Here is a 72,089-nt window from a genome sequence, read left to right on the forward strand (position 1 = left end):
ATAATGGCATTATGCTTATGCCTAAAAGGAAGAGAAAGTCCTTATTGGTTAAGAGATACATACAAGTCAAATGATAAGATGTCTGGGTCTTACTTAAAAGTACTCCGGGAATAAATAAGAGGGGGGAAGTGCTAAATAAGACTGGCAAAATATCGATCTTTGTTGAAGCTGGGTGGAGGATATGCTGGAGTTCACTACTCTATTCTATTTTGTGTCTATTTGAAATTTTATGTAATAAAATTTTTAAAAATGTGTACTAGCATTCCTCTTGAAACAAGAAGTTATCTAATTCCTTCTGTTAGCGAAGCAGGTTTGTTTTTGCCCGGCCCCCAGAAAGCCAAACACCGAGACGTCGAGATTGCATCAGAGAGAGAGTTTACTCACAAGGCAGCCATGCAAGGAAGCGAGAGCATGAGTCTCAAATTCAATTCCCTGAAAATAGGGACTCAGGGATATTTATGGGATAGGGGGCAAGGTGGTCTGAAATGTGGAGGTAGGTGATTGGAGATGAGGAGAGGTGAGATAATTGATGATCTGTGCAAGCGTGGTCAGACTCCATGCCCGTGTTCGCAAAATGGTGGTGTTAGCATGATCTGAGGGTGGAGTTTTTAGTCTCTTGACATCAAAAGATCGCCTATCGGACATCTGCACAGCCCCAGTTGATGAGTTGGTGGTCTCAACCGACCTGAAGGGGACAAGGAGTTCTAATTCCTGAAAAACAGCTCACCCACCCATTACCATGGTGACCCAGGCTCCAGGAAGATGTTATCTATAGGAGGTAGTGGGAGTCGGACAGCATATTGCCTAAACAGCACAGTTGACAATGGGTGGGTTAAATAGCTATAAGCTAGAATCAGTAATTGCGAAAAGGAAAAAAACCTTTAGTTCCTAGCTGCTTAATCATTAATGGCTAACTCTCTGCTAGTTTTACTTCCAGCCTCATGTTCAAGTAATCCTTTGATCACTGCCCAAACGAACAATTTTCACCTCCACTGTCATCTCCGTGATGCCCAGTGATTCCTTTTCCTGGGACCCAACTTCCTACTAGTGTTGCCACAGTACTTCTGAAACTAAAGTAAATCTCAGCTTTCCCAGAACACCCCTTTTACAACTTCATGCTCTCCCACATTTCAGTCTCCTCCTGATCTCTCATACTTACTTGACTTTTGCATCTAGCTTATAGCCTCCTGCTCTATTTCATGTCTCATTTCATTCTGAGTGACATCAGTGTGCCTGATAGAGTGAAAGCTCTGTAAATATTTTTTGAGTCAATCACTGTTTATGTTGATAAATCATCCAACAAACATTCGGCCTTTTATCTGGAACCCTGGGGTCTTGGCAGGCAGGGATCCCCACGCCTGTGGGTAATGTAGCATCTGCTTCCTGTGCTTTTTCTCTCCCACCAGTGAATCTAATCTCTGTTTTTAATTCTTGTTCCAAAAGTTCTCCTCCTCCTCTGCCTTTAAAAGGTGCCTGCCATCTGCTCCCCACCCACAGCCTTCTGTCCTTCACACTTTGCACACCCACCACTTAGCTCCTATCCATCCCAAATAGACCGTTTCTTTCTGCCTCTGTCACTTGACTCTCACGCTTTTGAATTTTCAGCCTCTCCTTTTCTTGTAACTCATTTCATTATCACTTTAAACAAGTCTGGTAGGTCTCTCCTGTTTTAAAACATCTTCATTCAACCCACATGCTGCTTTAGCCACTAAGCTAATTTTCTGCTAATATGGCTAGATTTCCCTTTGGACTACTACCTATTTCTTCATTCTCCACCTTAAGTTTGACCTATACCCTTGAAATTCAACTATATGTGCACATAAAGAAAAGAAAATTAAAACTACACTGAAATATCATTTTCACCAGATTGGCAAAAATTCCCAGATTGACCCACAAAAGGTCAGGGTCAAAAATTACACATCTCCAAAATTACATGTTAGAGATCGTGTTCATTGCCCCCTCATTTGGTGACAAACTGAATATCACTAATTTGCGTCTACTTCATCACATTCATCATGTAGGTCCTGGGCAGAGGCAGGAGGTCGTTGGAGAATCAGCCTGGTCTAAGGCAGGATTTCTTGACTTGGCTGCAAGTTCCTCCTCTCTTCTGTGAGCTGGCAGCCTGGACTTGTGCCACTCTTGGTGCTTATTTGCCCTCTGTCTTACAGGGCACCATGCCCATGTTTATCTTTTCCAGATTGTGCTGTAAGCATCTCATTGGCTGAGATCACATCAATCAGCAGATCTCTGGTACTTGGCACACTCAACCTGAGGGTTTAATCAATGTTTGTGAAGTAAATGAGTGAATGATTCCTGACGATAGATTGCCTCAGTGACACTCCCACTAAGTGCTTCATTTGCTCACATGCCCAGCTGCAGCTATGCACTGGTTCTCCTCTGTTTGCCCCTCCAAGTGCATTCCTTACTTAACTCATTTGAGCCCCAGCAAGAGGCTGATCTCGTTGGACTGCACAGGGTGGAAGAAGAGAGAGGTCAGAATATTATTCCTCCACTGGGTCTGGTTACAGACAGAATTCTTCCTTGTGGTAAGCTGAGTAATGGCCTCCTCAAAAATAACCAGGTCCCAATCCCTGGAACCTATGAATGTTATCATATATGCAAAACAGGACTTTGCAGACATGATTAAATTAAGGATCTTGAGATAAGGAGATTATCCTGATTATCAGAGTGTACCTTAAATGCAATCACATGTATCTTTATAAGAGGAAAGCAGAGGGAGATTTGATGACAGACACAGAAGAGGAGGAGGCAATGGAGGCAGATATTGGAGTGACGTAGCCACAAGCCAAAGTATGTCGGCAGCCACCACAAGCTAGAAGAGGCAAGGAATTGTTTCTCTCTTAGAGATTCCAAAAGGCGTGTGGCCCTACGAACATCTTGATTTTGGCCCAGTGAAACTGATTTCAGACTTCTGGACTCCAGAACTGTGAAAATAAATCTGTTGTTTTAAACCACCAAATTCATGTTAGTTTGTTACAGCAGCCATAGGAAATGAATACACTCTTCTTTTGTCCTTGCTCTTTCAGACTCAGTGGTGGTAATGTTTTTTCTGCAATTGCTAGATGCTGCTGTTCCACTGTAATTTGTTGATTCCCTCTCTTGGTTAACTTTTCTTCAATTAAACTGCTTGAGTGTGCCATCAGTTTCTTTCTGGGACTCTTCCTAGAGGTGGAGTGAAGAAAATAAGGGAGAAAGCAAGAAGAGGCCCCTAAAAATACCTTCCTTCTCCAATACTCCCACTCTTCGTTTCCTGTTCTTCTTGGGCAGTGCTGGGGCCATCAGCTCCTCAGAATCGTGGTTCCAGATTTCTCTTGGCCCTGTAGTATTCCGCTCAGAACTTCATTTCTCAGAGGCCTCAGTAATGGTATATTACTTGATGCTTTCTTGCTGGTCCAAGATCGAGATGAATCCCCCTACCCCTCAGGGTGGGTTCATCCATGGTCTAGGCACCTGGAAGCCCATCTGAGATAGAGGATGTGTCCAAGACAGGGTCTAGAATACAGATCCCATGCCATTGTGAGGTCTTCATATTGGCCCCCCTTTCCCTCCCTCTCCACACCATCTTCACAGGGACAAATCTAGAGAAAGGTATACTTCTCTGACTTTCTCTTGTTGTATCAAACTTTTTCCTGGGAACCTATCTCTACCATTAGCTGGACAGAGATATGCCACCACTAAATTTAATAATTGCAGTTTACAGAGGAAAAAGTTAATGGATTGTTTTTTTTCTCAACATTAACTTGTTCTGCCATATTTCTTAAATGCTTAGCAACTTGCCAACACTCTCCAGCACTGATAGACCACAAAATGAAAGAACAGGGAGCAAAGTAATTATGTGGGGTTTAACAGTATGTCTTGTTCCAATCCAGCAAGCAGGCGTAATTTTAATTTTACAGTGTGTTTTTGTAGTAGAGCTAGAATTTTTGCAGGGAAACAATTTGATTCCTAACAACTATGCATGAAGATCGCCAGTGGAAACCTGAGCTGTGTTCATGCAAGGACTCAGACTGGGGTGGTCATATGGTCACCCCACTGAGGCAGGATGGATCTCCTCCATCCAAATTTGGTTCAGATGTCAAGATTGATGACTCTACATATGCACCAAAAGGGTATAAAAAGGTTTATTATCCATATAATGAGACTTTCTGGAGAGAGCACAGCAGGCTCCCTAAATGGTCTGAAAATAGCTTGAGAGAAAACAGGGAGGGGTTCTTAGCTTGGGGTTTTATGGTGGATAGGGAGTGGGACTGGGATGAGGGTTCCCGCATGTGAGCCAGGGATTGTGTGGTTTGCACACCCTCCACACAGGGCACCAAAGCAGAGAACACTGGGACTTGCTTATTAGCTTGCCCAGGTATCAGGCAGAAGGAGAAGAAAGGTATCTTGAAAGCTGTCAGCAGTCAGTCATCAAAAATAGAAACTGACTCTTAGTTAAGGGTGATTTCTTCATGAAGGGTCAAGAACCTTATGGGAAAGAACTCTTCCTAAGGGAAGTGAAGGTGGATATGTATCAGAAGTCAAGGACCAAGGGCTGTAGCTGAGTAAAGGATGATTTTGACTACCAGATGCTTTCTGATGTTTATACAATCCTCTTTCTCAACTACTTGAAGTGTAAGAGAAAGAGCAATAATAAGGTTAATAATCCTCTGTAAAGATCAAGTAAATTTTTTAAAGAGCTCTTTCTCCAAAAATCTCTATTAGTCCTGGAAGGTAAAGGGTGTGTTCTTGTTTTGTAGCACATGTAACAAAGGATCAATAACGGGGATGACAGGAAGTTTCTGGCATGGAAGGAGAGGCTAGAGGGAGAAGGGTCTTCTTTGTGGCTTCTGCTTGGAAAGCTCTTTCTCTCAGATCTTTCTGTGGTTACCTCTTCTGATCCTTCAGGATTGTGGGAGATTCTATTTTCTAAAAATGGCCACAGCAATATTTTCAGACCCAAACATTCTTCCAGAACCTTGCCACTCTCCATCAAGAGGCAGAGCCTATTCTCCCACCCAACCTCCCAACCTGGGTGAGACTGTCACTGCCTTCATGAACAGTATTGGGCAGAAGTGCCAATGGGTGACTTTCAGGGCTGGGTCATAAAAGGTGAGATACCATTTGATACTCAGCTCTCTCTCAGGATGCTTACCTTTGGAACCCAGCCACGATACTGTGAGAAAGCCCAGGCTACCTGGAGAGGCATCCTATGGACGTTTTATTCTATAGCAATACTGAAGTCTCTGCAGACAGCCAGCATCAACTGCCAGATACGTAAGCAAGTGAACCTACAGATGATTTCAACCTCAGCCTTCAAGTCTTCCACTGAGCCCCGGACAGACATCATGGAATGGAGACAAGCTATCCCTTTATGCCCTCTCCAAATTCCTGACCCACAAATCCACAAGCATAATACATCCTTGTTATAAGCCACTGAGTTTAGGATAATTTGTTATACAGCCATAGTAACTGGAAATCAGTTCAGATATCACCTTAGAGAGGCCTTTCCTGACCTCCTCACCAAAATCACACACTCCAAGTCATTCTCCATCATATTACCCTATTTTATTTTTTTTATAATTTTTTCATTGTGTTAACGTTTACATAACATAAAATTTCCTGTTTTAGCCATTTTCAAGTGTATAATTCCGTGGCATTAAGTACATTTTCAATGTTTACAATAATCACCACTGTTCATTTCCAGAACTTTTTCATCATCCCAAATAGAAACTCTATACCCATTAAACAGGAACAACCCATTCCTTGCTCCTCCCAGCCACTGGTAACCTCTAATCTACTTTCTATCTCTATAAATTTGCCTATTCTATGTACCTCATGTAAGTGGAATCATACAATATTTCTCCTTTTGTGTCAGGCTTATTTCACTTAGCATAATGTTTTCAAGGTTCATTCATGTTGTAGGATGTGTAAGAATTCCTTGCTTTTTAAGGCTGAATAATATCCCATTGTATGTATATACTACATTTTGTTTATCCATTCATCTGTTGATGGACATTTGAGTTGCTTCCATCTTTTGGCTATTGTGAATAATGCTGCTATGAATATTGGTATACAAATTTCTGTCTGAGTAACTCATTTCAGTTTTTTTAGGTATACGCCCAGAAGTAGAATTGTTGGATAACATGGTAATTCTATGTTTAACTTTCTGAGGAACTGTCAAACTGTTTTCTACATTGGCTGTACCATTTTACGTTCCCACCAGCAATACGTGAAGATTCTGATGTCTCTAAATCCTAACCAATACTTATTATTTTCCTGGTTTTTTGATGGTATTCATCCTAATGGGTATGAAGTTGTATCTCGTTGTTTTAATTTGCATTTCCCTAATGACAAGTGATGCTGAGCATCCTGTCATATGCTAATTGGCCATTTGTATACCCTGTTTGGAGAAATGCCTATTCAAGTCATTTGCCCATTTTCAAACATGGTTGTTTTTTGTTGTCGAGCTACAGGTGTTCTTTATATATTCTGGATATAAATTTCTTACCGGACATATGATTTGCAAATGTTTTCTCCCATTCTGCAGGTTGTCTTTTCACTCTCGAAATAGTGTTCTTTGATGCACAAAAATTTTTAATTTTGGTGAGGTCAAAATTATCCATTTTTTGTTTTCAGTGCTTTTGGTGTCATCCCCAAATCCAATGTCATAGAGATTTTCCCCTGGAGTTTCTTCTTAGAATTTTATAGTTTTAGCTCTCACCTTTAGGTTGTTGATTCATTTTGCGTTAATTTTTGTATATGATGTAAGGTAAAGGTCCAACTTCATTGTTTTGCATGTGGATCTCCAGTTCTCCCACAATCTTTGTTGAAAAGATTGTCCTTTACTCATTTAATGTCTTGGCACCCTTGTGAAATAGCAATTGACCATATATATGAGGGTTTGTTTCTGTGTTCTTTATTCTATTCCACTGGTCTATATGTCTATCTTTATGCCAGTATCATACTCTGTTGATTATTGTAGCTTTGTAGTAAGTTTTGAAATCAGGAAGTCTTCCAAATTCATTTTCTTTTTAAAGATTGTTTTGGTTTTTCACAGTCCCTTGAGATACCACAATGAATTTAGGATGGATTTTTCCTATTTCTGAAGAGAAATGCCATTGGCATTTTGATAGGGATTGCACTGAATCTGTAGATCACTTTGGGTAGAATTGTCCTTTTAATAATATTAAGTCTTCTAATCCATGGACATGAGATGACTTTCCATTTATTTATGTCTTAATTCTTTCAGAAATATTTTGTAGTTTTCAGTGTACAAGTCTTTCATCTCCTTGAAATTTAACCTCCTTGGTTAAATTTATTCCTGTTTAATCATTTTTGATGTTATTGTCAATGGAATTATTTTCTTAATTTCCTTTTTAGGTTGTTCATTATTAGTGTATAGCAATGCAACTGATTTTTGTGTGTTGATTTTGTATTCTGCAACTTTACTCAATTCATTTATTAGCTCTAACAGGTTTTTTTGTGGAGTCCTTAGACTTTTCTACATGTAAAACCATGTCATCTGTGAACAGAGATAATTTTACTTCTCATTCCAATTTGGATGCCTTTTGTTTCTTCTTCTTGACTAACTGCACTGGTTAGAACTTTCAGTACTATGTTGAATAGATAGTAGGTGAAAGCAGGCATCCTTGTCTTGTTCCTAATCTTAGGGGAAAAGCTTTTAGTCTTTCACCATTGAGTATGAGGATATCTGTGGATTTTTCATATATGACCTTTATCATGTCAAGGAAGTTTCCTTCTATTCCTAGTTCATTGAGTGTTTTCCTTTGTAAATCATGAAAGCATATTGAATTCTGTCAAATGCTTTTCCTGAATCAACCAAGATGACCATGTAGTTTTTTTCCTTCATTCTATTAAAGCAGTGTATTTCACTGATTGACTTTCATTGAACCATTGTGTACTGTTGAACCATTGTGCACTCTGGGAATAAATCCCACTTGGTCATGGTACATGATCCTTTTATATATTGCTGCATTCAATTTGCTAGTATTTTGTTGATCTTCATAATTTTTATTGGTATGTGTAATTGTCTTATTTATATGTTTTTCTCACACAAGGATGTACGCTCCATGGATGGCAGGAATTCTGTTTTCTTTGCTACACTTAAGATGCTACCCAGCTCAATACATTTTTGTTGACTAATTTATGGCAATTTAACAATGAAATAAGAATAGGAGAACAGGAAAAAGGCATTTGAGGAACTGAGAGGCTGCGTTAGGAAGCACAAATAAAACTCTCCCTATGGAATCTCAGAGTTAGGAGGAATTTGAGAAGGTCAGTTGCCACAAAGTAGGTAGAAACAGGACTACATAAATATTCTGTCTGGGATCCTGTTTAATCTCCATGTTGTTGTTGCCTGGTGAAATATAATATACGTCAATAATCATAGTGAACCATTGTGGTAGGAAGAATTCTAAGATGAGTCCAGTGATCCTTTGGCTCCTGGTATTACTACTGTGATTATGTTAGGTTACAGGATAAAAGAAATTTTGCAGATGTAATTAAAGCTACTAATCACTTGACTTGAAAATAGGGAGATTATCCTGGTGAGCCTAACTTGATCACAGGAGCCTTTTAAAAGTGGGGGGTTTTCTCCAGCTGGTAGCATGAGAAAGATTTTACTGCAATTCAAAGTTTTGAAGATGAAGGGGTCTATGTGGAAAAGACCTGAAAAGGGCCTCTAGGAACTGAGAGCAATCTCTAGCTAACAGCCAGCAAGAAAGTGGGGACTTCATTCTGTCAACCACTAGGAAACAGATTTGGCCAACGAGCTCAATGAGCTTGGAAGCAGAGTCTTCTACAGATCCTCCAGATGAGAATGCAGCTTGACCACCACCTTGATTTCAGCCTTGCAAGACCCTAAGGAGAGAACCCAGCTGAGCCTACCCAGACTTCTGACCTACAGAACTGTGAGATAATGAATGCATGTTGTTTTAAACCCCTAAGTTTGTAGCAATTTGTTATGCAGCAGTAGAAAACTAATACAGCTGTCATCTTGAATTACATTATTTCTGGCTTTGGTGTCTTTCCAACTAAATCAGTTTCTTTAATCTGCTGAAAAATATGAAGGAATCTTCAAGACAAAGAGAAACCAGAGGCTGTGTCCTGCAATGGCTTTAGGCTTCCACTTATCCTGGACATTTTGAACAAGGAGATCAAGAAGGTTATTTTTATTCTCTATAGTAAATAATTATCTGCTGGTATCCATGTTCGTTTCATTTCCAGTTAGTTTATGTCTAATATACCTATGCCTATCATCTTCTACCTATCATCTCCTACTACTCTTTGCCATGTACCCCACCCAACAGCAATTGTTGCAAGACTATGTGCTGTTTGGGAATTCTCTGTAAGCCTTCAAAACTTTTTATCATGCTGCTCTATCTCTATTTCCGGAATGTCCTTTCCTCCTTCCTTTTTTGCTTGGACAATTCCTGTAGTTTTGTCAAGGCCCAGAAGAAAATGTCACCTTAACTGGGAACCTTACCTTTGAGTAAAATGCCTTGCTGTTTCTTGGTTGAGTACAGTGCTTTGTTTACATCGTTAGTACAGGTAACACCTCACTATATAATTCTAATTGCTCTATCTATGTAAATAGATTGAATAGATGGTGAGCTCTTGAGACTGAATTTTATCATCTTTCCATGCTTAATCTCTAAGAAATATGGGTGCTCAATAAACGGTTATTAAATAAAGAAAGAAACTCATAGGCAAAGGAGATATTGGATTTGTTCTGAGGAGAAGATAAATTCAGCTTCAGGTATTTAATTTGACATACCAGTAGGAGATCTGAGTAGAAATGTCCAGTAGGCAGCCAGAAGTGCAAGATGGCAGCTCACAGACAAGGTTGTATAGATTGTATTGTTCTTCAAAGTAATCTCTTCCAGGCATCATGGTTTCTTTTATATTGCCTTCAATGATTTTATCCTTCCATGTCAGATCTTTCTGCAAACTATTAATAACCCAAAGTACCCCAATTTTAGCAAATTGAAAACAAAGATTGTAGCATTTCAGAGTTAAGATTGTTTGGGCCATTTCTGTATTCTTTTAGATGCTTTTGAATACTTCCTTTTAAAAATTATTTTATTGAGGTCATAATAGTTTATAACATTGTGAAATTTCAATTGTACATTATTATCTGTCAGTTACCATATATCCATGCCCCTTTACCCCTTATGCCTACCCCCAACTCTCTTCCCCTCTGGTGACCACTAATCTGTTCTCTTTGTCCATGTGTTTGTTTATCTTCCATGAATGAGTGAAATCATACAGTGTTTGTCTTTCTCTGTCTGGCTTATTTCACTTAATACCGTCAAGGTCCATCCACTTTGTTGCAAATGTGACGATTTTGTCTTTTTTTATGGCTGAGTAGTGGTCTATTGTATATATATACACACACACACCACATCTTCCCTATCCATTCATTAGTTGATGGGCACTTGGGTTGTTCCCATATCTTGGCTATTGTGAATAATGCTTCAATGAACATAGGGGTGCATAGGTCTCTTTGAATTGTTGATTTCAAGTTCTTTGGATAAATACAGTAGTGGGATAGCTGGGTCATATGGTATTTCTATTTTTAATTTTTTGAGAAATCTCCATACTATTTTCCATAGTGGTTGCACCAGTTTGCATTCTCACCAGCAGTATATGAGGGTTCCCTGTTCTCCACATCCTCTCCAACACTTGTTGTTTTATGTCTTGGTAATTATAGTCATTCTAACAAGTATAAGATGCTATCTCATTGTAGTTTTGATTTGCATTTTCCTAATGATTAGTGATATTGAACATCTTTTCATGTATCTGTTGCCCATCTGTATATGTTCCTTGGAAAAAATGTCTTCCATATCCTCTGCCCATTTTTTGATTGGATTGTTTGATTTTTTTGTTGAGTTGTGTGAGTTCTTTACATATTTTGGAGATTAACCCCTTGTCGGATATATGATTTGAAAATGTTTTCTCCCAGTTGGTGAGTTGTCTTTTCGTTTTGTTCCTGATTTCCTTTGCTTTGCAGAAGCTCTTTAGTTGATGAAGTCCCATTTGTTTAATTTTTCTTTTGTTTCTCTTGTCCAAGTAGACATGGTATTAAAAAGTATCCTTCTAAGACTGTTGTCAAAGAGTGTACTGCCTATATTTTCTTCCAGGAGTTTTATGGTTTCACCTCTTACTTTCAAGCATTTAATCTATTTTGAGTTAATTTTTGTGTATGGCAAAAGATAATGGTCTACTTTCATTCTTTTGCACGTGGCTGTCCAGTTTTCCCAACACCATTTATTGAAGAGACTTTCCTTTCTCCGTTGTATGTTCTTAGCTCCTCTGTCGAAGATTAGGTGTCTGTAGTTGTGTGTTTTATTTCTAGGCTTTCAATTCTGTTCCATTCATCTGTGTGTCTGTTTTTGTACCAGTACCATGCTGTTTTGATTACTATAGCTTTGCAATATATTTTTAAGTTAGGGATTGTGATGCCTCCAGCTTTGTTCTTTTTTCTGAGGATGGCTTTAGCTATTCAGGGTCTTTTGTTGCCCCATATGAATTTTAGTATTCTTTGTTCTATTTCTGTGAAGAATGTCATTGGGATTCTGATTGGGATTGCATTGAATCTGTAGATTGCTTTATGTCATACAGACATTTTAACTATGTTTATTCTTCCAATCCATGAACAGGAAATATCTTTCCATTTCTTTATGTCTTTATCGATTTCTTTCAAAGATGTCTTATAGTTTGCATTGTATAGGTCTCTTGGCTCCTTGGTTAAATTTATTTCTAGATATTTTGTTCTTTTTATTGAGATTGTAAATGCAATTGTATTCTTGAGTTCTCTTTCTGTAAGTTTGTTATTAGAGTATGTAAATGCAACTGACATTTGTAAGTTGATTTTGTACACTGCAACTTTGCTGTAGTTGTTGATTATTTCTAATAGTTTTCTGATGGATTCTTTAGGGTTTTCTATATATAAAATCATGTCATCTGCAAAGAGCCAGAGTTTCACTTCTTCCTTTCCAGTTTGGATACCTTTTATTTCTTTTTCTTGACTAATTGCTCTGGCCAAAACCTCCAGTACTATGTTGAATAAGAGTGGTAAGAGCGGGCACCCTTGGCCTGTTCCTGTTCTCAGAAGGATGGCTTTCAGTTTTTCACTGTTGAGTACGATGTTGTCTATGGGCTTGTCATATATGGCCTTTATTATGTTGAGGTCCTTTCCTTCTATACCCATTTTGGTGAGAGTTTTTATCATAAACTGGTGTTGGATCTTGTCAAATGCTTTCTCTGCGTTTACTGAGATGATCATGTGGTTTTTATTCCTCATTTTGTTAATGTGGTGTATCACATTGATTGATTTGCAGATGTTAAACCATCCCTGCATCTCTGGTATAAATCCCACTTGATCATGGTGTCTGAAGCTTTTAATATATTGCTGTATTAGGTTTGCCAATATTTTGTTGAGGATTTTTGCATCTATGTTCATCAGCAAAATTGGCCTGTAATTTTCCTTGTTTGTGTTGTCCTTGTCTGGCTTTGGGATAAGGGTGATGTTGGCCTTGTGGAATGTGTTAGGAAGGGTTGTGTCTTCTTCAATTTTTTGGAATAATTTGAGAACGTTTGCTATTAAATCTTCTTTGAATGTTTGGTAGAATTCTCTAGGGAAGCCATCTGGTCCTGGACTTTTATTTTTTGGGAGGTTTTTGATTACTGTTTCAAATCTCTTTACTTGTGATTGGTCTATTCAGATTCTCTGTTTCTTCCTGATTCAGTTTTGGGAGGTTTTATGAGTCTAAGAATTTATCCATTTCTTCTAGATTGTCCAATTTGTTGGCATGTAGTTTTTCATAGTATTCTCTTATAATCTTTTGTATTCCTGTGGTATCTGTTGTAATTTCTCCTTTTTCGTTTCTAATTTTATTTATTTGAGACTTCTTTTTCTCTTAGTAAGTCTGAGTGAGGGTTTGTCAATTTTATCTTCTCAAAGAAGCAGCTCTTAGTTTCGTTGATCCTTCCTCCTGTTTTTTTCATTTTAATTTCACTTATTTCTGCTCTAATTTTTATTATTTCCCTCCTTCTTCTGACTTTGGGCTTTGTTTGTTCTTCTTTTTCTAGTTCTGCTAGGTGTAGTTTAAGATTGCTTATTTGAGATTTTTCTTGTTTGTTAAGGTGGGCCTGTATTGTTATGAGTTTCTTACTTAGGACTGCTTTTGCTGCATCCCATTTGAGTTGGTATGGTGTATTTTCATTTTCATTTGTCTTGAAATATTTTTTTATTTCTCCTTTAATTTCTTCAGTGATCCATTGGCCATTCAGTAGCATGTTGTTTAGCCTCCACATATTTGTCACTCTCCCAGCTTTTTTCTTATAGTTGATTTCTAGTTTCATAGCATTATAGTCAGAAAAGATGCTTGATATGATTTCAATCTTCCTAAATGTATTGAGGCCTGCGTTGTTTCCCAACATATGGTCTATCTTTGAGAATGTTCCATATGCACTTGAGAAGAATGTGTATTCGATTGTTGGGTGGAGAATTCTCTCTCTATATCTCTCTATTAAGTCTATCTGGTCTAGTTTTCTGTTTAATTCCACTATTTCCTTGTCGATTTTCTGTCTGGATGTTCTATCTATTGATGTAAGTCGGGTGTTAAGGTCCCCTACTATTGTTGTGTTGCTGTTAATATCTCCTTTTAGGTCTGTTAATAGTTACTTTATGTACTTTGGTGCTCCTGTGTTAGGTGCATATATATTTGTAAGCATTATGTCCCCTTGGTGGAGTGTCCCTTTTATCATTCGTCCCTCTTTATCTCTCATTGCCTTTTTTATCTTGAAGTCTACTTTATCTGATATAAGTAAGGCAACACCTGCTTTCTTTTGTTTGCCATTAGCATGGAATATTGTCTTCCATCCCTTCACTCTGAGCCTGTGTTTCTCTTTAGAGCTGAGATGTGTTTCCTAGAAGCAGAATATTGTTGGGTCTTGTTTTTTAATCCACTCAGCCACTCTGTCTTTTGATTGGAGAATTCAATCCATTTACATTTAAAATAATTATTTATATATGAGGGCTTAATACTGACGTTTTATCACTTGTTTTCCAGTTGTTCTGTATTTCTCTTATTTCTTGTCCTGTGTATTTTGGATTGCCAGTTCAGCCTTGTGTTTCTTTATGATGGTTTTCTCAGTTTTCTCTTTATATATCATTTGTGTCTCTGTTCTGATTTTTTCTTTAGTGGTTACCATGAGGTCTGTATAAAAAATCTCGTAGATGAGACAGTCCATCTTCTGATAGCCTGTTATCTCTTTACCCTAAGGAGGTTCCATCCCTTTCCTCTTCCCCGTCCAAGTTATTGTTGTCACAACTTATTCCATTTTGTGTTGTAGGTCTGTGATTAAAATGAAATGTTTATAGTTATTTTGGTGCTTTCCTTCCTTTTATCTTTAATGTTATAATTAAGTATTAGCTAACCTTTTCTGATAGCTGCAGTTTTCTGATTTTGTCTGCCTATTTATCTCCTTGCTCAAGGCTTTGTAAACTCTTTTTTTTTCTTTGAGGAAGATTAGCCCTGAGCTAACTACTGCCAATCCCCGTCTTTTTTCTGAGGAAGACTGGCCCTGAGCTAACATCCATGCCCATCTTCTACTTTATACATGAGATGCCTACCACAGCATGGCTTTTGCCAAGTGGTGCCATGTCCGCACCCGGGATCCAAACCGGTGAACCCCGAGCCGCCAAAGCGGAATGTGCGAACCTAACCACTGTGCCAAGGGTCTGGCCCCTGTAAACTCTTTTTTTTCAGGTATGAGGGCCTTCTTGATCATTTCTTGTAGGAGCAGTCTTGTGCCAATGAATTCCCTCAGCTTTTATTTATCTGGGAAAGTTTTTATTTCTCCATCATAACTGAAGGATATTTTCGCTGGATAGAGTATTCTTGGCTGAAAGTTTTGTCTTTCAGAATTTTGAATATATCATTCCACTCCTAGCTTGTAAAATTTCTGCTAAGAAAACTGCTAAAAGCATGATAGGGGTTCCTTTGTAGGCCATTTCCTTCTGTCTTGCTGCCCTTAATATTTTTCCTTTGTCATTGATTTTTGCCAGTTTTACCAATATATGCCTTGGAGAAGATCTTTTCATATTGCTGTAATTAGGAGTTCTGTTAGTTTCTGTTACTTTTAATTCCAGCTCCTTCCCCAGGTTTGGGAAATTCTCTGCTATTATTTCTTTGAACAAGCTCTCTGCTCCTTTCTCCCTCACTTCTCCTTCTTGAATACCCATAATCCTTATGTTCCATTTTGTAATTGAGTCAGATATTTCTTGGAGAATTTCTTCATTTCTTTTTAGTCTTAGTTCTCTCCCCTCTATCTGAAGCATTTCTATATTTCTGTTCTCTAAATTGCTGATTCTTTCCTCCATAATATCAACTCTGTTATTTAAGGACTCCAGATTTTTCTTTATCTCATTCAATGTGTTTTTCATCTCCAACATTTCTGATTTTTTGTTTGTTTCAATTTCTTTTGTGAAGAATTCCCTCTGTTCACTAATTTTATTCATGATTTCATTGAACTGTCTTTCTGAGTTTTCTTATAACTCATTGAGTTTTTTAATGATACCTATTTTGAATTCTCTGCCATTTAGATTGTAAATTTCTGTACCTTCAGGATTGATTTCTGGGTGCTTGTCATTTTTCTTTTGGTCTGGAATGTTACTATACCTCTTCATATTATTTGATGGGGTGGATTTGTTCCTTTCATAGTGGTAGTGTCTGTTCACAGATTCCACCTGCCACCACTGGGGGTGGGCAGAAGCTATGTATTCTGGGCCTGCCATGGTCCCTGGCAGCTGTGTCTGTCCTTTGGAAGCTATACTGACAGGGCCTGTCTGCATCTGCATGCTCATTGCTGTTGCTTTACAAACGTATGCACTGGTGCTTTGGTTGGGGGTGGGGGGCAGGTCCCTTGCGCTGGCTGACTGACCAAGTTGGTGTGCCAGGTGAGAGGAGGAGTGCTGTGTTTTGTGTGCATGATCCCAGGGGTGCTCCCATTCTGCACTTGCTCTCTGCCCTCCTGGGGTGCTTGGCTTGGTGAAGATGCCCCCACAATTGCTTAGCCTCCTTGGTGTGGAGCTTTCCCATGGGCTGGGAAAGGTGTTCGCATTCCTGCAGAAGGCAGCTCCCTCCCCAGTCTCCTTTCAGAGCCACGTGTGATCCTGTGCCCTAGGTTGCTGCTGTTGGTGGATGGAGAGGAGATCCCCTTACTTCCTTCCACTGCCTCCCAGGGGGTCCAGCACCTCCACCTTCAGATGTATGGCTGCATGGATCTCACAGATGTCTATTGTATTGTGTGAATGTCTTCTATTGGTTTCTGAGTGTCCTTTTCATTTGTATCTTATGGGGGAGAGTCTAAGGGAAGAGCTCACTCCACCATGATGCTGATGTCACTCCTCAGCTCAGTTTTTTAAAAATGTTTTTTCATCAAATTGGAATCCAAACAAGGATCACATATTGCATTGCTGCATTATGTCTCTTTAAAAACCAGAGATTCCCTGTCCCTGTTATTCTCACAGTAGCCAAGCTAATCCCCACTGGCAATTCCCAGTAATTCTATCTAGGGGATACCACAAAGAAACTCCAGTCTCAGAGACTGAGTTGCTTGCACATGGTAGGGGTGGAAGCAAGTGCGTTTCCTCCCAGCCAGACCTTCCTCCAGTGGTCGAGGCCTCATGGTCAGAATATGGGGGCTGGGCCTGCTGCCACCTACCAAGGTCACCCAAGGAGTGACAGCTCTTGGCTCATGGTCCGCTTTCCCAGTGCTGGGCACCCCAGCAGACTCACAGTGAGGTTGCCACCCAGGTATCTGCTGCCTGGCCCCAGGTGACTGGCAAGGGAGGGGCAGAGGGCACATGCACTCTCAGAAGAAGGGGGAATACCACCTTTTTAAAAACTTGTTACTTTTAGTATTCTTTCAATTACTCAAATTTTGTATTCCTCAAATTTTGCAACTAAATTGATAAATTTTAACATTCTATGTGTATGAAATTTCTTTGGCCACTTTTGAGTTCTTTTATATTTTTTAACATTATTTTTCATTTTGCCAGTCTCTAGAAATGTTTCCCATTGTTTCCTCATTGTCTTAAATGGCACATTAGCTTTAATTTCATGTTTCTAGGAATTCATAGCCAAAACTTTGTTATTTCACGTTGAAGAAGTCAGTCTAGTGACTAGTTTTTAAGAGTGTAGTACGTAGATCAGCAGTATCATCTATGAACTTGTTAGAAATGTTGAATATTAGACCTCTTCACAGTCCTCCTGAATCAGTAACGAGATCCCCAATGATTCATAAGCACTTCAAAGTTTGAGAAGCACCACTCTAGACTCTTCTTCAGCAAATTTATGATCCATTTATATCAGATTTGGAGTATTAATATCATATTGAAGTTTTTGGTTACTGAGTATCTTTTTTTTGCATAATAGATTAGAAGATGGAATTGACCTATGATCCTTAACTTTCCCAAAATTGAGTATTTATTTAGTAAAACAATGAAAATTGCCTAGCTGAAATTTTACAGAAATCTTCAAAAATGTTAGAACTCATATATCCAATATTTTCACTCTTCTCATTGCCTATTTCCTTTCCTACTCTACCCATCTGTAACTTTATAGTTAAATAAACACTTTTTTTTGTAAAACAGATGAATGATTTTTCAACAAATTGGTCTTTCATTGATTTTTGTGTAGTTGATTTATGACAAATTGATTTTTCAACAAAAGGAAAGCTCTGTTGAAAGATGGTGAGAAATGGCTCAAGCACCCAAAAGAATCGGTTTTAAGGAGCACAGCAATGTCCATTTTATAATTCTGTAGCTCTCTGATGTATAGAGAGGTTCCATCGATAAGAAATAGTGCTGAGATTTTATCTTGGATCTAAATGGTAATGCTACTCTCCGTCCATTACTCCATAATCAATACAGTATAGACATTCATTACATCAGCACTGATCATTTGCTTTTTAAAAAATTAATTGAGGGTACACCAGCAGTCCTCTGGTACACTGATGCAGTGAAGAAGTTTGCCTTGATGATGATGATGATAATGTGATTTAGATTTTCAAAAGCCTCTGACAAGGAGCTTCATTAAAAGTTACTTTTTTTCTTAAAGACTCATTTTATGTTTGGGGAAACTTTTTGACAAGGGAAGTGTCATAGAGATGGAATGCTGAGTATATAAAAGGGAAGTTCCAAACTATGATGGAGGTTGAAAGAGGTGCATAGCTGTGTATTCATCACTAGAAGAAATCCAGTTGGCTGACCACTCAGAGGGTAGCATTACTTTTGTGATAAGGTGGAAAAATATGGACTTTGAAGCAAGCCATAACAGAATTTGAATGCTGACTTGACTGCTTTCTATATGATTGACAGTAAAGTTAGTTTACCATTTAAATTTCAATTTTATCACCTGTAAAAATAGGTATAACAACACAAACCTCCTAGGGTTGTTATTTTAAAAAAGGGGATAACGCACGTTAAGTGGCCTGGAATGTTGCTTTTTAATAAATGTAATTATTATTGCTGTTATCATCATCCAGGACCTGGTCCCAAGTTTTTTAAACTAAATGTGGCCAGAAAATAGTTGATAGGGGGAGTGATTCACATTGACTGATACAAATCTAATCAGTCATTTGAGACTGATGTATAAAACAGAATGCTAATTTATTAATTAACAATGAGAAGTGCAACTGTCATGAAGACTGGAATACTTAATGAGTACAAGCATTGCATTCTTTCCCAGTACTCAGCTCTCTAGGGGAAACTAACTTATCAAAAAATAAAGGTATGGGGGGCTGGCCCCGTGGCCGAGTGGTTAAGTTCGCGCGCTCCGCTGCAGGCGGCCCAGTGTTTCTTTCGTTGGTTCGAATCCTGGGCGCGGACATGGCACTGCTCATCAGACCACGCTGAGGCAGCGTCCCACATGCCACAACTGGAAGGATCCACAACGAAGAATATACAACTATGTACCGGGGGCTTTGGGGAGAAAAAGGAAAAAAAAAAATAAAATCTTTAAAAAAAAAAAAAAAAAAAAAAAAAAAAAAAATAAAGGTATGGAAGAAAAAAAAGCCTAGAAAATGTGAAATATGTGCAAGGGGAATTAGTCGTGTGGTTGAAACTATTTTGGATCCTAGTAAAATAGCCTGATGCAGATCACATCAACACTGTCATATTCTTCATGGGCCGCGTGCCCCTCTATTTATTCAGCCTCTTCCTAGTTTCATTTTCTGTTCCCTCCAGTCTGGATGCTATAATTTACCTAGGGACTTGGACCATGATTACTTTCCCCCCAAAGAATAGGATCATTATAATGAATATTGACTCCTCTTCTCCCTTATAATGTACTGGCCCTACTTAACATTCAGTTGACTACTTAATTATAAATACTAATTGAGTGCTCACCATAAGGCAGAGTGCCCAGGGGCTTATGTCCTCTTCTGCTACCTTTTCTTCTTCCTCTTTACTGTAAGATTAGAGTCCAGGCTCTGTGATCACTATTTATTCTTGAAAATATTCCTAAATTACCAAATCCACTTTCTTATTTGCATTTGTCGCAATGACAGAATTCACAATAAAATGCATCATAGACTCTAAAAACAATTCTCAAATAATTCTGGCACCTATTTTGGAATATTTCCTTCAGCTTCTTCCTCTTCTTCCCTTCCATCTCTCTTACGTACGCAGACTTAACTGGGCCTGAAGGAAAGGCAGGTGTCCTTACTCCTCATTGCCACTTACAGGCTGTTGTTTCTGCCTCCTCCCTAGAATTCTCCAACTCCACTGAGACATCTGCCATGAAACTAGACCATCCACTACCCATTCTTATTGAAGTCATCTACTGATCCCAAGTCACTCCCTCATTCACTGGAGATTATAGCATCTGCCTCACTCTTCCCGTGACTTCTCAGACCATTATACCTGATGATTTTAATATGTATGTAGTCAGTCCATCCAACACCCCAGGCTCTGAGGTCTTTGGCTTCTTCTCCTCCAGTGAACTGTTCTCTCTTCCTCCTCAGACATCCACACCTATAGTCCCACCATAGACCTTGTGGCATTACCAATAAGAACAGCCCTCAAAACTTCAATTTCAAGCATCCTACTTCCTGACTACCATGTCTTATCTTTTCGACTTCCTCCCTCTAGTAATGCAATTTTAATTTTTTTCAACCCCAACACCACCTAAAATTGTAAGACCTGTGTGGATTTATTTCTGCTTCCCTCACTCCCGTCCCATCTTCTCCACCCTTACTTTACCCTTACTTTCATTTCCTCTCAGCTTAAATTCCACAGGATATTATTACAATCCCTCTCTCTTGGGTTACACTCTCCTAGAAAAATCCTGGTTAAATCCAATTTTCAGTTTATTCCATCTATGACCCCATGCACTGAACATAGCTAAAGAAAACTCAAAAATGATTGGTCTCATTTAAAACTCATGGCCAAATACCTCAAAGGAACTGTCAGTGCTGCCTTCTAATCCCACATTTCCTTAGCCAATTCGCTTTCTGACACCATAAGAGGTAACTATTCTATGCCTTACCTCCTCTCATTAAACCTCTAACTGCTCTTCACTCACTTCTCATTCTTAGCTGATGACCTAATTTCTACAAAAAAACAGAAGCAATCAGAAGATAACTTCCACATCCTTCTTCCACCAACCTACCTGCAACCATAGCCAAATACTCTATGTTCCCTCCTGTTTTAACAGCTCTTATTTTAAGGGCAGCTCTTCCCACTTGTGCACTGAAGCTTATTGCATGTTGCTTCCTAAAGGACTTCACTCTATTTATCCTTTCCCCTCTCTGGATCACCAATTTTTCTCTCTCTACTGGCTCAGTCTCAATAGCATTTGAACATACTGTAATAGCTCTTCTATAAAAAAATCTTCAACTCCACATCCCCTTCCAGCAATTACCCCAATTTTCTTTTCTCATTATAGTGAAATTCTTCAAGTGCTCAAATTTGCCTTCTCTAATTGCTTACTTCCTATTCTCATGTTAACCCCCTTCACTCAGATTTTAGTTGCATCAATCTACCAAAACTAGTCTTAAGATTGCCACTGACTTCTTCACTCCCAAATCCAAAGGTTAAGTCTCAGTCTTCATCTTTCTAAACCTCTCAGGAGACATAGTTGATCATTTCTCATTCTGAAACACTTTTTGTTTCCAGTATACTACACTCTGTTGATTATCTTCCTATCTCACATGCTGCCTACCTCACATATGGATCCTCATCTTTCTGATTTCTGAAAGTTGGAATTTCTAAGGGCTCAGTCCTTGAAACTTATTTTTATCCTATACTCTCCTCGTAGGCCATAGCATCCATTCCATGATTTTAAATATACACTATAGACTCCCAAAAGTGTATCTCTACAGTAGACCTCTCCCTCATAATCCAGACTTGCATATCCAACAGCCTACTTGATATCTCCACTTGGATGTCTAAGGCATCAAGAACAACACTTTACCCAGATAGCTAAAATTAAAGACACAGTGAAAATGTTGGCAAAGATGTAGAGCAATGGAAACTCTCAAATATGGGTGACAGTAGTGTAAATTGTTACAATTCTTTGGCAAACCATTAAGCAATGTGTACTCAAGTTGCATATATGTATCCCCTATGACACAACAGTTTCACTCCTAGGTATACACCCAATAGAAGTGGGTGCGCATGTGCACCAAAAGACATGTACAAGAATGTTCTCAGTGGCACTATTCATAATTGCCTTAAACTGGAAACAATCCAAATGATCTACCTGCGGCAGAATTGACAAATAGTGCTACATTCACAGCTACTTCAAGAACATGGATGACCCTCACAATCTGAGTAAAAAACAGGCTAGACACAAAAGCACATTTTATGATTAAAGATCAAAAACAGGCAAAACTAATCCATGGCTTTAGAACTTGGGATAGTGGTTACCTTTGGGGAAGAACGAGGTTGTGACTGGAAGGGGGAATTAGAGGGGTTACTGGGAGCCTGATAATGCTCCATTTCTTGACCTTGGTGATAGTTATACAGATGTATTCACTTTGTACACTTATATTTTGTGTTCTTTCCTGTGTTCAATAAGTTCCAAAACTGAATTCTGATTCCTCCTCCCTTCTGTGAACCTGCTCCTTCCTTGGTATTCTCCATCTCAGTACATGGCAGCTCCTTTCAAGTTGCTCAGGCCAAAGCTCTTAGAGCCATTCTGGTTTCTCCTTCTCTCACACTTTCATGTCTAAACTATCAGCAAACCGTGTCTGCTATGTTTTCAAAATATAGCCTCAATCCAACTACTTCCTACCTCTTATCACTAAGACCTTTGTCTAAATCACTATTAGCTCCTACCTGGACTATTGGAGTAGCATTCCAACTAGACTCCTGCTTGCACTCTTGACGCCCTACAATCTCTTCCCTACACTGCAGCTAGTGACTCTTTTAAAACATAATTATAATCATGTCACTCCCATGCTCAACACCCTCCAATGACTATCTCATTCAGAATAAAATGCGAAATCCTTAACATTTCCAGTTGTCTCTCTGCTATCATCTCCTACCACTCACTCACTGCACTCCAGCCAGTGTTCCTAAAACTGCCAAAGACACTCCTATCTCAGGAACTCTGTGGCCACTAGTCCCTCTGCCTAGAACGTTCTTCTCCCAGACATATACCTAGTTCATTCCTTCACGTCCTCCAGTCTGTGCCCCAACGATACAGTAGAAAGGCATATCTACAACAGTACCACATCCCCTGGTGGGGATTTCTCACAGGCCCTTCATGCTGCTTTATTGTTATGTATAACACTTATCACCACTTGGCATTTTACACATATATTTATAATAGGATGTGAGGTCAGTGAAAGCAGAGATTTGGTTTTGTTGACTTCTGAACCCCAACCACTACAAGGTCAGGCACCTCATAAATACTGGCTGTGGTTGATTTTGTGTGTGTGTGTGAGAGGAAGATTGACCTTGGGCTAACATTTGTGTCAATTTCCTTTTTTTTTTTCGTATGTGGGATGTTGCCAAAGCATGGCTTGATGAACTGTGTGTACGTCCATGTTCTGGATCTGAACCTGTGAACCCCAGGCCGCCAAAGCAGAGTGTGCAAAACTTAACCACTACACCACTGGACTGGCCCCTGAATGATTTATAATGAAGACCCAAATGTTTAAAAGAACGAATGACTAAGTTACATGATATTTTCTCCCTCCTATTCTTCCCTCACCCAGTTATTTGACAAAAACCTAGTTAGTGGTCCTATATCTACAATCTGGTGGCAGATGGGAAAATTCCCAATCTAGGACCTAGAGGAAAATGTTTGGTCTCTATATGCTCAATCTTGGATACTGAAACACCTAAAAAAAACCCTACAAATGAAAGTATTAGAATGTTTTGTAAATAGTAAACAATTCCTTGCCTCATAAAGAACTGTCTGGCTTCACTGGTTATTTCTGAGATGTTTATTTCTGGGTACTCTGTCAATGGATATTAGACCTATAATATAATCTGAATCCCTCTGCTATTTTTCTGGACCAATTATAACTTCAAGGAAAAGGTTAAAACTTCTAACTTCCAATTTTCCCTTTTAGATTTTAATTTTACTCTACTCTCAGTATGATAAATATTAAGGAATTAAGTGTTATACTAGGTGTTTATGGCATAGAAATGACAAAATTAAGAAAAAAAGAGACTAAGAAACCACTTAAAATAACTTCCTCTCTCTGCTCTTAAAATAATGGTAAGAAGGGAAAAAATGTAAGTACACGCTAAGGGACATCTCAGATGACAAAGGACAAAACCTCAGTTTACCACAGTGTATAATTAGAATGACAGGTCTAAGCAGGAACAGCAATTACAAATCCACCCACTCTGGGAAATAGGAACGTGTTCTGGATAGCTAGCAGAGATGTGTTTTAGGTACTCATAAATAATGTACAGAAACCAAGATCATGTTAACTCCTAGAGCCTTACTGCCTATCCCTTCTCTGGGCCTGTATTGTCTGGGAGTGGTTAGCATACTCCCAAAGTCTTAGAAGATGGAGGACAAGCAAGCGGAGGGAAGGCATGAAAGATCAGATCACTATTATATTATTATCCTTAAAAGAGGAATTAAGTGAGGCAGTGATCACATATTCTTGGTGCTCTGGGTTTGATCTAACAGTATCCATGAAGAGACTGAATGAATGGGACAAAGTGGGATCTTTCAGAGTTAATGCCAAATTTTCAAATAAATTCTATTCCTTCAAATAGGAATCAGAGTGGCACAAGGACAGGAGTCTTCCCATTCCAGACTGTTTTCCATCTTGGGATCTCCTTTGAAATGGGAGGACCTTCACCTGGATAGAGAAACTTCATTTCCTTATACTGTGGGAGTGGCTAGATTCCAACCAAAACTTCCCTATAACCTGAGAGCCATTCCTCTCTGCCAGTTTCCACCTCTCTACAATGGGAAAACTGTAATTCCTAAATAATGGAAGCCTTGTAAAATTAAGAAATACCAAATGACATTCCTTTATAGATGTTTCAAATTACAACAGGAAAAGGTCCTGAGATTTAAGTGACTACATTATTTCCTGAATTTTATCTGTTCTTCACCGTATGGCATCTTCAGTTAAGGAGGTGACAAAATTCTGATGCAGGTCGCTGGCATTTATGTAAGCAAAAAAGACTGCCTTGATGTTTTTCACTGTAAAAATCTGCAGCAACCACTACCCCCAACCTTTCCTTTTATTTAAATAATGATCAATTTCTGTGCTACCCTCTGTTCTCAGTGCTCTCCATTGTCAAGGCCAGGCTGGGAAATTGTCAGCTGCTCCTAAAAGAGCTAACCTGATAACTGTATCTGAAGACAATATAAGGGGCTCATCTCTTTATAGCTAGACCCATATTTATTTCTGGCTCAAATATTAAATGGCCACACAGGCTGGGCTACACATCTTCAGAGATGTCATTCACACTGTTATCTGCTTCTGATATCAGGGGACCAAGAAAAGCAAGTGAAATGACCACTATTTTACACAGCAGTTTAATTTTTGCACTTTAGTGAGGAAACAAATTGACCTTACCTCCCAGAGCTTGTGAGAACCCAATCTACACAACAATATGACAGTCAAAATTACATCATGTGTACTGAGCACAGCTAATCTGTGAGGCTTCTAGGAGGAGCCACAAGAAGAAGCTACTAGCCAAAGGAGTGGGTACTGAAATCTAACCCAATTGTCCTTCCAGAATACACATTAGGAATAAAAAAAAAAAAAAAAAAAAAACTGAACCCTGGGTCCCACTGCTTAGGCCAATTAAATTATAGTCTCTGGGGGTGGAACCTTGGCAATAGAATTTTATAAAGTTCCTAAAGTGATCCTACTACACAACTAGGGTTAAATAACACTGGTTTAAGCTGTAGAAGAGGATCTCTGTACTTGCACTAAACTCCTAGAATGTTAAAACACACTGGAAGAGAAAGCAATAGGAAGGTTTAATACTTGTACTGAGTTAAGCCATTATATGCTACTGAATTATTAATTTGAGGGCATTTACAATTCTTTTTATTAGGAACCAGTTACTTAAACAACTTAAATGTGTTAGAATAGGAGCATAATAAATCCCCCAGTCTAGTTACTGAAGCACAAACGCTTTCTATAGGGAAAACATGCATAAATATACACACTCTAGATGCAACACAGCAAAATGCTGATGTATAATAATCCTATTCAAGAATATATTGTGAATATACAAAACTGAATATAAAACTCCAAATGACCTCTGAAATCATCTACTCCAAATCTCTCATTTCACAGAGGAAACTGAAACTTAAAACAGTTAAATTTTTCAGTATCACAAAGTTGGTTAACAATGTAATTGGTTACTTCAGCCCAATGTACTTTTCTATTCCATAGTGTAACAGTGAAAACTTAAAATATTTTGAGGAGTTTGTCAATCTATTCTGATTCTTCAGTACTTAACAAAAGGACAAACTAAAGTAAATGCATCCCCTATGTTTATGCTGCTTCTATAATAGTCATATACCAGGGTGTAGTCTCTGATGCTTGTTGAGAGCAGAACGATATCTGAAGGCTTTTCCACAATCATTACATCCAAAAGGTTTCTCTCCTGAATGAATTCTCTGATGCTGAGTAAGGTAAGTGCTCTGGCTGAAAGTCTTCCTGCATTCATTACAGTTATAAGGTTTCTCTCCAGAATGAGTATTCTGATGTTCAGTCAGATGAGTGCTCCGGCTAAAGGCTTTGTCACAATCATTGCACTTATAGGGCTTCTCTCCAGTGTGAATACGCTGATGCTGAGTCAGATGGGAGCTCTGGCTGAAAGCCTTTTCACATTTATTACACTGGTAGGGTTTTTCTTCTGTGTGAGTTTTTTGATGTTGAGCAAGAGATGAACAATGTCGAAAGGCTTTGCCACACTCAGCACACTCATAAGGCTTTGCTCCTGTGTGAATTCTCTTGTGTTGTGTAAGGTGTATGTTCTGGTTGAAGGCTCTCCCACATTCATTACACTTGTAAGGTCTTTCTCCAGTATGTATTTTCCTATGCTGAATAAGAGAAGAGCCATAACTAAAGGTTTTTCCACATTCATGACACTGATAGGGTTTCTCGCCAGTATGAATTCTTTCATGTTTAGCAAGAGATGAACTCCTAATAAAGGCTTTCCCACATTCTTTACACTCATAGGCTTTCTCTTGGGTATGAGTCTTCTGATGTTGATTAAGGTTTGAGAGATAACTGAAAGCCTTTCCACATTCATTGCATTCAAATGGCTTTTCTCTGGTGTGAATTCTCCGATGTTGAGTAAGGGATGAGCAGTAACTAAAGGCTTTTCCACATTCATTGCATTTGTAAGGTTTTTCTCCAGTATGAATTTTCAGATGTTGAGCAAGGGATGACCAGTAACTAAAGGATTTTCCACATTCGGCACAATCATAAGGTTTCTCCCCAGTATGTGTCTTCTGATGTTGAGTGAGGTTTGAGTGCTGACTGAAGGCTTTCCCACATTCATTGCATTCATATGGTTTTTCACCAGTATGAATCATATGATGACGGATAAATGTTGAGGGCCCATTGAAGGCCTTCCCACATTCATTACATTTATAAGTTTTCTCTCCAGTATGAATTTTTTGATGTTGAGTAAGATGTGTGCTCCTGGTAAAGGTTTTATCACATTCATCACATTTAAAAGGTTTTTCTCCTGTATGAATTTTCTGATGTTCCATAAAGTGGCCTCTCTGGCTAAAGGCTTTTCCACACTCGTTACAAGTATATGGTTTCTCACCAGTATGAATTCTCTGATGCTGAACAAGATGGGTCCTCTGACTAAAGGCTTTCCCACATTCATCACATTTATAGGGTTTTTCTCCAGTATGAATTCTTTGATGTTGAGTAAGAGATGGACCCTCAATGAAGCCTTTTCCACATTGATCACATTTATATGGTTTATCTCCAGTATGAATTCTTTGATGGTTTATAAGGTTTTCACTCCGGCTGAAGGCTTTTTCACATTCATTGCATTTGTAGGGTTTTTCTCCAGTATGTGTTCTCTGATGGCGAATAAGAGCTGAACAATAACTAAAAGCTTTCCCACATTCATTACACTTACAAGATTTCTCTTTTTTAACTGGATTTAAATTCTGTTTGACACTTGTTTTAGTAGACGTCTCTTTTGGAGATATTTCTTGTTGTGTTACAAGGTTTAAAGTCACATTGACGCTTTTTTCAAAGTCATTATTTACAGGGCCTCTCTCCCAAGTGGGTATTGTCTTTTCAGTTATTTTTATTTCTCTTGGCAGTGGCTGTTGGTTTGCCTGCTGCCTCTCTAGACTGCTTTCAGATTCCCAACTTTCTAAGAAGTTGGAACTGCAAGGATCATCCTTTTTCTGTTGTTCCACTACTACCACCCGAGATGGCTGTTCTTCAGAAATGTCCAGCTCTGGGACTGATATGCTATTTTCTGGTCTTGTCTCCCAGTCTGAAAGAAAAATAAAATGCCTGTATTCTCTGAATAGAAGGGGGGGGGGGGAACCTGTTGCTGTGAGAATGAACTAAAGAAATTAAAAATAAAGCCCTCAGAAATTCTGAGGGTTTTCAAATATAGCCCTATTATTTAGAAAGAAAGTTGGAAGGAGCTAACAATAACAATAAATAAAATACGAAAGTGGCAAGAGAATGTCTAATTCAATTTCATAATCTCTAAAAACCAGTAAGAGAACTCCATTTAAGGTGAGAGTAAATTAAAAAGTAACCACAGAGATGGCTAAGAGGAGACACAGATGGAGTGAATCTAAAGGAGGCAGTCTGAACTGGGACTCCTTGCCAATGAACAACAAAACAAAAATCTAAGAGCCAAGATTTCAAGACATGACAAACAGGAAAGACGTGTCTAAGATGCCATGGTTTTTAGCCTGGAACACTGCAGGAATAGTCATATCACTGCTGGAAACAGGAAAGTTGAAAATAGTAAATAACTTAAGGGGAGGAAGATATCAAGTTCAACTCTAGGTATTTTTGAGAATTAGGAAGAGAAATGGAGGACTAGACTATGGGTGTTTGTGGGGGGGTAGAAGATGCCAAAAGGAGTAGAATAACTAAGATGTTCAAATATAGGATAGGAAGTATCAGCTCAAAAGAGCAAGGAAAAGGATAGCTGAAGCCACAGGAACATATGTGAGAAAAGAGCAGAGGTCTTTTCTCTGACCTGAGGGTCTTTAGGGTAATGGGATGAATAAAATATACTAATGAAAGAAAGCAGTTTATCAGCAAACAACAGAAGAAACAAAAGACAGGAAAGAACATAATCAGGAAGTAGAGCATTGCCCAAGACAAGAAAGACGACAACTAAGAGAAGCAGGCTAATCAATGCTGGCAGATTCAGTAAAGAAAATAGCATTTCTTTGCTTCCACTAGTAACAGGGAGGTACAGCAGATCCCAGAGAACCCTGAATCTCCTGTGCTGCCAGCCCAGTCACTATCACCATCATCATCACTGCAAGCATAAGCAGCGAGGCAGAAACCCAGAGCTGCCTACCATCCCCTCCGTAACTGGTACCATGGGTAATGGTGCAGCATATACATGTGCAGGCAGCCTCCTAACAGCAGTACTTCTCCAGCAGGGACAAGAAGATCAATAACACAGGTTCTGGGGAACAACCAATTGTTCAATATAAGAAATGGATATGTTTTCATTAACAGGAATGACACCAAGAAAGATACATTTGACAGCAGATGACCATAAGGAATACTTCCTGCTGGCACTTCACAATGAAGGAAATGGAGACCACGGAGTCTGATGCTGTTAAAAGAGAAGAGGGTGGAAGTGGCTGATCTCCAGCCCTGGTTGCAGTCCCAGTTGAAGGCAATAAACATCCAACAGACCATGACCAATGTTGTCCATGTTGTCATGTCTTCCACGCAATAACCAACAGAGTTACCAGAATACCAGGGGTGGGGAAAACAATGAAATGCTGGACAAAGTTCCAGAAGGCAAGACTGAACAGAGCCATCTCTACTGCAGAAAGGACTTCCCACTTTACTACAAGCAAAGTCTACAGGTCTTGACCACAGTATTCCAACACTCTTGTGTATGGAGAAATAATACAGGGTGCTAACAAAACAGGCTGCAAAAGAACAAGATAGACAAGTGAGACAGAATACACAACAGGGTAATTGATCATGATTCTGCAAGGGCCAGGTCACCAAGAAAACCCAGAGAAGATGGCAATAAAGAGGATAAGGAAAATGATACAGACAAGGCCCAGGCCCAGTGGCCACCTCAATGTAGGTACCATCGCAACTTCTATTACCTGTACAGATGCCTATAAAACTGTAGATCATTTTCACAGAGATGAAAGCAGCCAAGTCGCCAGCTAAGAATAAGTCTGCTCCAAATTCTGAAGAGGGCAGGACCAAGGGCTAGCTTACCAAGACTAGCATCACTGGGTCACATTCCAGTGTGAAAGTAAACAAAAGAATGGAGCTAAATACTTCAAGGGATTATCTTCTGCCTACTGACTGGATCACAGGAACTATCTACATTACCTCTGCAACACAGGTTTCTCATTATTATTTTTACCTAAATAAATCTCTTTTTGGTAATGACTAAAGCATTTTTGGAAAAGCCTAGGATTTTTTAATACACATTTAAATATTTAAAAATTTTTTTCTACCTGCTTAAGTTGGGATTTTTTTAAAACTTCCTTTTTCATTTGTAATAAAACTTGTTTTTTCCGAAAGTTAACAAACCGTAAGCACAAGTTAATAAAGATCTTTAAAAAAAAAAAAGTTTTCTAAATTGTGCTCCATGAAACCATCTTCTAAGAGAAATATTTTAAAGGTGTAGTATGAAAAAAAGAATTCATGGTTGTTTGGGGTGGGAGGAGAAGAAATGTCATATTCTATGCAACCCTGTTGGAAATTCCTAATGCCCAACTACATATTAAAAAAACCTCTGAGTATTCTTCCAGTAAAAGATCTGCTAAAATTTTAGCTAATCCAGTACTTCCCAAATTTGAACATGGCTTTTTTTTCTACCCATAAAAGAGGACCCCCACTCCTATCCCATTAACTCTGGAGACATCCCCTTACCTGGAGTGACCAAGTTTGTACATTTTTCCAGGCTGAGATCTTTGAAGAGCTCTCTCTGCAGTTTTGGAATTGATCGTTTACAAGAAAATCATTCATAATTTCAAGGATAGTCTGTTAAAGTGATAGGATCAGAAGCTACACCCTGAGATTAAGAAAGTAATAGGAGATGAAAAAGTGAAGGAATGGAATTCACTTTTGCCGAGTTTGGTTGGGAAAGCAAGGAGGCAGACTGGATTGTGGTCAAAAAGATAAAAAGTGTTGAGTAACAGTATTTGAAAATTAGGGTTACCTATTTCTGTTTAAAGGTACTAGCAATGGAGCCTGGAGACCCAAAAAGAAAACTTAAGGGCTGAAAAATAAGGTGATAATTATGTGATTAGGGTCCCAAAGGAGGTACGAAAGACGGAATCCAGAGTCCAGGTCAAGAGGTTGCCTTTAGAAAAAAGCAAGAAGGATACCACCTCTGAAAGGAGTATAAAAACAGAACATATGTTGAAACAGTTAGTGTTTTGACAAAGCAAAAGAGAGTCCAGTTAGCTTCCCAATTCTCCACAGGAGACACTTTAAAGAGAAGCAAGAATCTGCATTACAGACATAAAAAGCTCTTATCAGGCTGGTGGTTAGAGTTAATGACACTCATATGGCACATATCCATTACGTACCTACTGAAATGCTGGGCTCCATGATCCATGGCTCTGTCCCTTGCTCTAACTGGGAAATCACATCAGGTTTGGAAACTTGGAGTCCTGCTCATGGGGAAGAAAAAAAAAGGTGCTTATCATGTAGTAAGGGAAAAGTGCCATAGCAGAATTCAGTCTCAGCACTTTGTTTTTAGGAAAGGATATGTAGGACATCTGATGGGAGTGTATAGCGTATAAAGCTTCAGTGTTACAAATCACCAGACATGGGTTCAGAAAAATTATTAGTTTGTCCTTCTACTTGCTAGGAGAGTAGAAACCTTTCAAAATTTAGGAATCTTTGGTTCCTTAACTTAAAGGCAAAACTCACCTAAGCACGAGAGAACCCCCATCCTCTACACCCCCAGATATTAAATCAGAGAAGTCAGCCTTACCTATAGAGACCAGGTGTGTATAATTTTCCAATGTCACATCCCGGAACAAATCTCTCTGCACAGGATCTAGCTGTTTCCATTCTTCCTGGGTAAAGTCCACTATCACATCCTTGAAGGTCACTGATTCCTGAAATACATATTTCTGCTTAGCCATAAAGTATTTACATAAGAAGGGGGCGAAGTTAGCAATACTGACAGAAATAAGGCAAGCAAAAGGCTATCTGAAGAAAGATTTTGATATGTGCTCCTTTGTGAAACGAATATAAAAACAGTACCCCGTTCACAGGGTTATTGCAAGAATTAAATAAAAAATGTTCCATATGAAATGCTTAATTTAGGGTCTGGGATCTAACAAGTGCTCAGTCAATGTTAGCCATCGTTTTTGTTCATCATCATCATTATCTCTGTGTTCCAAGATATATCAAGTATTAATAGTATACCTAATAACATCAATAATACGTTTTATTACCTACAATGTGCAAGAATTGCCAAAAACGTTTTTGAAAAAATTTGGCAAGGAGACTTGCCCTACCACATTTCAAAATATACCAAGAGAAATACGAAAATATACCAAAAAATAAAGATAAATTAAAAGAGAGTGGCCTTGTATGGAATAAAACTCAATGAAAAAAAGATAAAGTCTAAAAATAGACCGATGTTTATAAGAATTGAATAGGATTAAACAACTTTCAAGTTAGTTAAAATAAGCTGGATTAGTCACTAAATGGTGTTATAACAAATGACTGTCTATTCGAGGAAAAAAATAAGGTGGGTTCTTTACTTCATGGCATACACAAAATTTCGGCTGCACTGGAGATTAAATTCTAAAGAAAAAGCAAAATAAAACAGTAGAATAAAAGACACGAAAAGTTTTATAAGCTTGAATGTGAAAGGCAAAAACTGTAAGACAAACAGAAAGACTGATAGATATAACCACATAAAGATGTAAACTTTCTATAATAAACCATAGACAAAAGGCGATATTCTGAGTTCCTACAAATAATTAGGAAAAGAGATGGACGACCCACAAGAAAAACAACAAAAAAAGGCCAAGAACCCAAACAGGCAATTCACCTAAGATATTGTTAATAAACCATGAAAGAATGCTCATTCCACTAAAAATAAGTAAAATAATGAGATACCAGATTGGCTAGCACTGCTGAAAGTGCACATGTGCACTTCTGGTGGGAATCTATCTGGGGGCTATCGGACAGGATTTATCAAAACTTGAAATGCATATATCACTCAATAAAGTTTTATTGCTTGTAGGAATTTATTCTTCAGAAATACCTCAGGGTGTGAACATATGTACAAGCATCCTTGCAACACTGTTTGTGTGAAGGGAAAAAAATGCAAATTTAATGTTCATTAATAGGATAGTGGTTAAAGAATTTACGGTATATCCTTACTAAAGTACTTTATGTAGACGTTTTTAAAATGAGGTATCTCTACATGTACTGATTAGGAAATATGCATATATATTACGTATACATGTATACAGTATACATGGTATGATCCCACTTTTATTTTTATGAATAGGAAAGTTTATATGTAAATGCACAGAAAATAATTTGAAAGAAATATACTACTAAATATTATCAGTGGGACTTGAAGGCAATGCAGGGGAACTTCCTACTTTTTATTTACTATGTATTTGAAATTAGATGAGTTAATTTTATTTTAAAATAGGTAAATTATTGGGACTTCTGCTTCTAATCACAACAGAGCAACTGGACTGGCTCTCCCAGTGTAAAGAAAAATAAAACTGAACAATATATCTGAAACAAGTGTTTGAAAAGCAGGCAGGACAGATCTGTGATCCTGAGAGAAGGGAGACCATTACATGAGCCTGACAATCCCCTCAGCTTCCTACCACAAAGCTGGCATCCTCCAGACTGCAGCGCAGGGAGGTAGAACCCTTGCAAAGCATGGTGGTTTTACTGAGCTGAGAAGACAAAGGTGGCAGCTCACAACTACTGAGACAGGGGATTTGCAGGATGTATACCAGAGAGGAGGGAGCTACATAGAGGAGGAGCTCCAAAAATGTGGTGTAAATACAATCTCCATGGGCAACATCGTTAGCAATATGACATCAATGAACCCAGAGTTAAGAAAAGACATGCACAATCAGGTCCCACAACAGCTCCAGCACACTTTAGGAACAGGGCAAGTTTAGCAACAAGTTAAAGCAACAAGTATGGTTTGCTCACTCCTTGCTAATCCCCAGGGACACGTGGATACATGTTTCTGAACCTTGAACAAGCTCTGAAAACTAATGTTTACAAAGTCACCAACTGATGATGCTACTGTGTGCCTGGAGCAGTGGGGCAGGATGCAGACTGTCAGCACTGTTTAACATACAGGTGAAGACTTATGATGAACACACGGTGCCGAGTTTGGGCTCTGCACCACAGCTGGTCTATAGCAGGTGTATGCTGAAGTGATTAGCTCCTTTTAAGAATTCTGGACTCCAGAATTCAAGCAGGCTGCCCTGGGTAGAGACATTTCTCATGTCTCTGGGGATCACAGCTAGAGAGAAAGTACATCTATCCGTGTGACCATCACAGAGGGAGGACTTGGAAGCCTGCATCTGATTTTCCCAGATTTTGCTTATGAATATCTTTTTCCTTCCGATCCTGTTTTGTATTCTTTATTGTAATAATCTCCAGCCCTGAGTTATGCTACCAAGTAGGGTGAGTCATTCTAGAAAATCACTGAGCTAAAGAGTGATCATGGGCCCCCTCCAAACAGTCCTAGAGTAAGATGATGATAGATCAGTCCTAACAAAGCTTATCATTCAAAAACAAACCTTGAAAGGATCAAGTTGTGGCCAAAGTGGGATTAACAAGGATTGGATTTACCCTTCTGCATGAAATAAAAAATTCCAGACAAAATATATGAAACAACAGTTTCCAAGACAGTGAATCTCAGACAACAAAGAACAGTGATCCCTGAGAATGAGGAAACAAATGAAGCGAGTCACACAATTGCTCCAGCTTACTGCCTTGAGAGTTTCCACACAGTGGTGCAGGGAGGTGTAACCCAGGAGCTGCCCAGCCAACTCCCTGAACTGAAGAGATAATGCTGAGAGTTTGGGGAAATCAAGGTGACTAGAGTTCACAGGACAGAATACTGTAGAGGAGAGAGCTACATCAGGAAATAAGCAAGGAGAACTGCAGAGGTTCCACCTGCATATTCAGCAAAGTATGAATGAGCACAAGGGTGTGATGAAACTATCGGAGACAGGGAGAGAATCATCCAAAAGGATTCAAGGGAACAGTACCAGCACTCAAAAGGGCTGGAAATAGAACCTGTTCCCATCAGTCAAACTGGAAAACTGCATAATTCATTAGGCATTGGGTAGAATACTCAGCAGTGGCAAATAAATGGCCTTAGACTAAATGCTGCTCTGGATTCACCTAACAAATCCTAAAAGCAAGACCTGAAAGGAACACATTATTTCAAGAAACTTAACCGCATCCCAGAAAAAGGCTCAAGAATATTTGACAGGAATACAAAAGTATGCAGAACCCAGTAAGGTAAAATTTAGTGCTGACACTCAATCAAAGATTATCCGGCATGCAAAAAAGCAGGAAAATACAACCTATAATGAGGGGGAAAAATCAATCAGTTGAAATCAACCCAGAACTAACAAAGATGCTAGAATTAGCAGACAAGAACACTAAAAGTTATTATGAATATATTCCATATGTTCAAAAAGTTAAGTAGAGACATGAAGACATTAAAAGAAAAAAAGAGCCAAATGGAACTTCTAGAGCTGAAAATGAGAATGTTCTGAGATGAAAAATACACTACAAAGTATTAACAGCAGATGAGGCACTGACAAAGATTGACAAATTCAAAGACAGAAATAGACACTATCAAAAATGAAACAGATAGGAAAAAAGAATTTCAAAAAAGAAATAGCTTCAGGGAGCTATGGGACAACTTCAAGTGGCCCAACGTATGTGCAATTGGAGTCCCTGGGGGAAAAAAAGAAGGGAGAGGAACAGAAAAAATATCTGAAGAAATAATAGCTCACTATTTTCCAAACTTGATGAAAATTATAAAACCCACAGATTCAACAAAATCAATAAAATGCAAACACAAGAAACACAAAGAAAACTACACCAAGGCACATCTTAATCAAATAGGTCAAACCTAGTGATAGAGAAAAATCTTATAAGCATCTAGAGAAAAAAAAAGACAAATAAATATAAAGGAACAAAGATAAAAATGACAGTAGCTTTTTGTTGGAAACAATGCAAGCAAGAAGACAATGGAGCAACATCATTAAATACTAGAAAGAAGAAAAACCGTCAAAATAGAATTGAGATTCAAAGGTAAAATAAAGACTTCTCAGACATAAAAACATGAAAGAATTCATCACCAGCACACTGCCCTATAAGAAATCTTAAGGAAGTCCTTCATGCACAACAAAAATGATAACAATGAAAATACGGATCTATATGAAGGTTTCTCAACCTTGGCACTATTGATATTTTGGAACGGATAACTCTTTTAAATAATTGTGGGGGGCTATCCTGTGTATTGCAAACAGCATCACTGGCATTAACCTACTGGACACCTGTAGCACTCCCCACCAAGTTATGACAATCCAAAATGTCTCCTAAGATTTCCAGTTGTTCCCTAGGGGGCAAAATCACACTAATTGTGAATCACTGATCTACATAAAGGATGAAGACCACCAGAAATAGTAAACTACATGGGTAAATATATACAATATTTTTCTTACTATTTAAATCTCTTTAAAAGATAACTGACTGCTTAAACAAAAATAATAACAAGTATTATGGGGTTTATAAGTAAAATATATGGCAACAATAGCCTTAAAAACTGGGAGGAAAGAAATGGAAGTATACTATCGTAAGGTTCTTACATTATTCATGAAGTGGTATGTCACTTGAAGATAAATGGTGATAAATATGTCTACCTAAAGCAACAATTAAAATAACAAAAGATTTATGACTAATAACCCAATGAAGGAAACAAAATGGAATCATAAGAAATATTCAACCCAAAAAGAATAGAGGAAAAAGGGAATAAAGATAATACAGACAGAAAACAAATAGCAAGATGATAAACAAACAATCATATCAAATATCTAAATGTAAAGATACCACATTAAATATAAATGAGCTAGCCCACCACAGTTAAAAGGCAAAGATTGCCAGAGTGGATTAATAAAGAGCAAAACCCAACTACATGTTGCCTATAAGTAACTCACTTTAAATACAAAGACACAAATAAGTTAAAAGCAAAATGATGGAAAAAGATATAACATGCTGACACTATCAAATATCAAAGTAAATTTCAAGGCAAAACAATATTACCAGGCATAGAAAGGTCATTTCTCAATGATAAAGGGGTCACTTGATTAAGAGGACATAACAATCCTAAATATTTATGTACGTAATAACAGAGCTTCAGAAAATATGAAGTAAAAACTGATAGAATTGCAAGGAGAAAAAGACAAATCCACATAATAATGGCCCAAAATTTCAATACCCTATCACAATAATTGATAAAACAAGTAGACAGAAAATCAATCAAGGATATGAAACACTTGGATACTATCAACCAACTTGACCTAAATGACATTCTGTGGTATACAGAATAACGGCCCTCCCAAAGATGTCCACATCCTAATCCTTGAAACTCATGAAACTGTTAGCCAAAATACCAAGAGACTTTGCAGATGTGATCAAGTTAAGGACTTTGAGATTGGGAAATTATCCTGGATTACATGAGTGGACCCAATGTAATCACAAGAGTCCTTATAAGAGGGAGGCAGAGTCAGAGCAGGAGACATGAAGATAGAGGACAAATCAGAACTAGAGAAAGAGATGTGAAGATGCCACACTGATGGCCCTGAAGATAGAGGAAGGGAACACAAGCTAAAGAGTACAGTCAGGCACTGCATAACAACAGGGATATGTTCTTTTGTTAGTTTATTTTTTTAAAGATTGGCACCTGAGCTAACATCTGTTGCCAATCTTTTTTTTTCCCCCTTCTTCTTCTCCCCAAAGGCCCCAAGTACATAGCTGTATATTCTAGTTGTTGGTCCTTTGGGTTTTGCTATGTGGGACACTGTCTCAGCACGGCTTGACAAGTGGTGCCATGTCCACGACCAGGATCTGAACTGGCAAAATCCTGGGCTGCCCAAGCGGAGTGCACGAACTTAACCACTCGGCCATGGGGCTGGCCCCCAGGGATATGTTATGAGAAATGCATCATTAGATGATTCTGTCAATGTGTGAACATCATAGAGTGTACTTATACAAACCTAGATGGTACTGCCTACTACACACTTAGGCTATACGGTACTAATCTTACAGGACCACCACTGTGTATGTGGTCCATTGTTGACTGAAATGTCGTTATGTGGGACATGAGTGTACACGTAGCCTCTAGAAGCTGCAAAAGGCAAGGGAACAGATTTTACCCTAGAGCCTTCAGGGAATGCAGCCCTGCCAATGCATTTTGGACTTCTGACCCCAAAAACTGTAAGATAGTAAATGTATTGTTTTAAGCCACTAAGCTTGTAGTAAATTAATTACAGCAGCAATATGAAACTAATACACTCATAGAACACTCCAACCAATAACAGCAAAATATAGATTCTTTTCAAGTGCTCACTGCTTATTTACCAAGACAGACCATATTCGGGGCAAAAGAATAGGTTTCAACAAACTCAAGGGGCTGGCCCTGTGGCCGAGTGGTTAAGTTCGCACACTCCACTGCAGGCGGCCCAGTGTTTCGTTGGTTCGAATCCTGGGCACGGACATGGCACTGCTCATCAAACCACGCTGAGGCAGCATCCCACATGCCACAACTAGAAGGACCCACAACAAAGAATATACAACTATGTACTGGGGGGCTTTGGGGAGAAAAAGGAAAAAATAAAAAATCTTAAAAAAAAAAAAACTCAAAAGGATTCAAGTCATACAAAGTATGCTTTCTGACTGTGCATATGTTCATTATCATGACTGTGGTGATGATTTCATGAGTGTATGCCAAAACTTATCAAGTTATATACTTCAAATATGTGCAGTTAATTGTCACAGTACAGGCATATCTCAGAGATACTGCAGGTTCAGTTCCAGACCGCTGCAACAAAGCAAATATTCCAATAAAGCGAGTCATACGAATTTTTGCTTTTCCCAATGCATATAAAAGTTATGTTTATACTACAGTGTAGTCTATTAAGTGTATAATAGCATTATGTCTAAAAAAATGTACATACCCTAGTTAAAAAATACTTTATTACTAATAAATGTTAACTATCATCTGAGTTATAATCAGAGAGTTATAATCTTCAGTGAGTTATAAACTTTTTGCTGGTGGAGGGTCTTATAAAAAAAACACAATATTCGTGAAGCACAATAAAATGAAATATGCCTGTATATCTCAATAAAAAATAAATGCCAAAAGTACTAGAGCTGAAAGTGGGAAGAACTGGGACCATTTCTTTGGTAAGATGATTAAATTGTGGGATAGGAATTAAGAAGAGAGTAAAAGTCTAAGAAGGAGCCTGATTAAAGGAAGGCTTGAGGTTGATTATACCTGGTGGAACAATCATTACCTGTTTGTCAAAATTCTCAGTTATTGGTTTTTCCTAAAACAGTATCATGTCACTTTCCTCCTCAAAAACCATTAATGGTCCACAAATGACCTACAGAATAAAGCCTTCAACTGCTTATCTAGACAGTTGAGCCCTTTCATATTCCAAACTTATTCAACCATTTGTTTACCACTTGCCAAAATAAACCATCTCTTCCAAATTTTTCTGAATCCTATGTAATACGTGGTAATTGTTACGTGTGAATCTCTGCTCATAATCTTCTCCATACCCGGAATCCTCATACCTCCCACCTTATATATTTGTTCAAATATTCAAATGCCACCTGTCCTTTGAGAGTTAGTGCAAATTTCACACCCTTTACGAGCCCTTCCAGACAACACATATGTTTGTCATTCTCAATTTTCCATGGTACTCATTTCTCCTTTTTTATATTTATCTGTTTTGTTTTCTGCAGTCATTTGGTCTATTCAAGTCAAGGATCAAGTTTGTACTTCTTTTGCTCTCTCGTCACGGGAGCATGGCAAGATACTAAGCAAGAGGTAAATGGTGAATGTGTTAGTTAAACTGGAGAGGCGGAGCTAGGAAGAAGGTCACTGGGCAGATGGGAGCCCAGGATGAATTGCCAACATTGCTTTTTGGATAAACACACCCTACAGCAAAAGAATACACAGTCCCAGTAAGGACTGAAACGGCACTTCAGGAAATCCCAACTTACCTGAAAACTGGCTGACGGGAGTAGAGTATGTCTCCCTTGGAGAACGGCAGACTCTGGAGAGGACAGATCTAGGGGAGTAAGAAGAAACCATGAAGAATTCTGTTCAACTCAGCTGCTCCCAGCAATCCATAAAATCCACTTATTTTTCTTTATGAAAATAAGAGGAACTATGCCATTTCCTTTACTTCTCAGAATCCTAAAAAAGAAACATGGTAACTGATGACTGGAGCCCTGGTACTCTCAGCATTACTAGTAAAGCATTACTATAAGATTCACAATTTTGTCCCCAGATACTTAGTCATATGGATCACACAACTCAATGTATATTCCTCATTAAGTAGAGCAAAATATTTCTGCTGCCTTCTCTGCTACATATAAAATATGAATAATCAATTACTTTCCAAAAGTCTTCCTAGGCCCTTTGAAACTTTGGTATTAATGCAAATTAAATATCACAATGACATATACTACTTATACTACCTACCCGCCAGAATGTCTAAAATTAAATAGACACGGTCAATACTATCTGCTGGCAAGAATACAGAGCAACTGGAACTTTTGTACATTGCTGTGGGGGGTGTAAATTTATCAATCACTTAGGAAAACTGTTTGAGAGTATATTCTAAAGCTAAACATATGCCTGGCTTATGAGTCAGCAATTCCACTCCTGTGCATATACTCATAGAAATGAGGGCTTATGTCCACCAAAAGACTTGTACAAGATTGTTCATAGCAGGTTTATTCATAATATCTTCAAATTGGAAACAATCCAATTATCTTTCAACAGGAGACTGGATAAACAAATCATGATATAGTCATACAACAGAATATTATTCCACAATATAAAAGAATGAGCTACTGATATACCTCACAACATGGACATATCTCATAAACAATATTGAGCAAAATAAGCCAGACACAAAAGAATACATACAGTATGACTCCATTTATATTAAGTCCAAAAACAGACCAAATTGATCTACAGTGATGGAAGTTAGAAGGGCAGTTACCTCTAGAGAGTGACTGGGCAGGGGCACAAGACTTCTGGGGCATTAGAAACATTCCACATGTTAGTGTGGGTGGTGATGACACTGGTACATAACATATAAAAATTAATCAAGTAGTACACTTAAGATTTGTGTACTTCATGTATGTAACTCATACACGAATAAACAAAACAAAAACAAACTTTGCTTTTGGGTAGGTGTATTCAGAACAATGGTTGACAGGAAAGCCCAATTTAGAAGCAGCGATAAAGGGAACTATTATTCTAGATTTAATTTTTTTGTTTTTCAGAAATGATTAGCCCTGAGCTAACATCTGCCATTACTCCTCCTTTCTTTTGCTGAGGAAGATCAGCCTGGATCTGACATCCATGCCCATCCTCCTCTATTTTATATATGGAATGCCTGCCACAGCATGGCTTGATAAGCGGTGCATAGGTCCGCGCCCAGGATCCAAACCAGCAAACACTGGGTTGCTGAAGCGGAACATGCAAACTTAACTACTGAAAAATCCCAAAGAGAGAAAAAAAAGCAAAGACTTATAATGAAACCATTTTGGCAGAATTAAAAAGAACGTTCATAAAAGAAATAAGGGCAAAGAATTGAGGAGGAATGATGTCATCAACATGGCAGAATAAGTGTTTTCTACCATCTTCCGCCCAAAGAACACCAATTTAGATAATCACCCATGGATAACAGTGTCTCTGTGGAAGTCCAGGAGTCCAGTGGAGAAGTTCCAGCACACCACTGGAGCAAAAAAATCCAAGACTGGAAGCACTGAAGAGGGTAAGAGGAACACCTTCCCTTTATGAGAATCATCCCTCCCCCAAGGTGGCACAGCTCAGTGCCAAGAGAGACCTTCTTGGCCCATAATTTCCCTCATGGGGGAAAGTAAGACATGTGACCATCCAGCTTCTGCAGCTGTGTGGGATGCCACCAAGAGACCTACTTCATTCTTGTCCCATCTAGAATGCTGAGGTGTCCTGAGTGACTCAGGGGAAGGGAGCAGTTGGGAGAAGAGCAGTCAGGGCCTTCAGAAAGCATATCAAAATGTGCATCCTACTAACCACTTCACAGACTCCATCAGGAAGCCTGCCAAAGAGCCACTGGGATGCTTTGCCTGTGGATCCCCCTCACTGGCCCACAGGTAACCCCCAACGCTCTGTGCACCCCACCTACATACTCCTCTACCCTGTAGCCAGTTCCCTGTGCACACCCTGATGATGGCAAGAGCAAGCTCGTATAGACAGCTAGGGAGCACATGGAGAGAACTAGCCTGACTCTGCAAGACTGGGAGAAAGCACTCAAACCTGAGCATTAAGAACTGCCAAGCAAAAGAAAACAGGAGGCTGTCAGCATCCAGCCTGACTTTGCAGGATTGAGAGAAAGCGTACAGTCTTACAAATCTCCCCCAAAGAGGGAATAAGAAGTGTGAAACAGACATATTCACAGAAGGTCTGAGAAAGCCTGAGAATCCCTAACAGGACGGACAGCAGGTATTTCTCTCCCAAACCCAGTCAGTAAACACTGGAGGAGGTGACTACATCTTCAAAGGTAAAGACAGCAACACAAGACATCAAGGAACATGAAAAATCAAGGAAACATGACACCACCAAAAGAACAGAATAATCTTCCAGTAACCAACCATTAACAAATGAAGATCTACAATTTGCACGATAAAGAATTCAAAATAGTTGTTTTATGGAAGCTCAATGAGCTACAATAAAACACAGAGAAATGATTAAATGAAATCAGAAAAACAACACACAAACAAAATAAGAAGTTTAACATAGATAGAAATGATAAAAAAGAAACAAACAAACAAAAATTCTGGAGCCAAAGAATACAACGAATGAAAAGAAAAATGCAACAGACATCAATTTCTGACTGGATCAAGCTGAAGAAAGAACCTATGAGGTAGAAGACAGGTCATTTGAAATTATCCAGTCAGCGGAGAATAAAGGAAAAAAAAGAATGCAAAAGGGTGAAGAAAGCCTACATGAACTATGAGAAACCATTAAAAGAAACAATCTATGCATTATTGGAGTCCCAGAAGGAGAAGAGAGAAAGGAGCAGAAAGCTTATTTCAAAAAATAATAGCTAAGAATTTCCCAAATCTTGTAATGGAACATTCAAATTCATGAAGCTAAAAGGTCTCCAAAACATTTCAGCTGAAAAACATCTTCTCCAAGACACATTATGATAAAACTGTCTAAAATCACAGACAAAAGAGAAAAATTTAAAAGCTGCAAGAGGAGAAAAAATTATTCTCACACAAGGGCACCCCCATAAGGCTATCAGTGGATTTCTCAGGAGAAACCCTTCAGCCCGGAGAGAGTGGAATGATATATTCAAAGTGCTGAAGGAAAAAACTGCCAATCAAGAATACTTTACCCAGCAAAGTTGTCCTTCAGAAATGAAGGAGAGACAAAGACTTTCCCAAGCACGCAAAAGCTGAGGGAGTTTATCACCGCTAGACTTGCCTTAGAAAATGCTGAAAGGTGTTTCTCAAGCTGAAATGAAAGGCTGCTAATTAGTAATATGAAAACATATAAAATTACAAAACACACTGGTAAACATAAGTATACAGCAAAATTCAGAACACTCTAATACGGTAATATGATGATGAGTTAATCACTTAATTCTGATATGAGTTAAAGGATTAAATTATTTAAAAATAACTATAGCTATAGTAATTTATTAATGGCTACAAAATATAAAAAGATGTAAATTGTGACATCAAAAACATAAAATGGTAGAGCATGAAAAGGGTAGAGTCTTTGTATACAACCAAAGTTAAGTTGTCATCAGCTTAAAATAGACTGTTACATCTACGAGATGTTTTCTGTAAGCCTGGTGGTAACCATGAAAAAAAACCCTACAGTAGATATACAAAATATAAAGAAAATAGAATCAAAGCATCCCACCATGAAAAATCATCAATTCATAAAGGAAGATAGCAAAAGAAGAAGAAAGGAACAAGGGAACTACAAAGCAGCCAGAAAACAACTAATAATATGGCATTAGTAGGGCCTTACCTACTAATAATTACATTAAATATAAATGGACTAAATTCTCCAATCAAAAGGAATAGAGTGGCTGAATGAATAAAAAAACAGAACCCAATTTTATGTTGCCTCACTTCAGTTTTAAGGATACACATAGGATCAAAGTAAAGGGACAGAAAAAGATATTCCATGCAAATGGAAAGCAAAAGAGAGCAGAGGGAGCTATACTTGTATCAAACAAAATACATTTTATGTTAAAAACTGTAAAAAGAGATAAAGCCATTAAATAATGATAAAGGGCTCAATTCATCAAGAGGATATAACAATTATAAATATATATGTGTCCAACAATGGAGTTCCTAAATATATTAAGCAAACACTAATAGATCTAAACAGAGAAAGAGATAATACAACAATAGTAGAGGATTTCAATACCCTACTTTCAGCAATGGGTAGGCCATCCAGAGAGAAAACCAACAAGGAAACACTAGACTTGAACCATACTTTAGACCAAATGGACCTAACAGACATATACAGAACATTTTATCCAGTGGCAGAATACATATTCTTCTCAAGCACACATGGAAAATTCTCCAGGATAGATCATATGATAAGTCACAAAACAAGTCTTAGCAAATTAAAGAAGATTAAAATCACACCAAGTATCTATTCTGACCACAACTGTATGAAACTAGAAATCAATAACAGAAGGAAAGCTAGAAAACTCACAAATAGGTGGAAATTAAGCAACACACTCCTGAACAATCAATAAGTCAATGAATAAATCAAAAGAGAAATCAAAAAAATATATTGAAACAAATGAAAATGGAAACACAACATATCACAGCTTATGGAAGGTAGAAAAAGTTCTAAAAAAAAGCTTTTAGCAATAAATGTCTATATTAAGAAAAAAATATCTCAAATAATCTTTACACTTAAAGGAACTAAAGAAAGAAATAAGCCCAAAGTTATCAGAATGAAGGAAATAACAAAGATCAGAGCAGAAATAAATGAAATAGAGACCAGAAAAATAATAGAAAAGAGCAATGAAAATAAAAGCTGGTTTTTTTTAAAGGTAAACAAAACTGAAACACCTTTAGCCAGACCAAGAAAAAAAAAGACTTAAATGAATAAAATCAAAAACGAAAGAGGAAGCATTACAATTGATACCACAGAAATACAAAAGATCACAAGAGTCTAATAAGAATCATTATATGCCAGCAAATTGGATAACCTAGAAGAAACTGATAATTCCTAGAAACGTACAATCTACTAAGATTGAATCATGAAGAAAGAGAAAATCTGAACAGACCAACGAGGAAAAGGAAGATTGAATCAGTAATCAAAAACCCTCCAACACAGACAAGTCCAGGACTAGATGGTTTCACAGATGAACTCTAGAAAACATTGCAAGAAGAATTAACATCAATTCTTCTGAAACTCTTCCAAAAAACTGAAGAGGATGTAACACTCCAAAATCATTTTGCAAGGCCAGCATTACCCTGATACCAAAGCCAGATAAGGACACTACGGGAAAAAAAACCTACAGGCCACTATTCCTGATGAATAAAGACGCAAAAATTCTCAATAAAATATTAGCAAGCTGAATTCAACAGCACATTAAATAGATCATACATCATTATCAAGTAGGATCTATCCCTGGGAAGCAAGGACAGTTCAACATACCCAAATCAATAAATGTGATACACCATGTTAACAAAATGAAAGACAAGATTCATATGGTTATCTCAATAGATGCAGAAAAAGCATTTGACAAAGTTCAACATCCTTTCATGACAAAAAATTCTCAACAAACTACTATAGGGGGAATGTACTTCAACATAATAAACACCATATATAACAGGCCCACAGCTAATATCATACTCAATGTGAAAGACTGAAAGCTATTCCTCTAAGATCCGGAACAAAAGGAGGGTGCCCAGTTTCACCATTTTTATTCACCATAGTACTGGAAGTCCTAGCTAGAGCAATTAGGCAAGAAAAAGAAATAAAAGGCATTCAAATCAGAAAGGAAGAAGTACAATTGTCTCCTTTTGCAGATGACATAATATTATAAATAGAAAATCCTAAAGACTCCATGAAAAAAACTGTTAGAACTAATCGAAAAATTCAATAAAGCTGCAGGATATAAAACCAACGTACAAAAATCAGTGGTGTTTCTGTACACTACCAGGAAATATCTGCAAAAGAAATAAGGAAAAGAATCTCATTTAGAATAGCATCAAAAACAATCAAATACTTAGGAATAAATTTAACCAAGAAGGTGAGAGATGTGTATCCTAAAAACTATGACACTGATGAAAGAAACTGAAGACAACACAAATAAATGGAAAGAGGCGCCATGTTCATGGATCAAAAGAATTTATATTGTTAAAATGTCCATACTACCCAAAGTTATCTATTGATTCAATGCAATCCCGATCAAGATTCCAATGGCATTTTTCACAGAAATAGGAAAAACAATCCAAAAAACTGTATGGAATCACAAAAGACCCCGAAAAGACAAAGCAATTCTGAGAAAGAACAAAAAAGCTAGAGGCATCACACTTCCCGATTTCAAACAACATTACAAAGCTATAGTAATTAAACCATTATGGAGCTGTCATAAAAACAGATACACAAGCCAATGGAACAAAATTACAAGCCCAGAAATAAACTCTCCTGTATATGGTCAACTAACATTCGACAAAAGAGCCAAGAAGACTTAATGGGGAAAGGACAGTCTCTTCAATAAAAGGTACTGGGAAAACTGGATAATCACATACAGAAGATTGAAATTAAACCTGTATTTTACATTAAGAGTGAAAATTAACTTGAAATGGATTAAAGACTTAAACGAGACTTAAAACCTAAAACTCCTAGAAGAAAACATAAGAAAAAAGCTCCTTGATATTGGTCTTGGCAATAATTTTTTCAATATTACACCAAAAGCATAAGCAACAGAAGCAAAAATCAACAAATAGGACTACATCAAAGTGAAAAGCTTCTGCACAGCAAAAGAAATCACCAAAATGAAAAGACAAGCTTTGGAATGGGAGAAAATATTTGAAAATCGTTTCTCAGATAAGGGGTTAAGATCAAAAATATACAAGAAACTCATACAACTCAACAGCATAAAAACAAAGAATCCAATTAAAAGATAGGCAGAGGACTTGAATAGATATTTTTCCAAGGAGACATACAAATGGCCAAGAAGTACATGAAAAGGTGCTCAACATGACTAATCATCAGGGAAATGCAAATCAAAACCACAACGAGCTATTACCTCAGATCTATTAAAATGAATATTATCAAGAAGACAAGAGGGGCCAGCCCCATGGCCGAGCGGTTAAGTTCGCATACTCTGCTTTGGCGGCCCAGGGTTTCGCTGGTTTGGATCCTGGGCATGGACATGGCATCGCTCAAGCCATGCAGAGGTGGCATCCACATAGCACAACCAGAAGGATCTACAACTACAATATACAACTATGTACTGGGCGGCTTTGGGGAGAAAAAGGAAAAAAAAAAAAAAGGACTGGCAACAGATGTTAGCTCAGGTGCCAATCTCTAAAAAAAAAAAAAAAAGACAAGAGGTAAGTGTTAGGATGTGGAGGAAAGGGAACCCTTGTACACTGTTGATGGGAATGTAAATTAGTATAGCTGCTATGGAAATATATACACCACATTTTCGTTATACATTCACTCACTGATGGACACCTAGGTTGCTTCCATGTCTTGGCTCTTGTAAATAACGGTGCAATGAACATGGGGGTGCAGATCTCTAAGACAGTGGTTTCATTCCCTTTGGATATATACCCAGAAAAATAGGATTGCTGAATAACATGGCAGTTCTGTTTTTAATTTCTTGAGGCACTTCCATACTATTTTCCATAGTGGGTATACTAATTTACATTTCCACCAACAGAGGGGATATGTGTGTGTGTGTGTATATACATACGACGTGTATATATATATATATATATATATATGTATTGCGTCTTGCACATGCACACACAATGGAATATTATTCAGCCATAAAATAGAAGGAAATCCTGCCATTTTTGACAACATGGATAGCCCCTGAGGGCATGATGCTAAGTGGAATCTAAAAAAGCTAAATGCATTAAAACAAAGAGTAGAATGGTGGTTTCTAGGGGCTAGGGGATGGGTGAAATGGGGAGATCTTGGTCAAAGGGTACAAACTTCCAGTTATAAGATAAATAAGTTCTGGGGATCTAATGTACAGCATGGTAACTAAGTTAACAATATTGTATTACATACTTGAAAGTTGTTGAGAGTAAATCTTAAATGTTCTCACCACATACACATACACACATTCACACACACACAAAGACAAACATGTAAGGTTCTAGATGGATTAACTAACCTTACTGTGGTAATCATTTTACAAAATGGGTGTAGCAAATTATCACGTTGGACAACTTAAACAATGTTATGAGTCAATTACATCTCAATAAAGGTGGAAAAAAAATCTTTCTCAGTAATGTTTTGTAGCTTTCGGGGTACAGCTCTTGCAAGTTTTTCTTAGATATATTCCTGTTTCATATTTCGGATGCTATTGTAAATGGAGTTATTATTTTTCTTACAATTTTCAATTGTTCATTGGTAATATAATGAAAGACAGTTGATTTTTTTAAATTAAACTTCTTGTTTTGAGATAATTGTAGATACAGATGCAGTTGTACGAAATAAAACAGACTCTTTGTACTCTTTAAAAAAAACTGATGACAAATATAAAGTATAGCTCAAACCTAAATAATACAAAGACTTCTAACGATATTAAACAAATGCAAGAAAAAGGACTGTATGATAATAGTTAGGTTAAACCAAATCTGACTGCATAGCTGTACCTAAAGAACGTAAAGACAATGACAATGCAGAGGGAAGTCTATAGTGACATGTCACAGGGCTCTGTCCTTACCCTGACCTGTTCAATGACATGTAGGAAGAAATAGAAGAATGCTCATTAAATATGCTAGTGACATAAAGTTGGAAAGGAGTGTTAAAAGACGCACAATAACTAAGATTCTTAATTATTCTGACAAGCTGAAACACGTGGCCAAAAAACTGAACAATCATAAATGTGAAGTCCTCACATTAAGAATAAAAAACAACTCTATTACACAAGGATGACATAAATCTAGTTAACTGCAGTTTATGTAAAAAAGATCTAGGGTTTGCAGCATAACATTGCTGATTTTTTAGAAGCTAATACAATCTGACACTGAACAGTAGAAGTATAATCCAAATCAAAAGCAGCAGTACATCATACTTTTAGGTATGTTCAAAACATATCTAAAGAACTATGTTTAATTTTAGGCAATGCACTGTAAGAAGCATGCTGTCACGCAGGAGAATTTTCAAAGAGGTCTAGATATATCACGTGAAGACCCATCAAAGGTACTGAGGCTATTCTGGTTAGAAAAGAATTTGTGAGTAGGAGTTGCAACAGCTGAATTCACATATCTGAAGGGAAGTAGCCAGAAAGAGAGAGCAGTCTCTAGCTTTTGGGGACTAAGAACTAAGATCAACACAGAAGTTACAGAAACAGGCACTTCTGCCTAATATAAGGAACTAAAAAGAAAGAGCCAACAAAGTTATAGTCTGCACCCAAAATGGAGAGTTTAATGCCACACTGTTGAAGCACAGGCTTAACAGATGGCCATCTGCCAGGGATATTTTCAAAACTGATTGGTGCACTGAAGGGAGGATTACCAAGAGTTTTTCTGACTGCAAGATTATCACTCTAATATTGAATAAGCAGAAGTCATGGAAGGATCACAGATATTCTGAATCATTGCTGCTTTTCATTCCCCAATCCCGAAGCCAGGGAAAATTAACTGTTCCTGCAAGTCTCTCCCTATAAGGTCAAATGAGTCTCCCAGTAAAATGTAATCCAATTTCTTTTCTGGATCCTTAAATATAAGTTCCTGGCTTCCACCTCTTCCAGCTCTGTCAAGCATTTGATCTTCAAGTCAATAACTGTTCTTTTGTCACCAACATCCCACTCTCCCCCCAGTCGTCCCCACTACCTTCCATCTCAGTTCATCCCGTTCCTCTGGAACCTGGACACCAGAGTTTCCCAAACAGCGTCGTAGCTCCAGCTGGGTCCTCGATCTAGGGCTCAGATGCCCAGCAGAGAGTCTGAGCCCTTAGACACGCTCAGATTGGCTGCCCTGAAAGACACAGGATGGAGTCAGCAGCGTCTGTCACACGATCACAGAATTTTGCATAGTGGCCAAGAAGTCCTTGGAAAAGGGAAGTGCCCAGAGAGAGCACTAAACAGGCATGTGGCACTCCCGCTGAACAAAAACAAGAGTGGAGATCGAGTACGCAGGTTCAGCACCAGATTCGAAAAACCCTTGGTGCCTACCCTGAATCTTGCCAAAGGCACCCAAAGACCCGGCCCGTTACCTCTGTGCACCCTGACGGGCTCACACCCCCGCGGGCTCAGGAAGACACACCTGTTGCGGAGCGGAAAAGCTGGAAGGTGGACAAGCAGGGCGGGGCCCGGGTCCAGTCCTTCCTCCCAGACCGGAACAAAAGAACAAAGCCCTCCAAGGGATCAGGCCGGAACCGCCCCGCACTGGAGGAGGCGAGGGGCGCCCCCTTCGAGGACTCCCCAGCTCCCTCCCGTAGAGGCCGCCTCAAGCAAAGCGAGAAGGGTGACGTCACGAGGCCGAAGGGCTGCCGGTTGCCATGGTGATACCTGGGTTTCCCTCCCCCTGCAGCAATCCACACACTCCGATCCCGGGTCCGGAAGCTCAGGGACAATCACCAAATCTAGCTCAGAGAGCCAAAGGGGCTGGACTTCCTCAGCACCGACGTCTTTTCACGCCTACGGCCGGCTTCAACGGCCACTTCCGGTCGTGCCGAGAGAACCCCGCCCCTACTTGCCGGCTGCGTTCCTGTGCCCCGCCGACATTCTGGACTACGATTCCCAGAATGCTCCACGACTCTGAACTCCATTTCCCAGAGGGCTCAGCTAACATGTAAGATCCCGTTGTGCAGCGCCAGACGTTCAACTCCCGAGGGTTTGTTCCTAAATGTCTCAGGTAGAGGTATATTTCAGAGCAGTGACTCTCAAGCCTGTATGACCGGACAGATTGTAAGACATATAAATATAATTTAAAAACGCAAACAAGCATTTCGCGATGCATTCCTTACCTTTATTGCCTGTGTTGCATTCTATTTAGTGTCCTATTCCTTTGTCGTTTTAAAAATTCTAGTCGTGACCCATTATATTGCTTTCATGATTCTCAAATGGGTCGCGACCCACATTTTAAACTAGGAGGTGGTGTTGCCATGTTTTGCCCTACAGTAGTGCATTGTGTATGCCTACTTCAGCCAGCGCAAAGCTGCGAATGGAGCCTTAGGCCAGTCTGTCATTGTGTCCTTGGCAGAAAAGAATCCAACAGGAGTCGGTAGGCTTTTATATCTTTAAATGTGTGCCCCACGCACTTTACGTGCTTCCTTGCGACCCCAGCATTTGCATAGAGGGGCTAAGGTCAAGTCACTCAGCCTGTTGGCTGACAAAACTCTAAACTTGAAAATTCTAACACTGAGTGTATGAAAACAAAGTCAAAGGAAAGGGAACAATATCTAGAAGTCTCTAAGAGCAGATTTCAGGAAAGATCTACTGTAGGACCTAGAAAATTTCAGGAAAAAATTTGGTATTCCCAGTAGATTGCAAGAAGACATGGCTTGAATGAAACAAGAATGAAAGCTGTGAGAGAACAGGCTGAAATAAAGACACTAGATGAAAAAGGATTAAAACATATGGCAAAAATATTTAAGATGCAGCAACATAATTAAAATCATACTGGAGAAGAACTGAATCAATGTTGTGGAAAAGTGAATCACACTTTTATGTGTAGGATATTCTTTTAAAGCTCCTCCATGATTCAAAAGAAAAAGATGAATGAAATAAAGGAGAATGGAGTAATAGATATAAAAGACAGAGGATGTGGATATTGGTCATCAGGAAGGAGAGATAGTATGAAATCAGCTGCCATTTAACACTTTCTGTGTGTCAGGCAGTGTTCTAAGTGCTTTATATCTATTAACTTATTTAATTCTTAAAACAACCTATTGAAGTTATTTCTGTGTTATTATTCATACTTTACAAAAAAGGAAACTGAGGCACAGGTAACTAGCCCAAGGTCACATAGCCAGTAAATGAAGAAGCTAGGACTTGAATTTAGTAATTTGGTCTCAAGCTCTCACTTTTAATCTCTAACACTAGTAACGAGATGAACAATTTCCTGAGTTTAAGAAAGAATATGTCTTTTATTCATTGCTTGTGGGAGCGCAAAATGGTACAACTACTTTGGAAGACAGTTTGGCAGTGTCTTACAAAACTAAACACACTCTTACAACATGATCCAGCAATTACACTCTTTGGTATTTATCCAAATGAATTGAAAACTTACATCCACACAAAAACCTAATTGCCAAAACTTGGAAGCAACCAAGATGCCCTTCAATAAGTGAATGGATAAATAGATGGTGGTACATCCATACAATGGAATATTATTCAGCAATGAAAAGAAATGAGCTATCAAGCTAACAAGAAACACAAAAAAACATTAAATACATATTGATGAGTGAAAGAAGTTAATGCGAAAAGGCTACATATTGTATGATTCCAATTATATAACATTCTGGAAAAGGCAAAACTATGGTTGGGGGAGGGAAGAAAGGATGAAGACATGGAGCACGGGAGATTTTTAGGGCAGTGAAACTACTCTGTATGATACTGTAATGGTGGATCTGTCATTATACATTTGTCAAAACCCATAGAATGTACAACAGAGAGTGAACCCTTGATGTAAACTATAGTCTTTAGTTAATAATAATTTATAATAATAATTTATTAATTAACTTGTCAATTGTAACAAAGTTACCACCCTAATGCAAGATGTCAATAATAAGGAAAACTGCAGGTGGGGGAACGAGGGTATATGGGAACTCTGTATTTTCTGCTCAATTTTTGTGTAAATCTAAAGCTGTTAAAAAATAATAAAGTGTTGGGGCCAGCCCCGTGGCCGAGTGGTTAAGTTCACCCTCTCCTCTTTGGCGGCCCAGGGTTTCGCTGGTTCGGATCCTGGGCACGGACATGGCACCACTCATCAGGCCATGTTGAGGAGGCATCTCACATGCCACAGCCAGAAGGATCCACAACTAAAATATACAACTGTCTACTTGGGGGATTTGGGGAGAAAAAGCAACTAAAAAAGAAAGAAGAAGATTGGCAACAATTGTTAGCTCAGGTGCCAATCTTTAAAAAGAAATTATAATAATAACAACGTGTATTAATTAAAAATATATGATTGTTAAAGGTGCTTCTGGTAAGGACTCAGAAGGAAATGAGGCACATGTAATTAGAAGCTGGAAGAAAAGTGATTCTTGTTATAAAGTGGCAAAATGTGGCTGAATTGTGCTCTACAGTTGGGTGGAAAACAGAACTTCTTAACAATAAGCTTGAATATTTAGCTGAGGAGATTTCCAAGCAAAGTGTGGAAGGTGCAGCCTGGTTCTCTTTGCTGTTTATAGTAAAATGTGTGAGGAAAGAACTGTTAAGCAAATGGAACCATTTTTTTGATGGTTTGGAAATTTTTCAGCCACACTTTATACAAATAAGGCTTCGAATACATATTGAGGATAACAGAAAGAAATATATATATAATTCCTGTCCTCAGTGACTACTCTATCTAGTTTTAGCCACTAGGTCTACACATAAAAAACTAAGCAACCATAGGAAGCAACATATTACTCCCTAAGTGTATAGGCAAAATATGAATTGAGTACCTACTATATGCCAAGCACCAATAAGAAACACTATCTGCATAGAAGGTATAATTTAGTGAATAAAAGACAAAGTTTATTGAGTTTTTACTTGGTGCCAAGCTCTAAACACTTTGCTTGAATTAGTTCATTTAATTATCTCAAGGTGCCAAATAAAGAACAGAAAAGGATGGAAATTCACAGAAAATGCATAGATTAATAATTTAAGATACAACCCTGCCTTAGTAATGTGCCTTTTTGCACAATGGATAGGATTTGGGTATTAATCAAATTTTTGTTTTTACTCGAAAAATACATAATGAATATCTTAGTGTGTGTCACCAATAAATAGTCATATATAACATACCTTTTTGTGGCAGCAAAAGTATTACATCTTACTGATGAAGGATTTTTTTAAAAGAGAAATATTTACCGAAGTTTAACAGACATACAAAAAAGAATATGAGAGTGAACAACTCAATATATTTACACAAGGCAAGCACACCAATATACCCAGCATCCAATTTGAGAACCACAATCATTACCAGAATCCCAGAAATTCCCCCTAAGGGTAGAGGAAAACTCCCAGTCACTACTTCCCAAGGGTAATTATTATCCTGATTTCTAATACTGTAGATGAGTTTCACCTGTTTTTGAACTTTCTAAAGTTGGAATGCACTATGGTATGCATTCTTTTGTGTGTAGCTTTTCCCCACTCAATATTAGTTTGTATGATTTCATCAATGTGGTTGTGTGTACTTGCAGTTTCTTCACTCTCTTCATGGTGTGGTATTCCATTGTATGAAAAAAAACCCTCACAATTTGTCTTTTCCACTGTAGATGGACATTTGGTTTGTTTCCAGTCTAGGACTAAAATAATAACTATTTTGTTTCCTGCAATTCAACCTTCACTCTTCCTTTGCCAAGATCCAGTCTGCCATTTAAAAGAAAATTTTCAGTCCAGTAAAACGAAGTTGCAGCCGTGTCCACCCCTTGTTCATTGTTACCATAAAACAAACAACATGCTGATTAATAATGTTAGTTCAAATGCATCACTAATTGCTTTCTATTTTGCAGGTTTTTCTTTTAAGCACAAGAGGTTTTTGGTATTTCTTCAGTACCTAATTTCAATCAAAGCTAGCATTCCAAATGACTTTAGCAAGGAAAAAAAATCATATATGCTTGACAAAAATCTGTACACCAAATAAAAGGATGTGATGTGTATAAATTATGGACAGCAATCTTCTATACATAATTTATATCAAAGCTGCTTCGTGCCTATCTCTTCAGAGCGTGTTGTTTCCCATAAAACCATTGATTTCTTGTTTCTCTCCCTTCTTCCTTAGTGTCACTCTCTTCTCTCCCTCTCTTTTCTTATCCCTCTTCCTCATCTCTCTGTTTAGGCGACGTGACTTCTCCATTTGCTATCGTTTTCCTCTTTTCTGAAATTAGTATGTGATACCAAGAAATAGACAAAAGCCAATAAAAGTAATCTATGCACCCAACCGGCTCAGGAAAACACGTGACCCATAGCTTTAGACTCTGAGACCCCAACATAAGAAGGAGGAAAGAAAACATACTGGCCTTGGTTAAATTTTAAGAAAATGAGCTCTTGCTTTGGTCAAAAATCAAACTAGGATCATCCGTTTGGAAGGTAGCCAGGTTCCAGGGGGGACAGGAACTCACGAACCATTTATAAATTTCGTTTTTCACCCGACTGTAGCGTGGAAGCGCATTGTGCAATGCAAAGCACTGTGCAAACCCTACAGGATTGATGCTCTTAGGATTGATGTAGGCCTAGGCGCTTACTGACGCCACTGCAAGGGGGTGCCGGAAGCTTTTTCTCGCCCTCCACTTGGAACACAAATCAGAGGAATAAAGTCCCTCTCTGAAAGCCATTAGCCTTTATCAAGGAGCCTCAATGCCTGGAAGTTCCAAACAAAGGGTACATGAATCAGGCCTAGAACTAGGATGAGAGTCTGATTCCATTTCGTTGAGAAGTCTGTTTGGTTTCAGATGAGGATAATACAGAAGCCTAAGTCGTTTGGGGAAACTATTACTGATTCCGTGAGGACTCCTCTTCTAATGCTCTCCATTCTCGCGGCTGCCCAAGAGAGGCTGATCTCCATGCCAAACTTGCACTTCAACTGAGGGTTTCTATTCAATTCATAGAGTATGTTTTCTTGTGCCAGGGGCCATTTTTATCCTGACTTGTTTTCCCTTTCGCTCTTGTGGTAGGTCACCTGAAGGAATTTCTTTTTGAGGATTGACATAGGGAGCCAGTTGTTCAGGTAGTCGTGGCCGAGTGGTTAAGGCGATGGACTAGAAATCCATTGGGGTTTCCCCGCGCAGGTTCGAATCCTGCCGACTACGTGGTGCTTTTTCTCTGTTCCAGGCAAACTCACCATGTGGCTTCTGCGTGACACGCAGGGAACAGACTTTTCTTTCCTTCTTACGTTCCCCTACAGTCTTCTTTTCCTTCGCCTCTGCATTGCCTGCCTTCGAAACCCTGCTTCTTAAAGCCTCAGTAGAATCAACTTACGCCTCTTTTAGGGTTTAACGACTCCCTGCTGTGTTCGCTAGGATTCAGATAAAGGTTGTGAGTGAAGACAGAAACCAGTGCATCAACAAAGTAAACTAGAGAGGGCACTTTTTATCTTTCCCTTTTGCCTTTTAAGTCTCTCACTTAGCGCCATCTCCCGCAGTCCCACCGCGCTGCCTGTTCCCGGAAGTGAGGGAGGGACTGGAGTGGACTCAAGGCTACACGTGCACACGTTCGGCCCGGACGCTGAATCGTGTTGTGTAAGGCTGATGGGGGAAACGTAGCCTGCGGAGCAAAGGAATAAGGACAACATTGAGTAGCTTTATGAGGATTTCTTAGAACAGCATTCTTGTCCTTTTCCTTGTTAGTGTGGTAGTGCGTATCTCTGCTTGTCACGCGGGAGACCAGGGTTCGATCTTCCTGGAGAGGAGAAAAGTTTGATTCTTAGAAAGTACCTTCCGGTGGTCACTTTCTCTGTTCTTCCGGTCAAATGCGTACCAACAAAATAGTCAGTGACGTAGTATTCAGTAGTATGAAGAGGAAACCAGCATCTCTACAGTGGAGAAATCGGGTATAGGTACTTCTCCAACCAAGTGATTCAACCAGTTTTGGGACAAGCCAAATTTACCTCCTGATGTGATAAACGTCACTTTTGTGCTACTGCTGGCAAAAAATGCGTAATCTGACTCTAATCAGAGGAAATGTCAAACTCAAATTAAAGGTACGTTCTACAAAATAACTGAATTATACTCCTCAAAAATAGCAATACATATTATGAAACACAAAGAAAGATTAAATGTTCCAGACTAAAGACAACTGAATGCAGCACATGACCTGTGACTTTTTTTTTTTTTTTTTTGCTATAGAGGATATTATTGAAACAATTGGTGAAATTCGAATAAAGCTTGTAGATTAAATAATATTATTTTATCAGTATTAATTCTTCTATGGTTATATAAAAGAATTCCTTTGTCTTAAGAAAATACTGGAATATTTAAGGGTAAAGGGGTGTTTTCAAACTCAGTGTTATACAGTTTGGAAAAAAGTATATATGTATATACATAAATGCTTTTCTCTCATATATATAACAGAGAAAGAGAAAAGGAAAAGAATACAGTAATATGCTAAATATGCTAACATTTGGGGAACAGGGTAAAACGTAGCCAGGAATTCTCCATATTCTTGTAACTTTTCTGTCAATCTGAAGTTATTTCAAAGTTAAAGTATTTCAAAATAAAAGATCAAAAGATGAAAAGGACTAAAAACCCTAAATGAAAAATATGTTCATCAAAATTTATAGGCACAAATATACAGTTTGAACCATAGATATGAAAGAGGTAAGGAGTAAATTAATGAATAGGAGTTTAGAACTGATGAAGGAATGAAATGCAAAATGCTATAGTGAGCAAGGAAATTCCTAACAAATGAGAAAAGCTAAATAAAGAATGTGCCTAAAACAACATTGTTTAATAATGACTACGTTTTGAGATATGAAAACAAGATAGTAATAAGATTCAAACAGCAATAACATGTAAGATGAGAAGGTGTGACCAAATCCAAATCATTCTACATTCCCTTATAATGACAAATAAGGTTAGAATTAGAAATACACTCAATACATACTTTGGACTAGTTGCTGAATGGATGAGTGTTAAAATCAGTATTTCTGTGAGCCATGTTCAAAGCCAAACAGTTTTTAAATGAAGGAACAGCCTCCCAAGATATAAGAATGAATCTGAAATTTTAATTTAAAATTTGTTATTAACATTTTGTCATGAAATTTTGGTAGTCTAATTTAAAAGTTAATATTATTTTGCAACCACTAGATTATTTCTTCAGTAACTCAACCACACAGTTGAGGGATCGATGTTCCTTCCTTTTCACCTAACAAATTGAATCTCATTTGTCTTTAACTATTATTTATTTTCTTCAGAGACAAAATATTCTTTTTTTTATGGACAAAAAATGATTCATCATAGATAAGAACTATAAAGGCACCGATGAGCAATCAATGTGGGCAGAGCTTGAAGGGCTATAATCCTTGAGAGAAGAGAAACACAGGATATGAGTTGCATGAGGGCTTGCCCTTGAGGTCATGTTCTATTTTGCAGCATTTTGGAATAGACTTCAAATGGAAGGAAGCAGTTGCACTGGACTGAGGAGACACTCGTCAGTGTTTGGGGCTACCAAATCCGTAGACCCTGAGAGTCAAAATTCAGATAATGGGGGAACCACAGAGAAGGAGCTCAACTTTCTATGTATAAATTCTCCTTACATCATTGGCTAAGGCCTAAATTTCACATACTCAGGAAGATTTTCCAAAACTCTGTAGGAAAGAGCAACTGGAAGCCTAATGATCTGTAGGGATTCAGCAGCTGCGTGGTTTTGTCTCTTTCAGTTGGAGGAAACTTGGTGAACACTATCAGGTGTCATTTAAGATTTCAGAAGCTTTAACCCTTAGCAGTAAGTGACAAACTCTAGCTGTAAGACCACACAAAAGGAGTAGGGGCTAGGTCTTAAAAGTGAGGAAAGTCTAACATAGACCAATCATAACAAAGGCTCAATCTTTGTGTATTCCAGAAAGACTACCAGAAACCTTTGAATTTTTGGAAAAAAAAGCAATACATGTCTATATACTCCATGGGTCAAAGAAGAAAGTGCAATAGAAATTTTATAATATTTTGAACTGAGTGGTAACAAAAATATGGTATATCCTAATTCATTTGATGTAGCTAAAGCTGTTCTTAGATGGAAATTTTTACCTTTAACTGCATGCATTAGAACTAGTGAAAGGGTGAAATTCAGTGATCTAATTCCAGAAGTTTTAGGAAGGCAGAAACTTAAATGCAAAAAGTAGAAGGAGCTTTAAAATAAGTGCAGAAATCAACAAATGGAAAGCAGACATACGTCAGAGAAAATCTACAAAGTAAAAGGTTGATTCTTAGAAAAGATTGATAAAATAGGTATACTGTGAATAAGAGTAACCAAGAAAAAAAAAGGAGTAAGATAAAACACAAAGTGCCAGCAATAGGATTGAAATAGATGATATTCATATATATCCTAAATATACTGAAAAAGCAAGAAAGAGGTATTATAAACATCTTTATGTCAATATATGTGAAGCATTTGATGAAATGGATACAATCCTTGAAAAACACAATATATTACAACTGATACAAAAAACACGAGGAAATCTTTGTCTTATGCCTATTAAAGAAATTAAATCCACGGTTAAAAAGTCACTCATATAAACTTCCAGGCCTAGATAGATTCATTTGTGAATTCTTCTATACAAACAAGAGATAAACATCAATCTTAGAGAAACCTTTTTGGAGAAGAGAAAAAGAGAGAACATCATTCAGTTCATTTTATGGGACCAATATAACTCTGACACCAAACCTGAAAAGATACCATGAGAATGCAATACTATAGGCCAATATCTCTTATAAACATAGATTCTAAACTGTTAGCCAAAATATTAGCAAATCAAATTGAGCATATTTTTTTGAAAGCTAAAACATTATGACCAAATGGGATTTATTCTAGGAATTCAAGATTGATTTAATATTTTTAAAATGTAATTTACCACATCACTAGAATAAATACAAGAACCAAATGACCCTCTTAGCAGACAGAGAAAAAGAATTTGATAAATTCAACATCAATTCATGATTAAAAAACTTCTACAAATGATGAATAGAAGGGAATTTCTTTAGTCTAATAAAGGTTAACTATAAAATATCTGCAATGAGCCTGAGTTTGGGAACATGACAAGCATGTCTACATTATCTCTTCTGCTCAACATTGTACTGGAAGTAAAAAGCTAGTGCAATAAAACAAGAAAATAGAAATTGATATTAATATTGGGAAATAAATAAAGCCTTCATTGTTGGAAGATAATATGATTATAAATGTACAAAACTGAGAAGAATCTAAAAACTATTGGAATTAGTAAGTGAATTTACTTACTAATGGTTACTTCCTTCATGGTCAATATGTAAAATATCACACATGTTAAGATATACTAGCAACAGGAAAGTGAAAAGTAAAATTCCATTTTCAATAGCATTACAAACATTTATCAGCTAGAAATAAGTCTAACAAAAGTGTGCAAGAAGCCTACACTAAAAACTACAAAACTTTACTGAGATAAATTAAAGAAGAGCTAAATAAGTTAAGTGATATACCAGGTTTATATTTTGGAAGATTCCACAGTATTAGGATATCATTTTTTCCTAAATTGATCAATAGACTCAATGAAATTCCAATCAAAATCTCAGCAGGTATTTTTGTGGAAATTGACTGATTCCAAAATATATTTGGAAATTCAAAGGAATTTGAAAAGTCAAGTAAATATTGAAGAAGAGAAACTAAACTAGAAGACTTATGCTGCCAATTTACAAAATAGGTCCTAGGTCTATTCAGTTAAGAGCAAGGATGATCTTTTTAATAAATGATGATGCAATATTTTGATATACATATAGAATAAAATAAACTTTGAATCTTACCTCATAAACACACAATTATAAACAAAACTATTTCAAGATAGACCTTCATGTGAAAGGAAACAATAGCACAGTTCCTGGAAGAAAACATAGTAGAATATCTTCATGGACTTAGGTGAGGCAAAGATTTCTCAAACAGGACATAAAGAATCCAAGTCATAAAATAAGTTGATGAGTTAGACATTTTAGATTAAGAATGTATTGGCTGCAAAAGACACTCATTAAAAGAGTGAAAACCCAAGCCGTGGAATGGGAGGAGGGATTTGTATTTATATATACCATCAAATGACTAATATACAGATATATAAAGAACCTCCACAAATCAATAAGAATTAGACAGACAATCTAATTTGAAAATGGGCAAAACACTTTACAAGAGATTGTACAAAATTGGCAGATACTTTACAAGAGATTCAAAATGGTCAAGAAGCATATGAAAAGGCACTCAGCATCATTAGTCATCAGAGAAATGCAAATCAAAACCAAAATTAGATAGCATTACACACCCACCAGAATGGCTAAAATTAAAAATTCTAACAATGCTGATTGGTAGTAAGAACATTTTCGCATTGCTAGTAGGAGTATAAATTAGAATAACCACTTTGAAAAAATGTTTCCCTATATCTACAAAAGCTAAGCATGGTATTTCCTATGACTTGGATATTCCACTGCTTGAGTATATAACTAACATAAATAACATATACACGCATGTCCGTAACAACTTTATTTGTAATAATCAAAATTTGAAACCACCTAAATGTCCGTCTGTGGTAGAATGGAATTGTGTAATATTATACAGTCATTATAATGATTGACTACTGATACAGTAACATGGACAAATCTCACAGATATAATGTCACTCAAAAGAAGATACAGAAGAGTGCACACTTTACATTTCCACTTAGAAGAAGTGCAAAAACAGCAAAACTATTTTATGGTGATAGAAATGAGGAGAGTAATTGACCTTGCGGGAGAGGGCATGCACTGATCGGAGTGGTACAAAAGAGAGGCTTTTGTATTGCTGAAGATATTCTGTATCTTGATCATGGTGATTTTTACACAGGTATATGCATATGTTAAAATTCATCAAGCTGTATAATTAATATTTGTGCTCTTTATGGGATGTAAATTATACCTAAATTTATAAAATGAGGAAAATTAAGGCAAAATAAGGATGGTTTAACTCAAACAAAAGCAGGGAGAATTCCTCTCTAGCAGATGCACATTACAAGACATAATAAAGGACATTCTTGAGACTAAAGAAAAATAAAGAATCTGAAAATTGGAATTAATTGGTGAATTAGCATGGTAGCTGATTTCATGGTCAATATACAAAATGTCAAGTGTATTTGTATGTACCAAGAAAAGAAAGTGGAAATTAAAAATTGAAAGTTCCAATTTCAATAGCATCAAAAGTGTCAATTCCCTGGGGTAAATCTAATAAAAGATGAGAAGACAGCTACACTAAAATCTTTTATATATAACTGAAAATTAATCCAGGAGAAGTAGAATAATATAAATACTTTTCAATCTAAAAAGAGGCAAGGGAGCAGGAATTAGAGAACAATGATCACATTAGCAAAATTAAAAGAATAGCATGCAAACTCAACTAAATAAATATTTATCTTGAATGTAAGTAGACTAAAAATTTGAATTAAAAGACAAAGATGGTCATAATGGAAAAAATTTACCCAAACTACATGCTCTTTATAAGGTGTACAATTTAAACATATGGATTTTTAAAAGGATTAACATTAAGGAATGTAAAAGACATATCAGAACAAGTAAGCAAAAAAGATAGACCAGAACCACTTTAATGATAATAATTGGACTTTTATAGATGTTCAAGAAAGAAGCATTACTAGAAATAATGAGGCTGTTTCATAACCTCAAGGGTAAATTTAGTAAGAAGATACTACAACCCTATATTTGTATTCTCATAATAACAGCTTCAAAGTGTAGAAAACAAAAGATTGACAGAGCTAAATGGAGGGGAAAAAACCCATAATCATACTTGAATATTTTAATACTTCTATAGAAATAACTAATGGGACAAACAGACAAAAATTTAGTAAGGAAATTTTAAGCAATAGGATTAATATTTTACCCAACTGCAGAATCTTTGTTTTTGAGGTACACATGAAACATTTAACAAAGTCGCCATATTCTGAGCATAATACAAGTCTCAACACGTTTCAAAAGATTGAGATCACACAGAGTATGTTCTCTGAGCACAGTATAATTAAATAAAAATCAGTATCAATAATATAAATAAATCAAAAATTCCAAAAAGTTTGAAAATTAAGTAATCCCATTGGTCAAATAAGTTAAAAAATTATAAAATATTTTTAACTGAATGATAATGAAAATAGGATACATCACGACTTGTGCCATGAAGATAAAACAGTGCTCAAAGTCTAATTTTTAGCTCCAAATTCACATATTAAAAGAGACGAAAAACGGAAATTTAATGATCTAAGCTTTCATTTCAAGAACCTAGCTAAAAAATCCAGTAAATTAAACTTTAAAAAGTTAGAAGGAAAAACATAATAAGAATAAAAGCTGTAATCACTGAAAAAGAAAGAAAAAATAGAGGAAATCAACAAAGCAAAAATTTGTTTTTTAATTAGTAAAATTGTTACCCCAAATCAAGACTGATTTTTTTTTAAAGAATGAAAAACAGAGAAGAAAAATCAAGGATAAAAAGAGGACTACATTCTTAACAACAAAAAAACAAACAACCCAATCAAAAAATGGGCAGAGGACATGAACAGACATTTCTCAAAAGAAGATATGAATATGGCAATAGACACATGAAAAGATGTTCATCATCGCTAATCATCAGGGAAATGCAAATCAAAACTACACTAAGATATCACCTTACACCCGTTAGATTGGCAAAAACATCCAAAACCAAGAGTGACAAATGTTGGAGAGGATGTGGAGAAAAAGGAACCCTCATACACTGTTGGTGGGAATGCAAACTGGTACAGCCACTATGGAAAACAGTATGGAGATTTCTCAAAAAGTTAAAAATAGAAATACCCTATGACCCAGCCATCCCATTACTGGGTATCTATCCTAAGAACCTGATATCAGAAATCTCAAGAGTCCGTTGCACCCCTATGTTCATGGCAGCATTATTTACAATAGCCAAGACGTGGAACCAGCCTACATGCCCAGAAACTGATGATTGGATAAAGAACATGTGGTATATATACACAATGGAATACTACTCAGCCATAAAAAAAGACAAAATTGGCCCATTCACAACAACGTGGATGGACCTCGAGGGTATTATGTTAAGCGAAATAAGCCAGTCAGAGAAAGACGAACTCTATATGACTCCACTCATAGGTGGAAGTTAGTATATTGATAAGGAGATCTGATCGGTGGTTACCAGGGAATAGGGGGGGTGGGGGGAGGGCACAGAGGGGGAAGTGGTGTACCCACAACATGACTAACAAAAATGTACAACTGAAATCTCACAAGGTTGTAATCTATCATAACATTAATAAAAAAAAAAAGAGGACTACATTAAAGATCTTATTGATATCAAGATCAGAGATAGAGGACGAAATGAATTGTTCGGGGGGAATAAAATCCATAATAGAGGATAAATTACATGTTCCTTCATAAACACAACTTACAAAAGCAGATGCAAAAAGAAATTAAAATTTCCCATACTACAAAGCTACAGTAATCAAAACAGCATGGTACTGGTACAAAAACAGGTGCACAGATCAATGGAATAGAATTGAAAGCCCAGAAATAAACCCAAACATCTGTGGACAGCAAATATTCGACAAAGGAGCTGAGGGCCTACAATGGAGAAAAGAAAGTCTCTTCAACAAATGGTGCTGGGAAAACTGGACAGCCACATTTAAAAGAATGAAAATTGACCATTCTTTTTCACTATTCACAAAAATAAACTCAAAATGGATCAAAGACCGAAAGATTAGACCTGAAACAATAAGAAGAGAATATAGGCAGTACACTCTTTGACATCAGTTTCTAAAGAATCTTTTCGGACGCCATAACTCCTCAGCTGAGGGAAACAATAGAATAAACAAATGGGACTTCATCAGACTAAAGAGCTTCTTCAAGGCAAGGGAAAACAGGATTGAAACAAAAAAAACCCCACTAATTGGGAAGAAATATTTACAAGTTATTTATCCGACAAAGGGTTAATCTCCATAATATTTAAAGAACTCACACAGCTCAACAACAAAAAATCAAACAACCCGATCAAAAAATGGGCAGGGGACATGAACAGACATTTCTCCAAAGAAGATACACGGATGGCCAATAGACACAGGGAAAGGTGCTCACCATCACTAATCATCAGGGAAATGCAAATCAAAACTACACTAAGATATCACCTTACACCTGTTAGAATGGCAAAACTAACCAAAACAAAAAGTGACAAATGTTGGAGAGGTTGTGGAGAAAAAGGAATCCTCATACACTGTTGGTGGGAATGCAAACTGGTGCAGCCATTATGGAAAACAGTATGGAGATTTCTCAAAAAATTAAAAGTAGAAATACCTTATGACCCAGCCATCCCACTACTCGGTATCTAACCAAAGAACTTGAAATCAGCAATTCCAAAAGTCCCATGCACCCCTATGTTCATGGCAGCATTATTTACAATAGCCAAGACATGGAAGCAACCTAAATGCCCATCAACTGATGATTGGATAAAGAAGATATGGTATATATATACAATGGAATACTACTCAGCCATAAAAAAAGACAAAATCGTCCCATTCACAACAACATGGATGGACCTTGAAGGTAATATGTTAAGTGAAATAAGCCAGACAGAGAAAGATGAACTCTGTATGATTCCACTCATAGGTGGAAGTTAAACATATAGACAAAGAGAATTGATTGGTGGTTACCAGGGGAAATGGGGGGTGGGGGAGGGCACAAAGGGTGAAGTGGTGCACCTACAACAGGACTAACAGTAATGTACAACTGAAATTTCACAAGGTTGTAAACTATCATAATCTTAATAAAAAGTTAAAAAAAGAAATTAAAATTTCAAATAGTCTGAAGTCTATTAAAGAAATTAAAATCATAATTACCTTCTGTATTAATTTGCTGTGGCCGCCATAACAAAATACCACAGACTGAGTGGCTTAACAACAGAAATTTATTTTCTCACAGTTCTGGAGGCTAGAAGTCCAAGAGCAAGGTATCAGGAGGTTTGGTTTCTCCTGCAGCCTCTCTCCTTGGCTTACAGATGGCCACCTTCTTGCTGTGTCCGCACATGGTCACTCCTCTGTGCTTGCTCATCCCTGGTGTGTCTTTGTGTGTCCAAATTTCCTCTTATAGGGATACCAGCCAGAGTGTATTAGTTTCCAGCCTAATAGCCTCATTTTAACTTAATCACCTCTTTAAAGACTCTATCTCCAAACATAGTCACGTTCTGAGGTACTGGAGGTTAGGACTTCAATATATAACTTTTGGGGATACACAATTCAGCCTATAACTCCTTCTGACAAAGCGAGCACTACGCAAAAGTATCTTCTCTGTTGAAATCTTAAAACAGTAAGGAAGAGCTAATATCATACATATACTCTTTCAGAAAATAGAAAAGGCAAAAACACTTCCCAATTCTTCTCGGAGGCTGGCATAATCTTCATACTAAAATCTGACAAAGATGTCACTAGAGAAGAAATTATAAATTAATCTTTGTGTTAAACATTCTAGATGCGAAACCACTAAACAAAATAAAAGCAATCACCTCCAGTAACGTATAGAAAGAACAATCAAAAGTAAAGAGGTAATGTTTGTTTTAGTAACATGAAATTTGTTTAATATAAAAAACAAGTCACTTTAAATTTATCACAAAGTGAAAGAGAAAAAGCAAATAATCTTATCAGTAGATGCAGGAAAAGCATTTGACAAAATTCAGTGCCACTCTTTTAAAATTTTTAGCAGTCTAGGAATAGAAAGGAGACTTCTTAATCTCATAATTCATATAAACAAAATCCTACATCTAACATCCTAATTATGGTAAATATTTATCACTTTCTCCCAGAAATTGGGACCAAGACAAACATGACTGCTATTCAACATAGTATTGGAGATTTTAGCAGATGAAATAAGACAAGGCAAAAAATTACAAGATATTAAAATGGGAAATGAAGAAGTAAAACTGTCGTCATTTGAAGTTGATATGATTATGTGCTCAGAAAATTCCAAAAATCTATGAATTATTAGCATTATTAAGTAAAAATAGCAAATTTGATGGATACAAAACTCAATTTTCAAATATATGTTGTACTGACAGAAATAGACAATTTTTTAAAATGTCATTTACAATAGCAAGAAAACTATCAATAACATAATAGATATAACAATAAATGTAATAAAAATGTGCAACAGGGCTACATTAATAGCTCCAAATCACTGTGCAGAGAATTTTTTTAAATATCTAGATAAATGAAAGGATATACCATATTCATTGATTGAAAGACTCAGATTCCATGTAATTGAAATAAAATATTTAAACAGAACTTTTGGTAGAGTTAACAAACTGTCTCTAAAATGTATGTGCAAGTGGAAAGAACTTGAATAGGAAAGGAAATCTTGCAGAGGAAGTACAAATCTGGAGGACTTTTGCTACCACGTAACAAGGCTTATTCTAAAGGTAAACTAATTAAGAAAGTGTGTTACTGACATACAGATAAACAAAGAGATCAACAGAACAAAATAGGTATGTCCATAAAAAAATGACATACGTTTAACAAAGTGTCTTCGCAATTCGATGGGGAAACTGATAAATTTTTCAAGAGGTGGTGCTTCGTCAACTGAATATACAAAGGAAAACAATGTGGACATTGATCTCCTCTGTAAACTATTCCCTAAGCTAATTTAAGATGGATTAAAGACCTAAATGTTCAAGGTAAAACAATGAAAGTTATAGAGGAAAACAGGAGACTATCTTCATGAACTTTGGGTTGGCAAAGAGGTCCTGTTTAATAAGAACAAAAAGCAAAAACCATAAAAACAATTGATAAATTGGACTTCTTTAAATTTAAGAACTTTAGTACCTCCAAAGACACTATTAGCAGTGTGAAAAGGCACAGAGTAGAAGAAGATATTTGTAATACATATATCTGACAAAAGTCGTATGTCTAGAATGTATAAAGAACTCCTTAAATCAATAAGAAAAAAGACTATGCTATCTGCAAGAAATCAGATGGTAGGAATCTGGGTAGTCTCCTAGGGCAGTGGCTGACACAGTGGTCTCTAACAGTAGAGTCCTCTTTCAAGGACAGTGACAGTCAACTTCCCCTCAGGGTGATACTGACAAATTATTGTTAATCCTGTGGGCAGGCCCCCCATTTTTGGCAGTAACCATCTATTTCTATCTCCTTCAGGTGATTCTTCCCACACTATAGAGGCTAGAAAGTTAAAACTACATTTCCCTATCTCCCTTTCAGCTAGGGTTCTAAGTGTGACTTAAGTTTTGCCTTGGAGTTTTCAAATGTGGAAATGAGCCAACTTCTGGTTCATTGTTTTTTGTGCTGACAAGACAAGAATTGTCATGGACTTGTTGGAATTTTCTGCAAGGTAAGGCACATCCATTGTGTTGCTAATTCACATCTAGGAGGCATGGTGTGCTCCAGAACATGTGTTTCTCAAAGTGTGGTCCCCAGACCAGCACCAGCAGCAGCATTTGACAACTTGTTGAGAAATGTAAATTGCTTTCTGACTGTTCCGTATTTTCTTAGCTTCTGCGTTTGTCCATTTGGTACCCGTTAATCACAGGGCCAAATTAACTGCCAGAGTTGTTTACATCACCTGCAATCCAGAGCCCATGGTCTGAACCACCTCCTTTATCTAACTCTCTCACACTAAGCCAATATTGCCTGTGTCCTACATCAGCCCAGAGCCAGGTAACAGACAACTAGGGATAGCTCCCATGCCCTAAAGCTCAAAGAATTATTCAAATTAGCCAATACTAAACTGACCTGCTTTTTCTTTCCTGTGGAAATCTCAGTAGAGACTGTGGCTTATGCTTTCCCCTTTCTCTTTTCTGCCTCTTGACCAAAACTGGTGCCTCCCTCTGTGGCCCTATGTGGTGTGCCATGCCTCTCATTTCTAGGGTAACTATGAGTAACATTAAACTTTTCTTTCAATGGTTTTGACTTCTCCTTGTCATCACTCTGTTCCCTTTACAAATTAAGACCCAGGCTGACTTGCTTTCTGTCATGATAGATAGCTGTCCTGCTAAATTTGGAGAACCACTGCCCTAGAGAGAATATTGTAGTGCCAATCTCTGCTGTATAGTTCAGGCAATACATGCCTGAAATCAATGATTCCAGTGGCAGCATCCTCATTTCCTACTTTCTTGATTGTAGACACAATAGCAGCCTCTCTGGGAGGACATTTCTGCAGGGTTGTTTCGGGAATCATTTCCGCAGGGCTGGATTAGAGCTGGCACCTCCCCCTACCCCTCTTTTAAAAAAATTTTGTAAGCTTCTGCAATTCTTTATTAATCCCTTCTGCTTAAAACAACTTGAGAGGCTTTGTTTTTTAAGTAATTTTTTATTGACATATAGTATAACGCAGTAGTGAAGCAGAAAAGTACATAAACCCTGATTATACAGCTCAAGCAATTTTTACAAAGTGAACAATATCTATGTACCCAGCACCCAGAATGAGAAACAACAATTCCCAACATCTCCAGCAGGTGCCCCATGGACTGTCTCAGCCATGACTACCTTCAACAATCACTTCCTGATTCCTAACATCATAGATTTGTTCTGCCTGTTTTGAACTATATATGACAAGATTGAAACTGTCAAGGATCTCTGTTCATTGTATTCTAAGTAAAAAAAAGAAAAAACAAATTCAGTGTGCATTAATCACAGCCACTTTCCTTTTTTGATGGGATATTTTTTAAACCATGAAACGTTTGTGTTATTTCTTCAGTATTTAACTTCCTTCAAACTAGAGATCCAAAGAAATTTACCTAAAACGTTATATTCTTGTTTAAAACGAGGAGACCAAATAAAAGGGCCATGATATGACTAACTGTGGCAACATCTATAACACAACTTACATTTTACTTAAAATTTGCATTTAGTCATGCCGTAACCTGGCATGATTTTTAAAGAATGTTTATGTGATTGATACTCATTTTGATAGAAAAGACAGTTTATATAATAGACTGCTCAGTTAAATATGGATTCTGGCTCCTTACCCAAAACTCGACTTAATAGACTCCACTCCATTAAACCATAGGTTTCTTAGAGTTGATTTTACGTCAGTAGAAATGCAGTCTTTCTTCACCCCCTCCCCACCATTTCACTCTTCACTCCTCTTCTCCGTCCTTTTCTTCTTTGTTTAGATGATAGAATAAATCCTTCTTTCTTTGATCTCTCTTCCTCTTTCTCCTTCTTTTAAAAATTAGATTAAGATTTTCTAAGCAAGATAGACAAAAACAGTTTCAAGACTTGGCAAAAACACTGTGACTGAGCAACTGAGGTCGAAATGTAAGGAGAAAAAGAAAACCTGTTGCGCTGGTTAAATCTAGGAAGAAATAGCCCCTGCGTCGGCTAAAACTCAAAGCAGAGTATGAGCCCAAAGGCTTAGCAACATCACGGCGAGGGGATACAGAGGCGGCTTTTCCACATCATTCTTCGCGCCCCCAACCTGCAACGCAAATCAGCGGAAGCGATTCCCTGCCTGGAATCCACCTCGCACAGCGTTAATGAAAGAGGAGCCTTGGGCGTCGGGAAGTCCCAACATCCCAGACTAGAAGAGGGTTAGGACCTGCCTCCCCCTTGGTATGGGCTAGGTTTGACGCCAGTGGTGGTGAGGACAGAAGCTCGCACCAGCCGGTCGGGTTCCCAGAGCAGGCAGGCGCTCGCGGGGCGTGATCTGAACTAACCTGAAGTTTGCTGGTAACGCTGATGCTTATGCGGTGACGGCTTTATGTCTCTCATTCCAGTGCCCCTGATTCCTGGGTATGTCCGACAGGTTAGCCTCCCTTCCTCTCTCATTTCACCTCAGCATTTCCACCAGGCTCACTAAAGACGCGGGTTTGTACACATCACTTTTTCAGTCTGCCACGTGATTCCTGTCAATTCGTTTCTTTTCAGCAGGTGTAGTCGTGGCCGAGTGGTTAAGGCGATGGACTAGAAATCCATTGGGGTCTCCCCGCGCAGGTTCGAATCCTGCCGACTACGGGATGTTTTTTCCTCTCTGAATTTAGTACTACCTTCTCAAATGATCAGTTTGACAATCTGAAATTACACGGAAAGGAACTCACTAACCACTTCCTACCACGGCAGGGCAAACTTCTTGACTAAACATGTCCTGCTCCAGCCCCCACTCAAAATTTTACTGCCAGAGAGCTCCCACCGTGCAATGATGTTTTAAAAAATTGCCTCCATAGGCAAAAAACAAAACAAACAAACATGACGCCAGTTCATTTCCTATCATTGAAACCCCCGCCTCGGATTTTCTCCTCCACCAAATCACGCCCTTCTTGAGAGAATGCAAAAAATATCTCACTTAAAAAAGTAAGCTCCGTGAAATCCTTGATTCACTGCTCCGTTGGCAGGGAGTCGAACCTGAGATATTTGTTTATGATTCTACTAAGAGAATCGTCACACCAGCAGGTAAACCAGCACTGTCTCCCGGGATCATGCAGTCCAGGAGTCTGGAATAGGGGTGGAGTGAGAGGTATTTTTTCCCCCTCAAGTACTTCCTGTTTGGCGTAGGGCTGTGCATCCTCGCCTGTCACCTGGAATGTACGGGTTCAATTCCAGGATGGGGTGGCCGGATCTTTTCACCGAATTTTGAGGCTCTGACAAACTGTTCTTGTTCGTCTATCAAATATTAAATTTCTTCTTCATTGAACTTATTCTTTTCAAGCAACCAAATATAATGAAAAAGAAGTGAGCTGCATAAATTGTGTGGTGAGTAGTGCAAAAGGAAAACAGTAACTTGACAGTGGAGAAACATGACAGACACCACCTTAATCAATTGATCATAGTTAGCATCTCCGATGTTAGGACAATCAACGTCACGTGCCCCCCAATATGACGAACTACAATGGACACATGCTCGTTTGTGTGGTATTCCTGCTAAAAACGCATGATCTGAATTTAACTTACAGGAAACATCAGACAAATTCAAACGGAGGGAACATTCTACAAAACACCTGACCTACTTAGTTTTTAAA

General features: G+C 37.8%; 1 protein-coding gene and 2 non-coding genes across 5 annotated transcripts; 2 read left to right on the forward strand and 1 right to left on the reverse strand.

Annotated features, from left to right (window-relative positions):
- Positions 1-25,036: 25,036 nt before the first annotated feature.
- On the reverse strand, positions 25,037-50,968 carry ZNF184 (zinc finger protein 184). Of its 3 annotated transcripts, none has more exons than XM_008507902.2 (6): positions 50,754-50,968; positions 50,077-50,220; positions 40,012-40,079; positions 31,691-31,817; positions 31,281-31,364; positions 25,037-28,006 (listed from the first exon to the last, which is right to left on the reverse strand). In XM_008507902.2, exons 2-6 carry the CDS (start codon positions 50,081-50,083, stop codon positions 26,046-26,048), a joined length of 2,247 nt encoding a protein of 748 aa, XP_008506124.1. In that variant the 5' UTR covers positions 50,084-50,220; positions 50,754-50,968; the 3' UTR covers positions 25,037-26,045. The 3 variants fall into 3 exon arrangements, with proteins under 3 accessions (XP_008506124.1, XP_008506125.1, XP_008506126.1); XM_008507903.2 differs by having other exon boundaries at positions 50,509-50,882; XM_008507904.2 differs by lacking the exon at positions 50,754-50,968 and adding an exon at positions 50,459-50,732.
- A 5,153-nt stretch (positions 50,969-56,121) lies between these two features.
- TRNAS-AGA (transfer RNA serine (anticodon AGA)) lies at positions 56,122-56,203 on the forward strand. Its single transcript has one exon. It is a non-coding gene; the product is annotated as a tRNA-Ser (tRNA).
- A 14,803-nt stretch (positions 56,204-71,006) lies between these two features.
- TRNAS-AGA (transfer RNA serine (anticodon AGA)) lies at positions 71,007-71,088 on the forward strand. Its single transcript has one exon. It is a non-coding gene; the product is annotated as a tRNA-Ser (tRNA).
- Positions 71,089-72,089: the final 1,001 nt, after the last annotated feature.

The sequence above is a fragment of the Equus przewalskii genome, chromosome 19, assembly GCF_037783145.1.
Source record: "Equus przewalskii isolate Varuska chromosome 19, EquPr2, whole genome shotgun sequence".
In the NCBI taxonomy this organism is placed as follows: domain Eukaryota; kingdom Metazoa; phylum Chordata; class Mammalia; order Perissodactyla; family Equidae; genus Equus; species Equus przewalskii.

What these genes read in the sequence shown, in the direction of transcription:
- ZNF184 (XM_008507902.2), bottom strand. An exon ending in TCCCGTCAGCCAGTTTTCAG is followed by an intron (nt 31,818 to 40,011) that starts GTAAGTTGGGAT and finishes TATGTATTTCAG; the next exon opens with GAATCAGTGACCTTCAAGGA. An exon ending in GGAGCCCAGCATTTCAGTAG is followed by an intron (nt 28,007 to 31,280) that starts GTACGTAATGGA and finishes TTTTTCTTTCAG; the next exon opens with ACTGGGAGACAAGACCAGAA.